At 37.8% G+C, this 72,089-nt stretch overlaps 3 protein-coding genes and 1 non-coding gene across 5 annotated transcripts; 3 read left to right on the top strand and 1 right to left on the bottom strand.

The window, feature by feature from the left end:
• The first annotated feature begins 9,042 nt into the window (after window positions 1–9,042).
• HCC2 (Thioredoxin superfamily protein) lies at window positions 9,043–12,818 on the top strand. The gene is made up of 7 exons (XM_086643616.1): window positions 9,043–9,346; window positions 10,910–11,048; window positions 11,203–11,278; window positions 11,680–11,880; window positions 11,987–12,076; window positions 12,172–12,304; window positions 12,401–12,818. The coding sequence occupies exons 1-7, from the start codon at window positions 9,276–9,278 to the stop codon at window positions 12,546–12,548; spliced, it is 858 nt and encodes a 285-aa protein (XP_086499742.1). The 5' UTR covers window positions 9,043–9,275; the 3' UTR covers window positions 12,549–12,818.
• Window positions 12,819–28,716: 15,898 nt separating this feature from the next.
• On the top strand, window positions 28,717–33,629 carry LOC147537733 (TPR repeat-containing thioredoxin TTL1-like). 2 transcript variants are annotated; one of them, XM_086644402.1, is made up of 6 exons: window positions 28,717–30,276; window positions 30,363–30,558; window positions 30,673–30,845; window positions 31,521–31,854; window positions 32,471–32,588; window positions 33,263–33,629. In XM_086644402.1, exons 1-6 carry the CDS (start codon window positions 29,234–29,236, stop codon window positions 33,271–33,273), a joined length of 1,875 nt encoding a protein of 624 aa, XP_086500528.1. In that variant the 5' UTR covers window positions 28,717–29,233; the 3' UTR covers window positions 33,274–33,629. The 2 variants fall into 2 exon arrangements, with proteins under 2 accessions (XP_086500528.1, XP_086500527.1); XM_086644401.1 differs by having other exon boundaries at window positions 28,866–30,276; window positions 32,471–32,676.
• Window positions 33,630–40,730: 7,101 nt separating this feature from the next.
• Window positions 40,731–40,837, top strand: LOC147537734 (small nucleolar RNA R71). The gene has a single exon (XR_015226816.1). It is a non-coding gene; the product is annotated as a small nucleolar RNA R71 (small nucleolar RNA).
• An 11,125-nt stretch (window positions 40,838–51,962) lies between these two features.
• On the bottom strand, window positions 51,963–57,383 carry LOC147537735 (uncharacterized). The gene is made up of 4 exons (XM_086642833.1): window positions 56,202–57,383; window positions 55,640–56,063; window positions 53,070–54,643; window positions 51,963–52,574 (listed from the first exon to the last, which is right to left on the bottom strand). Exons 1-4 carry the CDS (start codon window positions 57,381–57,383, stop codon window positions 51,963–51,965), a joined length of 3,792 nt encoding a protein of 1,263 aa, XP_086498959.1.
• Between the last annotated feature and the right edge of the window lie 14,706 nt (window positions 57,384–72,089).

The following is a 72,089-nucleotide window of genomic DNA, read 5'->3' on the forward strand; positions in this document are numbered from 1 at the left end:
ACCTACTGACTTGGGCGTCGGAGGGTTGTTGGCTACGCCAACAACCACCCCTCACCATCTACGTGTGATGACAGGAACTGTCTCCAAGACACAACAAAGTAACAAAAACAATAAGAGGCTGGACGTCAGAGTCGAAGTCCAAACCACCAGAAGAGTTTCGCACTTCGACTGGGGGGCATGCGGATACTATAAGAAGACTATGAAGAAACTCAAGAACAATACGGGTTAAGCAACCCTCACCTGTCCAACAGGCAACTAAAATCACCAGGCACCTAAGTTGAATGACGAACACTTCTTCATCTGACAACAACGAGTTCAACGTACTGTTCATCAAAATTAATTTAAAAGGAACAAAGTCCTGCACTTATTCCTCAAGTTCAATGTAATGTTCTTTAAAGGGTTAATTCCGTTTTGGCCCCCGATTTGTGACCAACTGGCCGTTTTAGCCCCCATAAGTGTCCGGCAGTTCGTTTTGGCCCCAAAAAATTCCTAAATGGCCCCAAATTTTTTTAACCTCCCAATTATACCCCCATGGCATTTCTGTAATTTATTTTTTTTCTTTTTCTTTGTCCACCTCATCTAACAATTGACACATCACTCTGTCCACCTCACCCTTCTTCTCCGGCGAAAGGTTGCCGGCCGGAATAAAAAATTCCGGCCGGCCACCTTTACCAAAATAAATTTTTTTTTTTTTTTTTTATTTCTCTCTCTTCTTCATCTCCTTCTTTCTCTCTCTTCTTCATCTCCTTCTTTCTTTCTTCTTCTTTCTTTCTTCTTCTTTCTTTACCTCTCTCTCTCTCTAACCCTTCTATTTCTCTCTCTCTAACCCCTCTCTCTCTCTCCCTATAACTCCGGCGAAGGGGCGGAGCCCCTTCGCCGGAGAACCAGACCTTGAAGGTCTGGTTGGAAACCAAACCTTCAAGGTCTGGTTTGAAACCAGATTCGGTCTGGTTTCAAACCAGACCGAGATCTGGTTTCTACAACCAGATCCCGGTCTGGTTTGAAACCAGATCGGAATCTGGTTTCAACTAAGAAACCAGATTCCGATCTGGTTTCAAACCAGACCGGGATCTGGTTGTAGAAACCAGATCTCGGTCTGGTTTGAAACCAGACCGAATCTGGTTTCAAACCAGACCTTGAAGGTCTGGTTTCCAACCAGACCTTCAAGGTCTGGTTCTCCGGCGAAGGGGCTCCGCCCCTTCGCCGGAGTTATAGGGAGAGAGAGAGAGGGGTTAGAGAGAGAGAGAGGTAAAGAAAGAAGAAGAAAGAAAGAAGAAGAAAGAAAGAAGGAGATGAAGAAGAGAGAGAAAGAAGGAGATGAAGAAGAGAGAGAAATAAAAAAAAAAAAAAAAAATTTATTTTGGTAAAGGTGGCCGGCCGGAATTTTTTATTCCGGCCGGCAACCTTTCGCCGGAGAAGAAGGGTGAGGTGGACAGAGTGATGTGTCAATTGTTAGATGAGGTGGACAAAGAAAAAGAAAAAAAATAAATTACAGAAATGCCATGGGGGTATAATTGGGAGGTTAAAAAAATTTGGGGCCATTTAGGAATTTTTTGGGGCCAAAACGAACTGCCGGACACTTATGGGGGCTAAAACGGCCAGTTGGTCACAAATCGGGGGCCAAAACGGAATTAACCCTTCTTTAAATCTAAGATATCACTTCCAATGTAAACAAAAATCTAGAAATAAAATCTCAAGTATTTATCCAGTACTTACTTGTGTGCAAACTTTATCAATATCGATGTCATCTCATTACTTTTCTGAAGAAGAACAGTAGGTCGCTAGACGATTGGTAACCCATCTAAGATGGGACAACAAGCAGCTGGCCGTCACCTGAACACAATAAGGTGCTGGCCGTATCCCTGATATAAGTTAGGATTTGTAATCCACTCAAGGTGGGACAACAAGCTGCTAGCCGTCACCCGAACACAGTAAGGTGCTGGCCGTATCCCTTATATAAGTAAGATTTGTAATCCATTTAAGTTGAGACGACAGTAAGTTGCTAGCCGTCACCTGAACACAGTAAGGTGCTAGCCATCACCCGAACACAGTAAGGTGCTGGCCGTATCACTTGTATAAGTTAGGATTGGTAATCCATCCAAGATGAGACAGTAAGTTGTTGGTCGACACCTAAACGCAATAAGGCGCTAGTCGTCTTTCCTACATAAGTTGGTACCACAACCACTCAACTAAGGAGAAAAACAACAAGTACATAACCATAGCAATATATCCTTAAAGGAAGAGTCTCAAAGAAATCCAGTGGGTTCACATGAACCATCAAAATACAAGAAGTCAACTCTACAAACAACATATATCCGACGCGTGTTGTCTGAACAAAAGGGCTGAGCGCCTAACGACACACGACGACGACTACATATAGTTCGTCACTAAGGAAAAGAAATCAACAACACACATAATATTCTAAACAAGTCAAGACAAAGGAAAACACTAATGAGGCGAACCACCTCCAAGTGCATCATCGCCCCTCATCACCTCATCCATATCTATCGTCATCTCTCCCGCCCGCTGCTCCGCCAAGAGCTCCTCGTGACGAACCCGCCAGGCCTCTATGTTATCATCCATATCCCATCCGTCGGGCCCATTCTCGCGGTACTCGACGAACAAGTCTGCACGGGTCCGTAACGCCGCGTCAGTCGCAATCTGATCCCTCTCACGGGGAAATTCATCAACTAGTTGTTGGTTGTACGCTGCTTCTCGCTCCAGCACAGTGTACCGCCCCCGAAGATCCTCCAACTCTCTCTCCCGGGCACGCATCCTGTCACCCTGCTCCTGAAAAGAAACCACCTGGCTATCGTAACGAGTCTGCAACCTGGAGAATGATCCCGTCAACTCCGCAACTCGGTCAACGCTCTCGCTCAACTGACGACGGGAGGAGATCGATGCCATGAGAGCCTACCAAGACCCAAAACAAAGATGAGCATGTAAATATAACAAAAAATAGTTGCAACTTGAATAAGAGGCAAATACCTGGTATTGGTGCGAAACACCATAGTCTGCAACCCCGCAGGGACCATAAGCAAGGAACTTCTGATGATCCTCAGAAGAGAGCAACTGGTCCCCTCCAGTAGACAAAAAAGTGGAACCATCAAAGGGAGAAGCAGAAGGATGATGCCTCCACATAGAAACCCCACCAGAAGACTCAGATAGGGGTATCGCCGAGTAAACCGGCTCCGTAGCTGGGACCTCCTCGGTAATAGGAGCAGACGAAGAAGAATGCGGAAGAGAACTCGAACCGATACCTGCCTTGGACCTCTTCCTCTGGCCACCCTTCTGGATGTCCGCATAAGCACCAGGGATGTAGCCGGAACCCACCATTTCTGACGACGAAAAAGACTCTGTACTCGCTGCTGGAGGTGAGAATAAGATCGGCGCACTAAACACCTCTTGGGAATGACGAAGCGCACTCTGTATCTCGACAGCCGCAGCAGGAGGAGGAACTTGACCAATCAAAGTTCTACCAGGGACGAAATCCCACAGAGGAGTACTTGAAATAAGAGAATGAGACAGAAGGAAAGCGCTACTTCTCTCGGGGTCACGACGTTCGAGCAGTTGGGAGATCCTCTCTCTCCAGCCACGAAGCTTCGCAACGTTCTAATTATTGAACGTACAATCTGTCAAGAAGATGATACAACATTAGGCAACAACATACATGGCGTACTCAAAATAAATGGTAACATACTTACGGGCGTCTTGCCAACGGGAAGGAATCTGACCTATCCCTCGGTCACCGAACACTAGGTCACCACGTGCAAGAAAATAATTGGTTTTCCACTTTCGATCGGTATCCGGTAAACCAGTGATCAAAAGAACACCAGGTTTTCGCGGCTTGATGCCATACCGACCCTTGTCCCTAGAGTGACTCGCCAAGTGGTAGAAGCGGAGGACATCGCTAGCTGAGAGATCTACGCTTTGTAGATAGGCCAACACTTCCAAACACAACAAAAGCCTCCACGCGCCAGGCATGAGCTGTGAAGGAGCTATCTCGTAATGATCTAAGACCCCGTGAACCGAGCGGGGGATGGGGAATCTAAATCCCATGGAGAAAGGAGTCGTGTACAGCGCGGTCCAGCCGCCATGATCTTCGTCAATTAGCTCGTCGGGTTGAGGAAGCCTGAGCTCTATAGAGTCGGGAATGTTATACATGAATCTTACTTTCTGAAGTCCATCCTCCGTAATAGTGGAGGCCGGATTTTCAGATAAGCGCTTCAAGGATGCGCGTTTTTGCGCCAACATTCGTCTAAATTCTGAAGGTTCTGGCGCATGAGTCGGATCAGAGGACCTGACGGTGACTCATCTCAGAAGGCAAAGTCTGTATGGAAAATGGACAAGGTTTCAGATCCTACAACGACTAAGTGAGGCTAAGGAAGTGAGCAATAGTTAGCATGGTGTGTGCAGTCAGTTAAACGAACTTAGCAGTAACCCACTCAAGGTATCAAACCTAGCAGTAACTCACTCAACGTATCAAGCCTAGCATTAACTCAGTCAAAGTATCGAACATAGCAACAACTCGGTCAAGGTATCTAATCTAGCAATAACTAACTCAAGGTATGAATCTCAAAAACACATGCCAACAAATAAGGAAAGTAGCTTTGAAGATCAAACGCTATAAACATTCAAGAACGAATCAAGAACAATTGAAGAACACTAAAATTCAATCAAAGAACTCAACAAAATCAAGTAGGAAAGAGAAAAATACCTTATCAAGGTGAAGAATCCCAAGAATCTCTCTCCAAGCTCCAAATGGCAAGTGAAACAATGGCCTTACACCTCTTTTTATAGGGTCCAACCCAAGGGGTACCCCCCAACTCCTTCCCGCAAGTACATTTGAACACTGATACGTGAAGAACATAGGCGTCCCAAGGACCCAAGACATGTCTGAGGCATACGCGGGAACCGAGTGGACGATACCCGGACACCCAGACACCCGGACAAAACGAAGCGGAAAGAGCTGATCGTCCGAACGGCAAACGCGCAAGAAAGAGCCGGCCGTCCGGATGGTCGGCGCGCAAGAAGTAGCTGGCCTTCCAGACGGCCAGCGTACGCGCAGGAGAGCGCTGGCCGATCAACGGCCAGCAAGCGCGCAGGAGCGGGCTGGGCGTTTCCCAAACGCCCAGCGCGCGCCACGTGGCGCGCTCCTGTGCGCCAGCGCAGGAGCGCTCCGGGCGCCCCGCGCGCCCCCATGGCGCGCTCCTGTGCGCCCGTGCGCAGGAGCGCCCTGGTCGCGCTCCGGGCGCCCCGCGCGCCCCCATTGCGCCCGGCGCCCAAAAACGTACTGCCAGAGTCCGAAATATCTGATTTTTTCACGTGGCACCCCCTCTTCGCGACCAATTTTCCGTCAAACGAATCTTCCCGCGATTCTGTCAGACCAAGTATCCGAAACCTACCGGCACCTCAATAATACGAGCAGGACACTCAACCTCGAAACAGCCATCGCTACGATGCAAAGTGACACTCCCACTAGTAAAATATGATCGAGACGCGCACTCCTCCGCTGACACGGTCATACCTCACTACTCTCTAACTCCGCATCCGGACTTAGAGAGTGGGGGGCAAATTGTATGGGCAAATATCCGCCCCACGAGGTGCCCGCAGAATTTATAAACAATTGCTTCGTAAGGATAAAATCCGCGAAGCTTGATAAGGAGGCCCGGTAACGGCCCAAGACGCTAGCATGATCACCAGATCCATACCCGCTTAACACTAAGCGTATCTGACACGTGTCGCGCGATAACCACCTCCTAGTACTAAGCTATCTGACGGCTAGAAGGTTATCGCGCAATCCATAACCGCACTAATGGTGAATATTCCGTATCTTTCACTTGAAGACGGACGTTACCGGCCAGTAGCTTATCGCACGCGCGATAACATCCTGACCGTCCCCCAAGAGATTCGAATACTCATCTGACGGTCGATACGTCAGATCCCCTATCTCTTAACGTACTTCCATGAATAATGTCACAAAATAATTACGTCGGTTAGGAGATGACCGTCATCAAGACGACCCTCCTCTACTACTATAAATACAAGAGGCTATAACCAGACCAGGGCATCCAATATTCGACAACGATACTCGAGTAATCCATCTTCACTACCATTCCCTTCGATAAGCCTCTCAAAGAGCTCTTCACCTTTCTAAAGTCTCTGACTCATCGTCTTAGAAGTTGGGAGATAAGAGCTTAATAGTCCCGAATTGAACAATAATTGGCTAGTCGTATCGACACCATTACCATCACCACCTTATCGCATAAGAAAGCTCTCAGGTCTCATATTCCTCTCATCCAGCAATAACTAGCTGGCCGTAACACCATTTCGCAGTAACTAGCTGGCCGTATCGTCATCCTAATACGGCTACCTCCTCACCGCATCATTCACCTAGCGATAAGACGCTAGGCGTATCGTCATCATCCATCCAACGATTCTCACCATCCGATCCACTTACGACCAGCACCTTATTGCTGATCCCTTTACGACCAGCACCTTATCGCAAATTCACTTACGACTAGCAAGTTAACGACAATATATCATCACCGTCACCCTCCTAATTACTGTAAGTAAATCACTACCGTGGAGATCTGTTCCGACAACTTCACGAGCCGCGACACCTAAGCACTCCGACGACGGTTACCCTTCTGTTGCCCACTTTGACTTTCTTATTTATATTTGACCGAGTATCTGACTTGACCGTCAGAGCCCCCTTAGGCCGGCACCATCCCGGTGTCCCAGAGGCTTCACGATCTCTCCTCTCTTTTTGTGTGCAAGTTCTTTTCAACACGTAGCCGGTCCCCGAAGCATCCGACCCGACCCGACAAGACGTTTGACCGTCGACCCGTTGACTGTCAGACTTTCCGACCCGTAGACATTTTACCGTCTACAGTACCATCAACATACCTCCAAGTATTGAGGTTTCCAACACCTTGGGGAGTACGGGAAATCAAAGGAGACCAAGGAGCTTCCAGGAACCGCTACAAGAACACAATGAAGGCTCCCAAGAAGCCCTTGTAGGAATTACAGAACAAAGTGCCCCTCAACTCAAACTTTAACCAACCGAACATGGAGGAGTTAGACGAAGTTCAAATTAACCCCGACATCCCAGAGCACAAAGTCCAAATTGGAGCACAGCTAGCTCCTACTCTTAGAGAAAAACTCATTGAATTCCTAACTGATAACTCTGATTGTTTTGCTTGGTCTCATGCAGATATGACAGGGATAAACTCCTCTATAATAGTTCATGAATTACAGGTAGACCCTTCCCATACCCCGGTCAGACAGAAAAGAAGGAAATTCGCACCAGAACGCAACAAAGTGATCAACAAGGAGATCCAGAAGCTACTTGACATCGGATCTGTAAGAGAAGTGCACTATCCAGATTGGCTCGCTAATGTGGTGGTTGTAAAAAAGAAGAATGGTAAGTGGAGGGTATGTATTGACTTTACAGACTTGAACGAAGCATGCCCGAAGGATTCCTTCCCACTACCTCACATCGACATTTTAGTAGACGCCACAGCTGGACACGAACTCTTGAGCTTCATGGATGCATTCTCGGGCTACAATCAGATCCTTATGCATCCAAACGACCAGGAGAAAATCACCTGGTTTGTGAAGAATATTCTTCATTGGGAAAGTTGTAACCACTACAATTGGGAAAGTGAGTATGACTAAATCGATGTCTTATGTTACACATCGGTTTAATCTACTCGACAATTTGAGTATAACAACGGTTTCATCTTACGAATGAAAACTTATCATTCTCTTCGATCGAATGTTTCTCTTTGCTTTTTGTCGGTATGACTAAATCGACGATCTCTTATGTTACTCATCGGTTTCATCTTTCCAATAGCTTGAGAAAGAAATCGGTTTTATCTTATCGACAAAAACTGGTCAATGTATTTGACTAACATGTGTGTCTCTAAGAAAAGTGAGTATGTTAGGATAACAATAAGTTTAGGTGTGTGTGTGTGTGAATAACCGTGATTGTATTTGGTAGAATCGGTAGTGTACGTAACATTTAAATTTCCCATTGACACTTAGGTGCATCTATGGCTCCCCTTCTTTTTACTCTTTAAAGCATCTCCAATGCAACACTCAATCTTAGAAATTCTGAGTGCCACCTAGGATTTTTAGAATTTTTTCTCAAAACTCCTCTCCAATGCAACACTCTATTTGGATCTCTAAGATGACGTGTCAAGGCTGGAATAGAGATATCTCAAGAGGACACTCTATTCTATAGTGTCCTCTTGAGATATCTCTAATTTTCCAACTCATCAATATTTGATTTTCAACCAATAGAAATCGAGTCTTCTATATTTTATAAAATAACTAATTATTTATTGACAAAAATAACTACGCCACATAAGTAAATAAGATAAATTTAGAGTTTTGCATTGGAGACAAAAAAAAAATTGAGGATCTCTATTAAAGCCACTTAGAGCATCTCCAATGCAAAACTCAATCTTAAAAATTCGGAGTGCCACATAGGATTTTTTGAGTTTTTCTTAAAAAAATCATCTCCAATGCAAAACTCAACTAAGATCTCAAAGATGATGTGTCGAGAGTGGAATAGAGATATTTCAAGAGGACACTCTATTTTCAGAGTGTCCTCTTGAGATATCTCTAATTGTCCAACTCATCAATATTTAAATTTCAACCAATAGAAATCAAGTCTTCGTATATTTCCAAAATAACTAATTATATTTTTACAAAAATAACCATGACACGTAAGTAAAATAAAAGAGTTTAGAGTGTTGCATTGGAGACATATAAGAATTTAAGATCTCTATTTTCGACACCTAGGAGTGAGAATCTCAATTGGAACTTGACAATAGGACGAATGGAGATTTTTTTGAGTTTTGCATTGGAGATGCTCTTAGAAATGAGAATCTCAATTGGAACTTGACACATAAGATGAATAGAGATTTTTTGAGTTTTGCATTGGAGATGCTCTTAGGTCCCCCTCTCTCTTAGCGCCTTAGAGATTGGTGTAATCCTTGCTGTTTTGGAGGCCCACGGTGAGTGCCGATTGCCGAAGAGAGGGATGCGCTATGAGAGCTGCACTTTTAGAGGCCCCGTTGACACTTTCTTCTCAAAAACTTGATCCCCAAACAAAATACCTTGGGTCTTTTCTTCTCACCCTCGACTCTCAGCACCCATTTTAATCGCTACTGAAAATCCCAACTTCTTCGATGATTCTCTCCGCAACTAACGATTTCATCAAGTTTCAATGAACTCGGTTCCTCGATTTTCCATTTGGAACGAAAATGTCCTTCCCCCGTTTCCTTGTTTTCTCCTTCCAACATCGCTCGAGAGTCTCTCTGGATCTTCTTAACAGGTTAGTTCTATTAAATTTGCAGTTTCTTTTTCTTCATAGTTTTGTTTCCGAATTGAAAAAATTGAACTTTATGATCAGAGAGAGATAAAGTTCTTAGCTTGCGAAAATAATTGAGTCAACATATTAATCTTAAAGGTATTTGGCAGTTAGAAGTGAAGTGGTTCTCCTAAGCATAAGTTAGGTTTAATGGAGAAAAAAATTACTCCATAAAAACTAGGATAAGTTAGTTTGGTAATGGTGGTGGTGGTGGTGGTGGTTTGGTCTAAGCTGGCTGTGGTGGTGCTATTGAGGTGGCAGACTTTGACCATAAGTTAAAACTACTTAAAAATTCAGCCAGACCCGTCTACTTATGTTTTCTCTTATAATGGATTGTTATCAATGTAAAGGGGGTGTCCTATTTTTTCAGTTTTGGGGATAGAGTTAAATGTGGCTGAGTGCTAGGGTTTTGGTGAGCTAAATATACTAAAACCCTTGAGGCATCTGTATAAGCTTGTTCATTATTCATAATGAGATTCATCGCGCCAGTGTTTACCGTGGTGTTTGTGTGACTGTTTACTTCTATTATTGTTTTTGTTGGTTTGATTGCTCTTTGTCGTAACAGTCTACATGAGAATGTGTTGCCAACTACTCTCTTATCATCACACTCTGAGATTTTGTTATTGAATAGAAGTTCAAGTCTGTTAGTATGTATGAATTTCAATGGAGATGGTTAGCTTTGATGTCAAAAGAAGAAGCATTGGGTGGTGAAATACCTTAGCATTCAATTCAATATCCATCTTATGCCATTTTTACCGTTCTACATTTTGAAGATAACTGTGGGAGGATTGCGTTAGAATTCTGAAGTTGTTACTTTTTAGTGGACATACATTATGAATTGATTACGAAATGTGCTCTTAGGCTATATTAGATGTGTGTAACTATATTGACACTTCGATTTCCATGTTTTATTGATAATTTTGAGAGAGAAGATTGACCCACATTAAGAACTTTAGCATCTTTAACAAAGGAATAAGAATGCTATTCAATTGTCATGATACTGTTCTCTAGCGGTGGTGAGTTAGAGATGATTGTGGTGATGTGGTGTGACGATAATAATTATGAGAAGAAGCCTTATTCAAAAGGTATTTTGAGGTTTTATTGCCTTTTACCCTCGTTTCTCCATAAGAATCCTCCATTATCTTATTTCACATTCAAGCCTCCGAATCTAGATTATAGTAGTTCATTTGCGTTTGTGCAAATAAATCTTAATTTTTACCTGAAAGGCATGAACTGTTAATCAGAATATCTATTGAAATTTATACTTGTCTATTTATTTTTTCCAGTGCTTATTACATTTTTCTTTTAATCGTCATTTACGCCTTAGCAACTTGATACTATGTACTGTCCTTTGGTGAAAAACGCCGTCAACTCCTGAGCATTTTTTGTACAAGGTAAAAACTTTGTTTGTTTCTCTATTTGTTAAAACCCGAGTTTCTTTTTTTTTATCTTTCTCTTTGTACTCGAAAGTGGTTCTTCTTTATGTTTTTCTTTGTGTAGCTTTTAACCAATATGTCTCCATTTTAGGTTAGGTTCCGGAAGAAGAGTACAGTGTCATAACTACTCAGGAGCACCAAAACACAATAAGACACGGCTAGATACTCGGCCTGTAGTCACTAAGGAGCGATTGAATTCTCATTCGACCTCCTGGACTACTTATATAGTTGTACGATATCTACATCAATTTGATCCTTATGTTAATCTCTCATATATGATATATGTACCTTTTTCTAAAGTAGACCAACAATTCCCACTTTACGACATCTTTGTTTTATAAGGAATAGGAACCTGATATTCTTAACTTGTTTTATTTTTTCAAGCCTGCTGGTTTACTGGCGATTGCTGGAGGTGGTATATTTATTCACTATAATGACGAGAGACGAGCAATTCTAAAAGGTGCATTCCTTAAGTGCTACAACCACTAATGTTTAGTTATTAGTTAGGTTGGCCAGTATATCAAGGTTAAAATGAGAGTTGGACATAACCGGTTCTCATACTAGGAGGCCAAATTAACAAAACAGAATAGACTCTAGGATGCATCGAAAAGAAAAATAATGATCATTGTTTAATTTGAGATGGGTGTCACCGCGAACAAAACCCTTATCCTATTCGGTTAACTTGGATAAAGATCATTTCTGTTTTGGTCAATGGATATGGGTGTATGTTAAAGTAGACGAAGAGTCGAAGATGGTGACAAATTTGTTTTTATATCATCGCCCTTGGTATAATTCAAAGGTCGGTCCGATTTCCTTAAAAGGATTTGTTGTTAACTCATATTTACTACTTCAATGGATCAGGCCAAGAGATTGAGAATGTGAGAGATACACGCAAAGGACCCACAATTGGAGGTCCTTTTCATCTGATTGATACTGAAGGTTGTCCGGTTACTGAACGCAACCTTGTTGGGAACTGGGTACTGCTTTACTTTGGCTACACTTCTTCCCCCGATATTGGACCGGAGGAAGTTCAGAAAATGGCAAAAGCCATTGACACATTAGGTTTGTCATAATTAGACGTCATGTATTATCATTTTCACTTTTCTCCTTTCTGTTTTCGTTTCTTCTGTCCGGAATGCTACTGATATTTCTCTTGACTTGGAACAAGAATCTGAGCAGAAACTTAAAGTCCTACCCATCTTTGTCACAATCGACCCTCAGAGAGATTCCCCTTCGCAGCTCAAAGCTTACCTCAAAGGTCAGCCTATCCGTTCTCACATGCATGTAACCTTTTTGTTTCGAACTTCTCTCCATTTTATATTCGTTATCTAAATATTTCTTCTCAAATTGCAGAATTTGATTCAAGGATAGTTGGGTTAACTGGTTCTATCTCTGCAATAAAAGAGATGGCTCGGGAATATCGTGTCTTTTTCAGAAAAAATGAGGAAGATGGAGCCGACTATCTCGTTCAGACTTCTCATAACATGTAAGTCTACCATATAAACTTCATTAAAAACTTGATCAAAATACGACTTTGTTCCTTTATTAATCAATTTCATTTTAACATTGATGAAAATAAAAGGTACCTTTTGGACCCGAACATGGAAATAGTGAGATGTTTTGGTTTAGAGTACAACGCTCAACAACTTTCGAAAGAAATATTCAACGAAATGAACAGAACATCCAAGCAATCTACCACACTTCGTCAATTACGTGACAAGCCTCTCTGACGTACTATGGTTCTTCACTTTTCCCGACGATGGTTTTTGCTTCCCTTCTTGCATAAAAGCTTTCACTTTCTTGATATGCATGTAGTGATTTTTCGAATTGTATCATGTGATTCTTTCGTCTTCCTTTTGTTTCTTAATGAGGGTTTAGTCTGTACAAGCAGCTGGAAAATGGATTAAATAACACATAAGATGTAGAATATAGCAGGTTAAGGGGTGTCTGCGAAATACCATTAAACTGGAATACCTAATGCAAACATTTTTTAGGCTTAATGGATCATACAAGTATTGTCTAACTCTTTGGGGATCTTAGGTCTCTCTTACCCAAAAAGCTAACTGAAGAGGTGAGGCTCTGCACCCATTTGTTGAAATACCACCAGCCAATTCCAGGAAGAACTGTGGGATAATCTCAACAAGCTCTCCCTCCCATTTTGTTTTTAACATCAATGACTATTGGGGTGAGATTGTTGCATTTTGGGCTCGTGTTGGTTGGTCTTGGGCCTCACTCACCTCAAAACCCTAGAACAGAGGCTTTCCCGCCTTATGACCTGACAACATGCCCCTTCTATGACTAATATGAGATAATCTCAACAGCTACATTAGTCAACGATTGAACTCAATATCAAGCTACATATCAAGCTACGCTCTAAAAATATGAGAGTTTTTTTTTTTAAACAAGAAGATTACACGAGTACAACAGACAATCACACATCATACAACAATTAATAAAGTATATTCATAATTGCCATGAGATTGTTCTATGGACACTCGATACACCTTCATAGTTATACAAACTCATCTATATGCCATTATTTACTCTTAATAACACAATATCAATTAATTATGGATTTGAACTTCCAAGAAATATTGAACCTTTGACTTCCATGTTTTCACAGCTTAGTGTCTAACCACTGCAAAAAGAGTTGGTGAATAGAATATGAGACTATCATAATGGGTATTATGACTTGTCAAATTCTGGATGTGATCTTTATTCATTAATGTATTGCCACACTTAGAAGGTTGAGAAGCATAAGATGCCTATGAAGCTACCCCCTTCCTCTCCACTCTTTCATCATTTTATTTATGTTTTGTCTTAAGATTACTTGTTATTTGTACAACCCATGATATGATTCTACATCAACTTTGTGTTGCAACAATCTTCCTCGTGTGGATATATAGATGAAATGGTCCATGTACGTAAATTTATGATCTAGTTTGTGACTCGAAATTGATGCGGTAGAATTCATACATTCAATTTATTATTGAGACTTATTTAAGTAATCACTTGATGGAAGTATGTGGTCAGGATAACGTTTCATCATGTTTGAGTCACAAATTGAATCATAAACCCAATACATCAAATAAAAAGAGGGTATGAAGTGACAACCTTTTGTTTGGTAAGATTTTAGTTTGCTTGTGAATCAAATGAAATGAGAGAAAAAGCAAGATGAGCTACTAAAAAGCACCAAAGAGTTATTTGGTATTAATATTTGGCTAGCTTGTGAACCAGAAAAAGTGAGATCTGGGGAAGGGGAGGGAAAGGGCAGTTTCCCTTAGTTTCAAGACTTTAAATCACGTGACTTACTTTAAGACTTTACGTATAAAGCACGTGCTATTCTTTTTTGCCAACTTTACTAGTATGTCTTTCACACTAAGCATGCAAAACACACAAAGTTCACACAATCACACTACACAGAGAAAGAAAGAGAATGTATAGCATCTTCCTCTGTCGGAAAAGGATAAGCAACTAATCAAATTTGGGGCGAAAAGTAATTGCTCTCATTTGTTGCACTATAATTTGAGTATAATTAAGTTTTGGGTCATGGGGTGCATCTCAAGATGCTACGTCTTTTTTGCTCTAACCCATTCCTCTCGTGTCACTCTTCGTGGGTACCGGACTGAGTAGTCTGAGAGACTCTCAAGTTAGGGGTAGTCCAGAGGCATTCGATTTGGACTGTGTTCGTCGTGTTCAAACTCAATACAGATTAGGCCTGTGTTCGTCGTGTTCAAACTCAATACAGATTAGGTCCAATCTAAGTATTCTTGGACTATTCTATCTATGGGGTGTTAAAAGAGAGAACTCTAACATCAAAAAAGAAGGGACTCATATAGAAGCATACCCTAAGTTTGGGGCAAGTAGAAAAAGCTGTCTAAATAACAATAAAAAGGTTATGATGAGAGATTGAATTAATAACTTTTACTAGAGACTAGAGAGGCATTATACATATAATGCTCCAATTAAAAGGATTGTCTTGTGTTTAAAGCAATGATAACATTGTCTCCTCTGTCCATTACCAAGATATGAACTCACATGCTTAATGACATGTCATTGTGGATGATGATGTCATTGACATGTGCAGAAAAAAAAAAATCAGCGTCCTGTTTGTTCATGACTGACTATCTTTTGGTGCGTAGAATGCTATATAGTTAAAAGCTATTATCATTTATTTGGTGCTTTACAATTAGGATAAGCTTCTATTTGAATAAGTAATTTTTTAGTGTCATCAATTATGAGAGTTCTTTAAAAAGTCATTTATGTTATTTTGAATTTCTATAATATCTAAAAAGAGTCAAATTAAGTATCTTGGCGTGGGCGAGTCCGTTCGGTCATTTTGGACCTGACGTAGTTAAGGTTTCATTATGAATTTTGTATATAATACGAACATGATTTAAGTTGTATTTTTTGTAAAAAGCTCGGATTACGTGTAAGAGATCAAATGTTCAACTTTCTCCCTCCTCACTACTGAGAATTCTTTTTTCTTAACATGCATAATATAAAACCTAAAATATTAACTCCGCTTGGAACCTTCTAATTGTTCGAGTCGGCCCTGTACCTAGGGTAATAAACTTTAGAAGTGTTAGAATGCTTGGGGGTATCTTTTATGTAATAAAGAATTGTTAGTATTAGATGTTAAGCTAGAGCTAGAATTTTTATTCAGTCTTAAGCTTTTTGAAGTTATTAAAACATATTTTCAGTTACAATGAGGTGATGTTTTAGGTTTATTTGTGTTATTCAAAGTTATTATCCAATTATTTGGAAGTTTATTGGACTTTTTATTCAATTATTTGGAAGTTGTTAAAACATATTCACTATAATGTCCAAAACGAGGATTAGGGGCAAAAAAAAAACAAAACCTTAATATTTCTATCCAAAGTGAAGGTGTCTCCTTTGTCATACCTTGTTGACCACAGTATTTACGTTCTTGAAACTTTTCTTTATGTCCGAAAGTCACAGTATCTCCTTCACAATTGGGGGTTGTCCTTATCTAATGACTCATTTCCACTTTCCTTGGGGGATGGATGTGTATGTGTAATGTGTCCAGAATGTCCAATCTTGACTCGGTCTTTTTTATAAATATATCAAATTAGTGTAGAATTTGACAGGAATCACGGCTTAATAAATTAATGAGAGGAAACTGATCCATGAAACAACAAAATTGACAAAATTAAGGCAGAATGGCAGTGGTGGATCCAGGATTTGGACCCAAGGGTGCGAAGTTATATACAAATCAAAAAAATTGCAAACACAATAATTAACTAGCGAAAAATTATCAACACAAATAAATTATATAGTATAGAATATTGTGAATGTATATCAAGTCAGGAGCGGAACCACAATTTTAAGTTAGACAGTAGCTGACCATAGATTAAAACTAATAGAAAATAATCGATTCATATGACTAGTTTTGAAAAAGACAATCTCTGGTGTGATTACAGTCGCTTAACTATACGTGCTAATTGTCGAACAAATATTTTTGTTCCTTTTTTAAAGGTAACCTGATAGGTTAGAAAGTGAAAATCCTTAATGATTTAAATTTTATCTTTTTAAGAAAGAAAAACAAAATGTATAAGTGAAAGGGTTTGAACACGAGACTTCTCATGTCTCACTACCTATACATAATTTCGTTTTGTTTTTATTTTCGAACTAATATTGAAGAGATACGGGCAGAGCCAGGTGGAGCGGCCATACCCCTTACACCCCTGCGGAAATGTCAAAGTCAACTCAATTTTTTTTCTTTTTGTTAAAAGGTCGACTCAAACGTGAAAGAAAGTAGACGGTCTACACACCATTCATCTTACTTTTCCCGTGTTGAACGACAAAGATTCTAAACCCATCCATCATCATCGTAAAGTTAAGTGGATTTGCCGGTTGATGAGGGTTAATACTCAATCCTTACATTAGCCTTTTGTGAAAGTTTATGTTAGTTGGTAGATTAGAAGACATAAACTGAAATAAATAACACAATGGTTTACGTGGTTCGGTCGGAGGATCACGACCTACATCCACGGAGAAAGCCATGAATGGCTGGATTATATTATTTCCACAATTGTGGGATTGATTGGTTACAGACTCGAAGACTCAATGCAACTCAATTCAATATAAAATACATAGAGGTCACTACTATTTATAGAGTGACTTGGGTATCTTATTTTCCTAAGACTCTATCTAGGATAACTATCAATAATATCTTCATATATCTTAGACGGTTGATACGGATATCTACGGATCTCGATTCATCTTGATCTTTATACTCTAACACTCCCCCTCAAGTTGGAAGCGGAACTTGTGAAGTTTCCAACTTGAAAATTGAACTTGGAAAAGATGGATGTTGCTCGCATGCGATCGGATTCAAACTTGAACTTGAACTTCCACGTAGACTAATTTTTGTTTAATGTCGAACAATTTTCAATGGTGTTGAATTCTTTGTCTGCAACTTGAACTTGTAATCGCACATAAAGTTGATATAATATTTTTGTCTTTCGTAAGCTTGAATCTCATTCATTTTTTTTTTCTCGAGCTCGAATAAAATTTGGTGAGAGGGAGGAAACGATACCATATATAGTTGATGATAAGAGAGGAACCGGTGGACATAATCGATTCATCTTGAGGATCCATGAAGAGGATGATGAATACATAGAAGTCACAACTAGAAATAGTTGGATAGAAGGGACAGAAGTAATCCGTCGCAAAAGGAAATTTCCAACAGTAAACACTGTGGCAAACGACTGTCACAAAACGGAGAAGTTGTCACAAATAAAATTGTGGAAATTAAGACCTCTAGCAAAATATCTAGGGTTTCTCGAAATAAGGATTTCTGAAACTCGATTTAGGGTTAATATCAAATAATAGAAATCACATGTAATGTATATTAGACTCCTAATCGATGATTTGTATGGACCATATGAATCGGACTCGGCCAAGATCAACCGGCGGTGATCGGTTTGTAGAGAGAGAGTGATGGATGTTATCACAATGGATTCGTCACCAAATTGAAAAGGGAAATCATTGGTGGTTAGGCCAAATCGACGGAAGCAATCGACTAGAACAATAGCCAGAAATTGCAGCAAAACAAACCCTGCCAGTGAAACCTGGCCTACCGTTGTTGATGATGGTGATATTCATCGGGACGATGAAACAATACCCCAAGAAGGAGAAATATAAAGTTCTCAATGAGAATCCATGAAAAAAACTAAACTCTGAAAGTTTAGAGAGAGACAGAGAATTACTACTCCAACGTTGGAACTGTGTGAACTTTCATGAAATTGGGAGAGAATTAAAGTACCAAGCAGGAAGAGGGAAGGGTACTTTGAAGATTAAGCTGGAGTGTTGGATTATAAAAGCTTAAATTGATAGAGTTAATTGTGGTTGCAGTGAAGGAATGACTCGGCTAGCAAATAATTGTTGCCCTGGCTTCTTGTGGTATATTGCAGAACATGAGTTCCCCAAAAAATTGACATCTAAAGTGAATGTCCTTCTCTGACGTGCATATGGTGATAATGAAGAAGGAATTGGCAAGTCTTCATAATCATGAAGCTTTGAACGAATAATTTAATAGGCTTGGAAAGCAATGGGTAATAACGGATCTATCAGACCCAGTTGGATACTAAAACTATGAACATATGGTCAGATGCAAATTTAAGAACAACCTTATGGCGGTGATACCCGAAGTTGTGTTAAAGATTACTTGATCACAAGATGAGAAATAATCACAAGAGAGATTTGGGAAAAGAAAAAATATCGACAAAGTCGATTACTCAATCACAATGACAAAAAAGATCGTCGGAACTTGATAATGACAAGAATAATTTGGGAATCTATAGCAGAGTGATTCATCTTGATCCCTATATCACAACGAAAAAATCGGCGATAATAGGGGAAGCTAAAAAAAATTCAAATATCCTGGTTGATTCTTGATATTTGATAACGAAATCACAACGATTGGAAAACTGCGGAAGCTAAGAGAACACAGGATTAACAAACCTGCTCGGATACCATGTGAAAGTTTATGTTAGTTGGTAGATTAGAAGACATAAACTGAAATAAATAACACAATGGTTTACGTGGTTCGGTCGGAGGATCACGACCTACATCCACGGAGAAAGCCATGAATGGCTGGATTATATTATTTCCACAATTGTGGGATTGATTGGTTACAGACTCGAAGACTCAATGCAACTCAATTCAATATAAAATACATAGAGGTCACTACTATTTATAGAGTGACTTGGGTATCTTATTTTCCTAAGACTCTATCTAGGATAACTATCAATAATATCTTCATATATCTTGGACGGTTGATACGGATATCTACGGATCTCGATTCATCTTGATCTTTATACTCTAACACCTTTCTACTGAGCATGACTTAGGGTTAGGGTCAAATTTCATTTTAGGTAAGGGTTAGGTTTCACATATATAGGAATGGATTGATTTGCTAAACAGTCAATTACAAAACAATGAAGTTAGATGGATTTATAAATTAACTGGTCAAAACTATTCAATCCGAATCTCTAACTTGGACAACCTTCGAAAGAGACAAAAGGAGAGGAATAATTTGAAAGGGTAAAGAAAAGCAGTAACCAGCTGGAGATGATAAACGTGGAGGCAAGGACCTCAAAAAAGACACTCAATTTTTCTTATGTTGTAAAATAGAAATCTTGTAATTTTTATGTATCTCATGTAAATATCTAAAATTATCTTATTTACACTTATGTGACAGATATTTTTCATTAAAGAAATATTTAGTTACTTAAAGAAATATGGAGACTTAATTTCTATTTGTTTAAATTGTAAACATGACAAGTTGGACAATTAGAGATATATTTCAAAATAACACTCTAGAAATAGAGTGCCCTCTTGAGATATCTATATTTAACTACTGCCACATCCAATTTGAGTTTGACATTGATGAGATCTAAAAATCCTATGTGAAACTTAGAGTGTCTAAGATTGAGTGTAGCACATGGAGATGCTCTTACCTGTAAAAATAAGAAATAGGTTGAGGTATGGAACATGAATTTTCTTGACAATTAGAATTTGTAAGATTGAGTGTAACACGTGGAGATGCTCTTACATGTAAAAATAAGATACAATCTGAGGTAACGAATGTGAACGCCCTCACTAATCGAATACGACTGGGATAGGACAATCACCAAAAGATATTGTGATAGTCCCACATCGCTCACGAGAGTATCCAGAGCCTGTGCTACATGTATACGCTCAAGCTTAGTAAGTGACGAGAACTTCTAAAGGGGCTCGTGAAGCCTTTGGCAAGAACAAAATCTCGTACCTATTTGAGGTGTGAAAAGCGAACATAATATCGTTAACTGCTAGGTTTTGGGGCGTCACAAATGGTATCAGAGCCGAGGACGACTCTTCACTGAAGGTGGGGGATTGTGATAGTCCCACATCGTCCACGAGAGTGTCCGGAACCTGAGCTATAGGTGTACTCTCAAGCTTAATAAGTGGTGAGGCCTTTTGGGGAGGCTCATGGAGCCTTTGTCAAGAACAAATATTGTACCTGTGTGAGGTGCGAAAAACAAAGACAATACCGTTAACGGGTAAGGCTTAGGACGACACAAATACTTTTACTTAATCTTGTATATATATATATATATATATATATATATATATATATATATCTGATCATCTATCTGTTCATATATATATATATGATCATCTATCTGTTCTTATATCTTTCTTATGTAAACTCTGATCAATATCTATTATATAAAACAGGATGATGAGTGCTGACTAGGACAAAACCAAAGACAAACTAATAGACAAACATAGAGATAAATCCGACCGTCCGTTTCGATTTAACACGATCTCATCCTTTAGACAAACAAAAAGATAAATCTAACCGTCTGTTTTAGGCTAGAGCTATCAAATTAAATCTTAACCATTAAATTAATAATTAACTATAATCTTTAATGATATGTCTGTTTTAATTTTTGGCATTAAATCATAAATAATTACTCAATTACAAACCGTTTCATTCACCTATCCTTGCTCTTCCATATCATTTTGCCCTCCTTAAAACACGTCCTAGCATTTATAGGTGTTTCATGGGTTAAAATGTTCCATCTTTCAATTCTTTTTTATTTACCAATGTACAACATCATTTAGTTGTATCTTTTGACCTTTAAATCATGGCAAGGTAGAGGATCTTCCTTCACCAACAAAGAAAGATGTAAATCTTTTTTTTTTCTATCCGTTTTTCTTTCTTTATGGTGTTTCTTGCATTCTTTCGATTAAATTAACTTTAGAATTTTTTTCTTTCTATACTATTATCAATTTAGTCTTGTAGATGCTTATGAGCGAGGAGAGACCTTAATATGAATACTTTTATGGAGTTTGATGCTAATAATTTAGAATTTTATTTATTGGTGTTTCATGGGTTACTTTGTTGATTGTTCCATCTTTCAATTCTTTTTCATTTATCAATATACAACATCATTTAATTGTATCTCTTCACCATTAAACCATGGTTATTTCTCCGTAAGAAACTTCAGTCAGAGGACTCAAAGTAGAGGATCTTCCTTCACCAACAAAGAAAGATGGTAATCTTTTTTTTCTATCCATTTTTCTTTCTTTATGGCGTTTCTTGCATTCTTTGGGTTAATACTTTGGATTTTTTTTTCTTCCTGTATTATTATCAATTTAGTCTTTTAGATGCTTATGAGTGAGGAGAGACCTAAATATGAATATTATTACCGAGTTTGATGCTAATGGTTTATAACTTTAAGATATATTGGTTGTTAGTTTTGATTTTGAATTTCTTTTTTGGCTTTGTTATTTTTCGTGAAGAATAGAAGAAATGACATAAATACTAGCAATTACAAATGGTATGTGTGCATTTCTTTGATTTTATCGATAATATGTATGCTTGGATAAATTTATTCTGTATAAAATTGATAGATTGTTCATTTGATTTTTCCTAGGTGCAGTGGTCTAAATGTTTGATCTGGGAATTGACATCCGTAGTCAAAAGAGAAGGCATGCGGTAATCACATCAGATTTGTCTATAGATCAATTTAGATTTGTGATTCAACGTTTGAGTTACATGATACATTACAACTTCTATAAGAATGTTGTATACATTTCATGTTTTTCTGGTAATTACTTTCTCTTTGGCTTGGATTTGGTCATCTTTTTTAATAAATCAGATTTGGTTATGGTTATTGTTATCTTATGCATTGTTGTTACGTTTTTTATCACATCTTTCTTAAAACACTTTACGTACGATGGTCAAAGTTAGTCCGTCAGGCAAACACAAAAAACAACCAAATTTTGTAATCTAGATCGACCGCCTGATATTTCTCTATTATGCACTCAAAACATCGATACTTCCTTACTGATAATGTTGTTCGTGTACTTGACAAAAATTTGAGCATAAAAACGCTGCTTAAATGTTTTCAGCTTTACGGAGAGAGTCAAAGTCATGAAAACTACAATTTTAAATTGTTCTAGATTACAACAATCCATATTGTTTTGCGAAGTATGGATTTTTTCTTTGTCACAGTCTTTTATTTTATGTCACAATCTTTTCTTATTGGCAAAGTATGGAGGATATTAATTAATTTGTTGATCATCCGTGCACACGTGAAGTGTCAGATTTAACATTCCGTGCCGAATGCACGGGTTATACCTAGTCTATATTACAAAACACAATGCTTATGACTATGAGAAAATTAATGGTCCTAGATGTTGTCTGGGCAACCACGTATATGTATGACAAGGATGATTCTTCTCTTTTAATTTTGGCAGTTGAAAGGACCTTAGATTGAATATGATTATCTTCTTTCAACTATTGGTCTTTCAGTCGGATCAACGCCTCATTGATACCCCAAACCCTTTCTTCTCCCACATCTGATACCTCTCCAACTTCCCATTCTTCATACATTAGCCTCTCATTCTTTCCCTCCCACGATTCATTCATTTGTTTTTAATTTATTCGTCATCTTTCATTCTCCCTATATCTGCTAAATTATCAAACCCTATCCTAGGGTTTTTCCATTAATTATGTCTCAGTAAAAGACCCTTCCTTTTCTTCTTCTTGTCTGAGTTTAATCTTTCAAATCCTCATTGGATATAACTCGTGGTAAGTCTTTATAGGTATGTTTTGATCATCCATTTCTGGTTTTTCTTATTTCTTGGATTCTTTTTAACTTGATAACAAAAGGTCCACCACTTTATAATGCGCGTAAAATGTTCAATGGAAGGGTTCGTGTCAGGGGGACAGGTTATGCCTTATTAGTACCTAAGGAGATAATTCTTTCTTATGTAGCCTCTCCCTAAAAACTAATCTACTATGGTATCAAGAGCTCAATGATTTAGATTCAACTAGATTCTGACAACTTCCTTCTCTTGAAGCCTCTCATTCTTTCGCTACTGAAAAGTCAGAGTCTATGACATCACATTGACAAAAGTATTATTTTGCCATAACCTACCATTGTCATAATTAACGGGTCTTTGGCCGTCATTCTCATTGATGAACCTTAGATTCAAACATCTTTTCGGCTATTCATAACTCTCTCTCTCTAAAGAGGCTATGACATAAATTATGTGACGCAGTGGAAATCTCCGAAAAGAATTACATCTTCGTCTAAAACTTTTAAAACTCAGAAAAGCCTTAGATCTTCGTATAAAGACTATAAAACCGAAACTAAGAAGATTAAACTAAAATACTAAATTCTTATTAATCAACTTTATCAACTACTAAATCTCCTTTATATAGCATTAGGGATTTCCTAAACCTAAACAAACTCTAATTAACAACTTCTAATAAATAAAATAGGGTTGTTTCCATAAAGGCCCCGTACTTTGTGACCAGCTTCCCGCATAGCCCTCTACTTTATCAAAAATACCCAGATGGCCCCCTTTTTCCGTTACTGTTAAATGTCCGTTAACTCTCTCACCTCCATCTCATCACCTCTCTCTACCACGTGACCTCTCTCGCCACCTCATCATCTTCTCCGATAAGGTCGTTGGCCGGTCAAAATTTCCGGCGACTGTCATATTTGAAAAAAAATTCCTTTCTCTCTCCACCTCACCTCTCTCTTCTCCGCCAACCTTCAAACATAAAAAAATTCTTTCCTCTCTCTCTAAATACTCCGGCGAAGGGGTTTTCCTTCGCCGAAGGTCTGGTTCGAAGAGACCTTTGAAGGCCTGTTCGATAGACCTAGATCTGGTTCACCAGATCTTCTCAGCCAGCTCTGGTCAACCAGACCACCTGCGAAGGGAAACATCTTCGCCGAAGTGTTTAGAGAGAGAGGAGAGAAATATATATATATATATATATTTTATGTTTAAAGGTCGCCGACAAGAATATTTACCGGTCGGAGAAGAGAGAGGTGAGGTGGAGAGGGAGAAAAAAATTAAGTATGAAGGTCGCCGAAAATTTTGACCGACGGACGATCTTATCGGGGAAGATGATGAGGTGGAGAGAGAGATGACGTGGCCAAGAGAGCTAATGAGATGGAGGAGAGAGTTAACGGACATTTAACGATAACGGAAAAATAGGGTCATCTGGGTATTTTTGATAAGGTAGGGGGCTACGCGGGAAGCTTGTCACAAAGTAGGGGGCCTTTTGGAAAATACCCCAATAAAATAATAGTTTCCTAAACCTAATCAAATTCTAATAACAACTTCTAACTAAATAAATTACTTGAATCTAAAACCTAGAAGGTTTCCTAAAAAATAAAACTGATAAAACTAATAATTCTTTACTAAAAAAATAGAAAACTACTAAAATAACTAAACTTGATAATATGTAATATTCTTTGAAGATCTTCTGAAAATCTCCTTGCAGCAGTCTTCTCCACTTACAAAAAACTCGTTTGGAGTTTAGTGATTGACTTGAATATCCTTCTTTAATATGCCCTTTTCGTGAATTATGCATAGGAATCACCAAACTTTCAGATTGGACTGAAGATTTTATTAGGTCACAGAAAAATTTCTGACTATAATTGTGATGCGATTCAAACTCCCTTTGCACCCAAAAAATAAACTTGTGAAGGTCATGAATACGAAGATTGAAAATTACCAACTTTGATGAAGAGCTTCCGATAAATTCCCAAACTACTCCATGTGAAACAACTTGAGATTCACAAAAGATTGAAAATGGATCTTCAAATGAAGACAAATCAATTGGGCTAAGGTCTGACTTCCAAAGTTTTTCACCTTCGTTTGATTTATCTTCCTCAACAACGTCCTTTGACTTAATTTCCGGGCAACGTCCTTTGTCTTAATTTTCTGAACAACTTCCTTTGACTCAATTTCTAGAAGAAGTTCCTTTAACTCACTTTTCTGAACAACTTCTTCACAAGCAAATCCTTCATTGTGTAAATTGATATTAGGAGACTTATCCGTGAACACAATAACCTCAGATTTTTCTTCATGAATAATGTTAGTTGAATTGACATTTATTACAACTTGCGGTGGTTCAACATTCTCTAGGGGAGCTTCTTTCACATTATTTGTGTTAACGCGAGGTTGTTCTTCCCTCTGAAATCCAAAGTTTTTATAGTCCCGCTCCTAAGCTTCAGAAGGCCAAGTTGTATGCGTCTTGAATAATCTGTAAATTAACTAACATCGCCTTTTCTCTCAAACTATATCTCAAGCTAAATTTTAATCCGTTTAGAAATCGATCGATTAGAACATTATCAGGTTCCATAACGTTTTCCATACTGTTTCTTTGAGCCAATTTTGAGAACTCTTCGTAATATTCACCCACTGAACACAACACTTGTCTACAGTGCTGGTATATCCTGAACAATTGTTGTTGATAATCAAGAGGTAAGAACCACTCCCTCATGTTCTCTTTCATAGACGACCAACTCTGGATTGGAGCCTTTCTTTGTCTCATCCTTAGAAGTTGTAATGATCCTGCCAATCTGCGGCACTCCCTGTAATTTTATAAGCAATGATTTTAATTATCTGCTCACTGGGAATAGTAGCCAACATATTGACTTGTTGTCGACTTTATCTAGCCAACCGAAAAACTCTTCTATAGTTAAATACCCATGGAAAATTGTTATCTCTTCATTGATCTTGTACTCATTATAATCTCCACGTGGGTACACTTGAGTTGAGAAATTTGTACCTTCATCGCCTGACTTGTTAACATAATGTTGAAATTGTTGTGTTCTTCCTTTAATAGGTAAATATCCATCGGAGATTGGTAAATCTCTACGTTGGTGAACTTGCATTGAAAGATTGTTACCAAGATAATATTTCTTCATGTTGTTGATAACAAAATTGGTAATGGAAAAATAATGTGGATTTTTTTTAAACCAACTTTAGTTGCATCTTTGGCAAATCCAGTGATGTGTTCTAAAGTGATATTCACGTAAATGATATTGAACCAGGTGAATCCTCGCTCTTGATGTCTTAGATCTTCGTCTAAAGATTGTAAAACCGAAACTAAGAAGATTAAACTAAAATACTGAATTCTAATTGACCAACTTTATTAACTACTAAACCCCCTTTATATAGAGTTAGGGGTTTTCTAAACCTAAACAAGCTCTAATTAACAACTTCTAATAAATAAAATACTAGTTTCCCAAACCTAATCAAATTCTAATAACAACTTCTGACTAAATAACATACTTGAATCTAAAACCTAGAAGGTTTCTTAAAAATATATAACTGATAAAACTAATAAATCTCTACTAAAAAGATAGAAAACTACTAAAATAACTAAACTTGATAATATGTACTAGTCTTTGAAGATCTTCTGAAAAATCTCCTTGCATCATTATGGTTTAATCCGTGCTTCAGATGCATGAGAACAGCTCAATCATGCGTATGCTTTGCCCATGTATTACTTCATTATTACAGTTAAAAACAGATATTAAGAGCATTCAACAAGGTACCTTATTTATTGTTGAATAGGTTCGTCTTATCGGGTCTTAATTGTTACATTGACTTCTACTGGTTCTTGTATTGATGAAGCTCAAAAGGTTTATTAGTTTCTTAAGGGGATTGGCCCTGAATCCCTCTCCGATTCTATTTCTTCATTTCCTTGATTCCGTACCTTCAGTGATTTAATTCCAATGCTTTAAGGTCAAGGAGGTGCGATAGAATTGTTTCGGATTGTTCCTCCTATAAGTGAGAGTGCGTGTGTTGGAAAAAATCGTCGAAATGAATCTCCCGCCACCACTTTCTCTTTCAGTCGTCCTCTAAACGAAACCGAAGGGGCAACCTATTAGCTTCCTCTTCGATCAATGGTGCAAGAAGCCTGATCATACAACCGCTTGCTGCTAGAATAAGATAATAGCAATCTTGAACATCTAATTTCCATTCATGTACATCATGTCTCTTTCTTTGTAAAAATATAAATACACAAGGAGGTAAATGGTTTTTCTCTCCGAAACCTGCTTCTAATATGGAAAATATATTAATATCTCTTTCTATATTAAATTAGCAGCAAATTATAGCTAGATCATTAAACTGGATCCCTGGTTCTTTCCTCATTTTGAGCACATGGCCCATTTGAATAGTTGTCCTTGGATGATTTAGAGCACATTTATCTTAGACCCAAATAACTATGAACTAAAAGTCTCATCATTATTTGAAAAATTTCTAGTAACTATTGCATGTTGGGTATGAAGTCTCCAAGTGTTCTAAAGGGAATCTCAGACGTCTTATATATCTAACACTAGTTCCTAGGATCTCATGCATAAACTAATAATAAACTGATTTAGGATAGGGTTATATCTGAATCGCTTTCCCACTGACTGAATTGACTGCTTTCATCCCAAAGATCTAGAGCTTCAATTGTAGCTCTTCTACTTGAGACACCCGAGCAATCGACTCGATCTCTCGTCTTTCAAGTTAGCTAGAACTCCACTCAACAATTAGATGGAAAACTACTTCTCTTAGACTAGGTAGATAGTTGGGATCTTCTCTCTTTCCCTCTCTTCTTGATACGGCAGAGATGGAGATGATCTTGATCCTCTCTTGTTTACGTTATAATGATGCCCTATATAAAACTTCTATAGTCTAAATCTCATTCGGAATAGGATTTAATGTGGACCACAAATAGATTTTCATGTCCCACTTCGATTGGGATTTCTAGATGAGATAAAGATATGGGAAACCCTAATGGTGTAGCCGACCAGATCTGCCTTTAATGGGCTAGGCTTGACCGACCCCATTATTATGGTTGGCCATGCCATGGTCGGTCCTCTCATGGCCTGGTGCATTCCCTTTCATTTCGGGCTTATGCTCTCTTTGTCTTGGCTGCTCGCAGCATCTTTTTGGCCATATTTATGGATCTAATCCATACTTCAGATGCTTTATTCGTCTAGTCTTATCTGTCGACGACACTCTTTAGTGTAATCTGTTGTAAGATCAGGTCGTAATTAGCTGCGAATCACTTAAGTGATATGTTGATCGTAGTTTGTTTCTAGCTAAATATTACAATCTCTAAAGCGTTCAGACATAATGATCTTCGTCACCATTTGTCCTATCCGACAAATGGAGCGCATTGTCGTCTTAGTCCAAGGACATCTCCTTCATTGCACTTAACAAAAACAAGTCAGAGTCAATCGAGTCAGATTTAGATAGTCTAATAACAACACCACTTAACTCTCAACCTGACACATGCAATTATGATTTGAACTTTTGGATGAAATGTAATTAAATTTGAGCCATCCATTTATGAATAGTTAAATCTCAACCATCAAAGATAAATTTGTAGGGATAAATCTGAACCGTTGGGGGAGGGGAAAAAATACCTCCTCCCTTAAAATATAGATTGATTATTTTCTAACAACCATTTGTGGGTTCTCAAATTATTTGAACACGATCATACTTAAGTAGTTAACTTAAGAGTGATACTGGGTTGTGAATATTTTGGCTTCCCTTAGTTTGATTCTGCACAAGAAAGCAAAATCCAATTACTTTTCCAAAATTTGACTTTTTCTTTTTTATTTTTCCCTTCATCTTCAATATCATCCTCTCCCAACTTTCATGAATAAAGAAATCAGCAAGAGAGAAAAAGTATTAATTAGTTTCTTGGTAGGCACTCATGGTAGGTGTTAAGATCACAATATTACCACCTATCCAAGGTTAAGCCCCCTTGTACCCACTATACCTCTTCTCCTTCAAGCAATCTCTCATTTCTTTTTTCTTTTATTTTCCATATTTATTTTTTATTACTTTATATTTTCATTTTTTTATAAATCCTTGTAAATGGTAACAGTTTTCATTATTGTTGTCAATATTATTATTATTTTGATTCCCTTTAAATATGATTTCTTGATTACTACTTTATTCTCAATCCCTTATACAAATCCTCAAATGGCTGGTCATTTTTGATCTATTCACCTGCCGGAAACCTCAGGCTTTTCCGGCAGTCTTCAACCTCCCATATATTTAGATAGACAGGGGGAAAGAGATGGGAACCCAAATGGCTGAATCTGCAATTGATCAAAAGAACAAGGTAGGTTGTGGAATTCTAGTCCTATACAATAGTTTTCGTCGTCGTGGTTTTTGGCCTAGAAGAACAGCTTCCACAAGCTCAATTCCTACGGACACTCGTGCCGACGATCTTCTTTCTCTTCCCTCCTCCACTAACTCAAAGAGAAGAAGAGGTGGTTCCGACGAAATCACCTTCTCTGAAGACACCACAGGCTTATCTACTTCTCCTCCTCAACCTCGAATACAAGACCAGAGGCTACCCGTTAATAAACAAGGTACAAGAAATCATAAAAAAGAGGGCAACTTGCCTTCAAATGCTCAACCTCAACGTAAAAAATCAAATGGTACAACAAAGGTTTCACCAACTCAAACCAAAACCCCAGGAAGAAGGGTGTCAAAGGAAGCCATTACAATTTCTAATGACCTGGATAGCATGATAACCGATCACCAACGGTCGAAAGGAAGCAGTGGACTAGTTCGAGCTTCTTCTAGTAATGTAATGTTGTTTGGTCATTTGGGTAATTTAAGACAACAAGGAGAAACAAGTTCTTCAAATTCAAATCAAAGTACTAATCTTCCTATCTCAACAACAAACAATGTTTTTGATTATTTACCCAAGAAAAAACAAGAAACAAGTTCATTATCAACTTCTAATGGGAAGTATGGAAATGATAATAATAGTTTTGTAATGGGTAATATAGTAAGGACTAAGCAACCTAATGATAAAAAGGAACATCCTACTGGATCTTTAAGTAGAGCTATATTGATTACATTCGATCCAGAGACATTAAAGACAATGGGTAATGAAGAATACAAGAAAGGGAATTTCAGGGAGGCCTTGGGTTTGTATGATCGAGCAATTGCCCTTGACCCGGACAAGGCTTCTTATCGGAGCAACAAAAGCGCTGCTTTGACGGGCTTAGGTCGGTTACTTGATGCCGTTTTTGAATGCGGTGAAGCCATTAGGATTGATCCTTGTTATCATAGAGCTCATCATAGATTAGCAACACTATATTTAAGGTCTTCTTTCATAACACTTCATCTATATGTATAGTTAAATACTAGTTTTAAGAATTCTAATCCTTGAAGATGTTTTCTAATGACAGATTGGGAGAAAGTGAAAAAGCCTTGTATCATTTTAAAAATTCGGGAATAGAAGCCAAATCTAATGAGATTTCTCAAGCTCAAACTTTTCAAAATCATGTCAAAAAATGTAATGAAGCTAAGAGGCAAAAAGATTGGCATACAGTTTTACAAGCAACCCGATTGGCGATATCTTCCGGGGCAGATTCTGCTCTACAGGTAGCCCACCATCAAATTAATCCCCTGTTTCCTTTTCCTATTTTTGGTCATACTTCATGTATAATATCTGGTTTACCTAATGATTTTGAACTTTTTTTTCTTTTATGGTTAAAGATGTTTACTCTTCAAGCCGAAGCGCTACTAAAACTACACCGGCATGAAGAAGCAGATGCTACGTTACTGAAAGGACCTTGTTTTGATGTTGATGATTGTACCAAGTTTTTCGGTTCGACTGTCAATGCTCAACTTGTGTTAATACGAGCTCAAGTTGATATGGCTGCAGGCAGGTTCGTATGAGATTTATGGCATGGTCCTAGTAATATTGAGTAATGCTACTTGGCCCGACTATAGGGCCGATCATGGCCTGAGAAGCCCAACTTCAATTTTCACGTCAGCCCTCAAATTGGAGTTGGCCTTTCGGGCCATGGTCGGGCCCTGTGGTCGGGCCAAGTAGCATTTTCCAGTAATGTTTTCACCCCTTTCTTTTAAATGTGATAATCAGCTTAATAAGTAAAATTTATTATTATATTTTGACTATGCAGAGGTATATCCAAATTAATTCTATGAGTCTTATCACGAATTCACGATCAAGTGAATGATCACATTAAATAAGGCGTACCATGTTAGCTATAAATGTTTTCGATATTATTGTGTCCCGATTTTAATTTAGAGGCACAACTTGTCTAGACTCGAACTTCACATTATTTTCTTATTGTCAACTTCTAATTCCCCAAGTCTAACACATATAATTCTTTCTACGAACCATTTTACCCTCAAATTACTTTGAGTTTGAGAAGAGACATTGATTTAAATCATTATTTGTCCTTAGTAGAATATAAAATACAAACAAGTCAATTAGAATGAGTCATGAAAAAGGAAGCCCCCAATAATGTTCCGCTTTATTTATATATTCATTTATTTAACATTTTCGCGGCTAAAAAGTGAAACTTGCATACTATTAGGTTTGAAAATGCGGTGGCAGCTGCCCAACAAGCAGTCCGGCTTAACGTGAACAACAAAGAAGCAAATGTTTTGATGAAGAAAGCTCGAGCCATAGCTTTGGCTCGCTTGAATGGTAATGAGCTATACAAGGCATTAAAGTACACAGAAGCAAGTATTGCCTATAGTGAAGGACTAGAACATGAACCATTCAACTCAGTTTTGTTATGTAACCGAGCTGCTTGCCGATATAAACTAGGTCAATTTGAGAGAGCTGTTGAGGACTGTACTAATGCTCTTAATCTTCGTCCTTCCTACAACAAGGCCAGATTAAGGAGAGCTGATTGCAATTCCAAGGTAAACAAAACAAAGTTAGAAACTTATAACCTTAGTGGCGTAAACAGGAGACGACCTGGGCCTGGCCTAGATCCACGGGCCTAGGGCTGCCCAGGGGCTTGCATCAAGCACAAGTTAGACCATAATGACCATTCTGTCCAAACTTGTTCACTCGGTTTAGTATAGCTCATGGCTGGGTAATGGCTCGGTTACACGGTCGGTCCGTAGGGCAGAACATTATATTTTGGATTATTTGACTTTACCTCTTCAATTCTAATTCATAATGAGTGTTGAGGGAGTAAGTCAAAAAACCCTTATATTTTTAATCACCCAAGCATTTTCTAGTCAAACATTTTAACAAGTGAGTTACAACTTGATAACAAACGTATCTACTTCTAGAGAGCTCTTGAGTTTCTAAATAGATATTTTTACATGTTGTCCGTAATGAAAGTCGATGCTTTGGAAAAACAAAAAAAAAAATTTCGGGTACAAACTTTGTACCTCGAATTTTTTTTCTCAAACCTTCCACCCAAATGAAATACATGACCACATATACAAGCATAAAGTTTAATTCATTATCATATATAGTGATATGATATAAAAAACATTATATTATGTGATTTTTCTTTTTATATAGATGCAACGTTGGGAAGCATCAATACAAGATTACGAGAAATTGATAAGAGAAACACCTGGAGATGAAATAGTGGGTCGGGCTTTACTTGAGGCCCAGGTCCAGCTAAAGAAACAACAAGGTGAAGATGTCAATAACTTAAAGTTTGGTGCCTCCGCTAACGTTATTTCTAACACCTGAGTGTTTTCGGCATATTGTTACATCTCGTGGTAAATATATACAGAAGTACAGGATTTTTGTATTTCAATAAATTGATTAGAAAGTCAACATTCATTTTCATATCCTTTTTAACTTTTTTTGTACTTTTTCTTTTTTATTCTAGCATTCTCTCACCTCTTCATCTTCTTCCAATTTACATTAAATTGTATTAGTAAAATACCATTAGAGAGGCAGTGACTGGTTTACATTAAGAAACAAACGGAAAGGACAAGGGGTTGGTAGTTGGTACTATGTAGTGTCTGTTTCCAATCCAACAATTTTTTTTTTTGATGAAGAGAAATACTATTAAATAAGAGCGTCAATACAAGATTACGAGAAATTGATGAGAGAAACACCTGGAGATGAAATAGTTGGTACTACCCCTTAGATTGATTACAAAATTGTTGGGCATTTTATTATTTTCCTTCTAATAAAATCAAATTTAGGTGATGGTCTTAAGAAATTAAACGTGAGAAGAATATATATAAGTGATTGATTAAGACAATTTGTTTGGGTTGACCTTAATGAATAAGAAAATTATCTAATTAGTTAATTAAATTAGTATTTTCCTGATTTATTATTTTAATTTAATTGCAGGTGGAGGTTGAAGAGCACCCTTATTTATCAAAGTCAGAAGGGGTGATTTCATTACCAACTTTCAAGATATTCAAGAATGGGTCAAAGGAGCAATTACACCCCTCCAACAACCCTGATCTATTAGAAAGGTCTATTAGATTCTACATATCTTCAAAATTCAAATAAGAGTGCTTGAAGTGGTGAAAGCTAATTTATATGAAATTTTCTTACCTTGAACAATTAGAATTTTTAAGGAGGAGCATCCCAGGTCCAAAGCAACAAAAACGACCGTTTTACACATTATAAGGTTTCATATTTTGAATTTTGTATGTTATTTTCGAAGTAATTATTACGTTCTAAACCAATCTATAACATGATTTAAGTTATAGAGATTTGGATTATGTATAAGGAATTAAGGATTCAATTCTATACCTAAGCAAATTATAAATTTTATTTGTTTTTTGTAAGATGCATGAATAGGGCCTCAGAGCATCTCCAATACAAAACTTAAAAAAAACTCTATTTGTCTTATGTGTTGAGTCCCAATTGAGATTCTCTTTCTTATGTGGCTAACTTGAGTGTCTCTAATTCAAGTCCTTCTCCAATGCAACACTCTAAAAAACTCTAATAGATACACATGTCACACATACATTTAATAGGAAAAAATAGTTGAGAAAGAAAGGTTTTCTATTGGTCCAAAAATTAAATTTGATGACTAGGACACTTAAGACTCTCAAAAGAGATCTCAAAAATAGAGTTTCTAGTTGAGGCATCTTAAAACTTAATGCTTCCACATCATTTTAAGATCTCAATTGAGTTTTGCATTGGAGAGGTTTTATCTCAAAAAAAACTCTAAAGTCCTAGTTGGCACTTAAGATTTTAAGATTAAGTCTTGCATTGGAGATGCTCTCAAATATTGACTCTACTTTGAGATTCAAAGTGTATGGGGTGGTCTGTCCACATCTGATCCGAGACATAATCTTGCGGAAGACGAAAGTTAAAGATTATAAAAAGAAATTTAGAAAAATAAAGGAAAGAGAAATAAAATGATGCAATTGTAAATCTCGACATCTAATAGTTTATACACATTTTTATTATTTTACCAGTCCAGCCTAACCATGTTTAGTTTTAAGCGATTTCATCCAAGTTTCTTTAAAAACTTGAACAAAAATCAAATAATTATTCTCCGAACCACTTTTTTGTTGTTAATTTTCTATGAAACATATCTTTATTTCTTTTTTCAAGAGAACTAGCTAAAGGTACAAAAGAACTTTAGTTACTGAATAAAACATAATTATCTTTTGAAAAATGAATACTTAGTGGATAATCATATTAATCCGTTTGTCCCATTAATGATGGCCTTTTAGGGTGCTTAACAGCTAAATGATAAATGGATCAATGTCCTAATTAATTTTTAAGCCAAAGCTGGTTAATGAAAAGTGCTTATTTGTTTTGCAAAAGTTTGTCTCAGTAGTTGAAAAATATAGCTCTATATGTGTATTTGTATATGTATAAAATTAACTTTTGAAATGGGCTTTAAATTATAAAGTAAGAACGTTGTTGCCTTTATTCTAAGGCCAATTTAGCTATACCTCCTCACGACTAATGTCTAATTTGCGATACCTCCATTTTTAATTGGGTATTAGTGAAACTCCTTTTCTTGCATTTAAAAGTACGAAATACTCTTATTGTTTTATCAATTTTTTTCTGCGATCTCTTATACCTCGTCGATGTTATGCTTTACCGACGTTGTTAGGAAAAATAACATAATTTACTTGTTCAGGAATATGAAGATAAACGATGCGAATGTATCAGAGACACCAAGATTATTTAACGTGGCAAAAAACCCCTCCCAAATAGAGGGTAAAATAACCACGGGACCTAATCAGAAATCTTCCACTATGATTAAATAATGGGTTACACAATTCATCCCTAAAGCGATAGGGGATTAACCAATTCTTCAAGATGTTTAGAAACACTCTTGGATAACAACTCTTTACCAAAAGTATGGTAGATAAACTAAACAAAGAAATAGAAATCTCTTACTCCTTAGGATTTGAACAAATCCTAGATTACCAAACGCTGAAGAAGATAACCACAAACTAATTTGCTTCACAAGATTAATAATCTTCTTTTCTTCAAACCAATATTCTTCTCTTTCAATCTCTCTTGAAAGAACCACTTCAGAAATCTCTCTTTCTCTGACTTCTTTTTGTTCTGAAACTTGTAAATAATCTCTTCCTTTTCATTCTCTTTTATAATGATAAATAGGGAGGTGTACCAATAGAAATAGGAATTCATATTTAGGCTTAAAAAATAGAAGTTTCTATTTTGTTCCCCAAATAAAGAATAAGGGAAATCCTATTTCAATTAGGAGTCCTTTTATTATAAGGAGGGACCCTAACAAACTCTCCTTCTCGACATATGAAGAAGGCCCTACCACTCCCAAACCTGCAACACTGCTACATAGCTCATGCTTGCCTTTGGGCAATGGTTTTGCCATCATATCTGAACCATTGTCGTCAGTATGGAATTTTTCGATCTTCAACACCTTTTCTTCAAGAACATCTTGGATCTACTAGTATCAAAACATTAAATCGTGTCAAACATAGTCATAAAATTCATCACATTTCATCTCATAATCGATACACTAAGGTTAGCTAAACATGGTGAGTAAGTAATAAATGAAAATAAGTTGATGAGAAATCCCCCTTTTTCGATTTGGTGCGAGGCTAAGATCGTCGGAAAAAGTGAGTCTTCAAGATGCAGCCGTTTTCCCCTTAGCGAAATTCTGGGTTCCCCTTAGACTTACAAAAATGGGTCTCCCCGTGTAAAAATCAGGAGTCCCCATAGCAAGTAGCCTCATCTTCTCCATTTAGAACACAACCACCATTAAAGCTTAACCCTAGCTTTATCTTTCTAGGAACTTTAATCAAAAACCAAATAAAAAACCATGGGTAGCTAGCCAAGAGGATGGGAAACAAAAACCCAATGGTTTCCGGCCAAGAAAGTGGTCGGAAACCCTAGAAAACCATGGAATCCGACCAAGATGAAGGTTCGGCCAGCTCCAAGCAGCCGTCCCATGCACGTCCTTTGGCGTCCCGTGCGATTCGAGCTGGTTTCCTAGCAATCTGAGCTTCTTGAGCTGCTATCCGAGCATAGAAGATGAGGAACACAGCAACCCGAGCTGCTGCCTTTAGTGTTCCCGTGCAGGTCCGGCCGGTGCAGCTGTTGTTCCGAGCTTTAATGGCTGCTAGTTCCGAGTTGTTGCTGTCGCGATTTGGTGCTCCGAGCTGCTGCTCTGTCGGCTTAAGCTAGGCCGGTCTAGCTTAGGCCGGCTCCCCCTTCTTCCTCTTATTCTCTCTCTCTAACCAAGCTTTCAAACACCAAAACTCTTCAAGAACTTGGTGAAGACACAAACCTAAGCCTCTCCCCTCTTGTTGTAAAAGAAGATCATGAAAAAACGTTTTGTGACCCCTTTTCCAAATTAGACTTAGTCTCCTCAAGAGTCAGAACCCTAGGTCCCTCTTGACTTGACTTAGTCTTCAAACTTGATTTGGTCTTATTAAAGGGGGTGCTTGCAGAATCTTTAGTTCCCATTCTTCCTTGGGCTGTCTTTGGGTTTGGGCTTCGCTTAGAAATTAGAGGTGCCTTCATCTTGTTTCTACATTTAGAACCAAGGGGAGTGCCTTCAGGAAAAGACCTTGGCTTCTTTCTTTCATATCTTCCCCGTCCAAACTCTAAATTAACTTTCGTTTTCACCATCGGACTCGTCATTGCCTCCAGTTGTAATTTGATTTGCTTAAATCTGTTTCCCTCGTTTTGGGCACATGATATGATAGTGACAATTCATTCCCTTTATTCCGATTTACATGCTTATCTCCAAATATGATACCTAACAAAAAAAGTACATAAATTATTATTTATAATACTCGAAAAGAACTAACTCATCTAAGTTAAGTGACCTAAATGTGACATTTTCACGCCATATCAAACATCCTCAAACTTAGAATTTGCTAGTCCTCGAGCAAACAAACCAAACAAAACAATAAAGTAAACCTAACTCACTTTCGGAGGAATCCCGGTTGCAATTAGCATATGCAACAAGCCTTTAAACCCTTAGCTTACCTCTAAAGGACGAGTGTTGTCTCGTGAGGGTTTCCAGTAAATACACCCACAAAGTTTAAGATTTCAAAGGGATATAAGAGTTCAACTATCGATGCAAATAAGGTGATGATCAACAAGTGAGAGACTTAAGTATGTCAAACATATGAATCAAACCAATAAACACAAAAGCATGCTAAGAGTCTCCTCACTAATAGTTTTATACTCAAATGCAAGTATCCAATCATCATGAGTATCATCCAAGGCTAAAGTAACAAAACCTTGTTTCCTATCATAGCACATTTCGCCTCCACTTTAGCCTCACGGTCATACGCTCTTAAACATGAAATCACTCAAAATCGAATCGCAATGGTTCACTCTCATGTGTGAGCATGGAATAAAGTAAACTCAACACATACAAAATTAAATGAGGATAACAAGTTATAAAACGAAATGATCTCTTAGGAATGGAAATAACCACTAACGGAATGGGGAAGCTCACTTACCTTTCTCACCCATTCTACCCTCTAATAATGTATCCTAAAGGTAAACGGATACAAGTGATGGAATGGAAGATGATAAAATCTCGAGAATGTCGACGCCTTCAATGATAAAAGAACACTCAAACAACTTCCAACTTAGTCTTTTGCCTTGAATACTTATTTTCCACATCACTTACACAAACACTGAAACGTTCACATGAACTTACACATCAACACAAATAACACATATATAAACAATTTTTTTTGACTTTGTTGTCCTTTTCATTTTCTTTTTTCTTTTTTACTTTTTTTTTACACACATGACCAAACACAAAAAACAAAGATACAAACTAGTATTCTCAACAAATCACCTTTACTTTCACATTTTGCTTTCAGATTCTTTCTTCTTTACTTTTCATGCCTTCATTCTCGGGAGTAGTATGATGAATGGACGGTGGAGTATCCGTTTCCCTAAATTTGACACCATTATCGGGTTTCATGGACTACAAGAGTGAGGTTTATTCGCTATCCTGATGTCACTCCTAGTGGCTAAGGAAGTTGAGCTCATGAGATCGTCTGAGCTCTTTTGAAAGTTGCGAAGTTGAGTAGCTATTCATTCTACTCGGAGTTAGCGCGGAAGAATACACTCAAAGGCAATAAAAAGGCTCAGACATCTCACATGGGTTTAAGTCTCCACTAATGACTATTCTAGGTCACTTAGAAGTGTTCCTTCTTCTGTAAGATGGTACTCACATGATAAGACACACACACTAAAGGATTTAACATTCATGAAAAGACTAAGAACATGCATAAGATTTATAGGGAAAGAGTCATATGCATCAACATACTTAAGAAAACCACTAGAATCATACCAAATCTACCCAAAAAATTTCAAATTTGGTCAATTTGTTGAACCCTCTTGTCTTTTGAAATCTAAGGTCATGATGTCATGCGACTTCGTATCCCCATCCCCAAACTTAAAACTAACATTTTCCTCAATGTACTAAGCATATACTCGCCAAAACATAAGAGGTACAACGGGTTAAAGAGAATAGTGGAAGGATATTACCATAGCCGAATGAGATAAAAAGTGATACTACCAAGACTTATGTATTCGAGTTCCAAGTGGATGATAAGCTCATCACCATCCCCAAACTTGGAACGAACCACGTCCAAAAAGTATACAAAGTGAGAAACACTCCTAACACATCAATATATAACATAAGAATAAAGCATAAGCATGACCATATAAAAATGACCACTTACGCGGGATCACTCGATTGCATCAAGCTATGCAACTAGCCGTTGATTCTCTCGCTTTCACAAGAGCACGAGTTATGTCACGTGGAGGGTTTCCAGAGAAGCTACCCACAAACATCAAGGTCCCACCTCTCAATAGACCAACCAATCATACAACAAAAGACGAAATATTTGGGGGTCTATCCATAAGAAAGTTTTAACCGGTAAGAACCGTCTCACAACAATGTAATGGCATGGGTACATAAGTGAGATGGAAAAAAATAAGAGGTAATCCCCAAACTTAGATGATGACAAGGCAACAAAGTTTGATATAATAACAGAGGGGGCATGCATTTCACCAAAATGATCTACAAAGGTCCCAGGAATCAAACAAGTCATGTTGTTATGGTACACCTGAGAATTAATATTATTGTCCATTTGAACTACTGGTGCAGGCATATATATATATCACAGGTAGAAGAATAATTGTTGACAGAATGAGCGTTTAGGTCTATCAACTGGTGTAGACTCAGATTTTGACTTTAAGACCTCGTTATGCCCATCAACATTATAAAAAATCGCACGATCTTCGGGTATGTCTACCGTCATGAGATTATCCACGCTAATCATTTCATCACTTTCGAGAATGGAGTTGGACTTAACATTAGCACTAGGTGTATTACCCTCACCTGTACCCTTAGGATTTGTTGAAGTTTGGGGTTGTGAAACCCCTTTCTCGATGACTTTCAATTTTGCTTCCCTCTCTTTAAGGGCGTGCAAGGTATTTTGGCTAATCTGAGTTTCTACCTCATAAAATGATTTCGAAACATCTTCAAGAGTCCTCTCTTGATGAGATGCATAAGTGAAACCAACTAAGGGCTCTTGAAGATTCTCATAATCATTTGTAAAGGCATCACCACTTGAACCTACGGGATTCATATGCATGTCTACGACATTTGTGCATCCTAATGAGACATCTCGACAAAGAGAAATAGTAGGGCATTCACCTGCTAGGTGTTCTCGACTTGCACAAATGCTACAAACACTATCAATCACTAAATCACCATCATGCATATCTATAAATTCTTTCCGAGACACGTTGAAAAATTTATCATGTGCTTTCCCGTTTTCCTTTGAAAAGCATATGCCTCTTTTTGAGTTATCATTTTCTTCGGCTATATCTCGGTCACTGTTAATGGGTGTGTCCCAATGTTAGGTGTTCTCGACTTGCACAAATGCTACAAACACTATCAATCACTAAATTACCATCATGCATATCTATAAATTCTTTCCGAGACACGTTAAAAATTTTATCTAGGTGTTCTCGACTTGCACAAGTGCTACAAACACTATCAATCACTAAATCACCATCATGCATATGTATAAATTCTTTCCGAGACACGTTGAAAATTTTATCATGTGCTTCCCCGTTTTCCTTCAAAAAGCATATGCCTCTTTTTGAGTTATCATTTCCTTCGGCTATATCTCGGTCACTGTTAATGGGTGTGTCCCAATCTTGGGCATTTTCCGCTAATAGGCCGAGATACTCCCAAACCTCATTAGAACTTTTACTCATAAACTCTCGGTTGCACATCACTTCCACGAATTATTTCATTTTGGAGGTCAAGCCATCGTAAAAGAACCCGATGCCCCTCCATGTTTCGTAGTTATGATGTGGACATGAGATAAGGAGGTCTTTAAATCTCTCCCAACACCTAAAGAAGGTCTCCTCTTTGTCTTGCTCAAAGTTCATAATTTCTCTTCTTAAGGTGGTGGTTCGATGAGCGGGAAAAACTTTTTCAAAAACACCCTAGTTATCTCATCCCAACTTCTTATAGTCCTAGGCCTTAAAGAATGAAACCATATCATCGACTTTTCTTTTAATGACAACGGAAATAATTTGAGCTTAGCGATTTCCTCAAGTTCTCCATTGATTGGGAGTATCGAGCAAATCTCATCGAATTCTCTCAAATGAAAATATGGATCTTCATTCTTTAGGCCTCGAAATATAGGATGTAATGGAATAATCTCAGGGTCTATGTCTAAATTACACTTATTACTCGGAAATATGGTACATGAAGGTATGCTAGCCATATTAGGTTCAAGGTAGTCTCTAAGACTTCTAAACGGTCGATGAACCTCATACCCATCATTCCAACTATCATTCCCATAAATATCTATTGAAGCACAATTAAAGGAAAATGCAAGCAATCACAAGTGTTCAAATCGACTACTACTATCAATAATAGACAAGATGCAAATACACTTGAGCCGCTCAATTAAGTAAAGGTTAGGGAACGATACTAGAGGTGGTGTTCGTTAGCACAATTTGATCCTCTTTCCTTTTCTTGTGTCTCCCTTTATATCCCCAAACTTGTTAACTTTCGTCCTTTAGAGCTCCTTGGATGAGTACCTCAAAGAGAACAAGAAAATAAAAAAAAGTTACAAAAAACAAAGAAATAAAACGACTAAGAAGCAAATAATACTAAACTAATGAACAAAATAACAAATGTTATCCAAACTACTAAACCTATCCCTGGTAGCGGCGCCAAACACTTGATGCACCCGAAAAGGTTGCAACCCAAGTAGAGGTATCAAGTAGTAACCCGTCAAAGGCAAGGTCGATCCAAGGATAGGAAGGTAGTTTTGATATCAAAGGATTTTATCCGCCGATTTAGGTATTAAAGGCTTACTTAGACAAAAATATGAAAAGAACAAATGTAAATTGGGGGCGGGGGGGGGGGGGGTAACGGCCGATAGATATTCGAGAGAAGAGTCCGAGGAACAAAAGTCGGGAAGTAAGAAATAGGTGAGAAGGTGTCGAAGTCCGGGAATCCATAATGATAAAGCTACGACTACATATGATCCAATCTAATGTGTCGAAGTATAATCGATGTTCGACTCCTAAGGTGATGTCTATAAGCACCACGTATATCCGGGGACCATACTTAGTCGAACAAACTTCATAATCGATTAAAACTGAGTCATCGATGATGTTGCCTAATCGCCTAACTATGTGAAGTGCATGACAAGACACATGAAATTTGACTTAGACTACGATCGATATCGAATACTTCGTTTCGTCTATTAGCTATGCGAAGTGCTTGACAAGACACATGAAAATACGATCGAACGATAATCGAACCAAATGAACATCAATTCATAATCAAAACATTAAATCGTGTCAAACATAGTCATAAAATTCATCACATTTCATCTCATAATCGATACACTAAGGTTAGCTAAACATGGTGAGTAAGTAATAAATAAAAAGAAGTTGATGAGAAATCCCCCTTTTTCGATTTGGTGCGAGGCTAAGATCGTTGGAAAAAGTGAGTCTTCAAGATGCAGCCACTTTCCCCTTAGCGAAATTCTGGGTTCCTCTTAGACTTGCAAAAATGGGTCTCCCCGTGTAAAAATCAAGAGTCCCCATAGCAAGTAGCCTCATCTACTCCATTTAGAACAGAACCACCATTAAAGCTTAACCCTAGCTTTATCTTTCTAGGAACTTTAATCAAAAACCAAATAAAAAACCATGGATAGCTAGCCAAGAGGATGGGGAACAAAAGCCCTATGGTTTCCGGCCAAAAAAGTGGTCGGAAACCTTAGAAAACCATGAAATCCGACCAAGATGAAGGTTCGGCCAGCTCCAAGCAGCCGTCCCATGCACGTCCTTAGGCGTCCCGTGCGATTTGAGCTGGTTTCCTAGCAATACGAGCTTCTTGAGCTGCTATCCGAGCATAGAAGATGAGGAACACAGCAACCCGAGCTGCTGCCTTTAGTGTTCCCGTGCAGGTCCGGCCGGTGCAGCTGTTGTTCCGAGCTTTAATGGCTGCTAGTTCCGAGTTGTTGCTGCCGCGATTTGGTGCTCCGAGCTGCTGCTCTGTCGGCCTAAGCTAGGCCGGTCTAGCTTAAGCCGGCTCCCCCTTCTTCCTCTTATTCTCTCTCTCTAACCAAGCTTTCAAACACCAAAACTCTTCAAGAACTTGGTGAAGACACAAACCTTAGCCTCTCCCTCTCTCCTCTTGTTGTAGAAGAAGATCATGAAAAAATGTTTTGTGACCCCTTTTCCAAATCAGACTTAGTCTCTCCTCTAGAGTCAGAACCTTAAGTCTCTCTTGACTTTAAGTTTGGGCTCTGCTTAGAAATTAGAGGTGCCTTCATCTTGTCTCTACATTTAGAACCAAGGGGAGTGCCTTCAGGAAAAGACCTTGGCTTCTTCCTTTCATATCTTCCCCGTCCGAACTCCAAATTGACTTCCGTCTTCATTGTCGGACTCGTTATTACCTCCACTTGTAATTTGATTTGTTTGAAATCATTTTCTCTCGTTTTGGACACATGAAATGATAGTGACAATTCGTTCCTTTTATTGCGAGTTACATGTTTATCTCCAAATATGATACCTAACAAGAAAAGTACATAAAATATTATTTATAATACTTGAAAGGAACTAACTCATCGAAGTTAAGTGACCTAAATATAGCATTTTCACGCCACATCAAAAGTCTGATAAACATGACGTATCAGATGAGATATGAAAAGACATGAGAATCGAGCATTGCACTTATTCTAAGTACAAGTGGGAGACGGAAGGATATATTCATTCGATTTGAAGGAAGATGTCCTTCTGAAGGAGGGTCGTTCGACGAAGATGGAAATGCGTGCAATTTTGTGAATAGGATGACGATGACCTTATCCGGAAGATCATCTAGTCCGGTCTAATTAGGGATCGTAATGCTTAGCTAGAAGCCGCTTACCATCGTCGGATCACTTCGGTAATCCGTGGCTAACATAGATCGAATCCTACAACGAGTTACACATAAGAGTGGTAGCTTGAACAGAGAGAACAGACTAGTGGGAGCTTGCTTATAGATAGATCCAGTCTGATAGTGTCAAATATAAAGAAAAGATCTGGCATCGAAAAGGATGCCCAAAAAGGCTTAAAAGGAAGTTTTGGGCCGGGTAGATCATGCCCACTTAAGAGTTGATCTAACCGTCTATAACGAGTGAGTGATCTGGCCAGGCAAAACCCATTAGTGGGCTACTCTTGGCGGCCACATTAGAAGGAAATCCTAGATGAGAATCTCTCCCATCTAGGATTCCTTAAGTTTGATTATCTTTTCTGTGGGTCATATTAAAACCTAATAGGTATGGGATACTAATTAGGGTTTCTTCATATATCGACCAGTTAGAGAACAGAAAAGGTGTTGAATTTTCTCAGGGAAAATCATCTCTCTTAGACATCTTAGAGAGAGAGGATTTTAGAGAAAAAACTCTCAACTCATTCTAACTAGTCAAGAAGAAGGATTTCTTCATCTCAACCTTCATCAAGGTCCTAGCTGAGTTAAAGGGAGGGAGTTCAAGTCAACCTACTCGATGTCTCAAGTAGAGGAACTACTCTTTTGAAGCTCTTAATCTTCCGAAAAGGGGTCAAATCGAATTCGTGGGAAAGCGAATAAGGTATTCTTCGTTCTATTTTTAATTCATAATTTGTTCATGCATGTGATCCTTGAATCCTAGTGTTAGACATACTAGATGTCTGAGAATACGCTAACAGCATTAGGTGGTAGTGTTGAAACCCAACAGGAATCAAGTCTGTTCTAACCTTTCTTTTCACGATCTTGTCATCAACAAAGCATTCCACTATCTTTCCGAGGTGATCTTCAAAGATTTTGTTGGCCAACCGTTGATACGTCGCCCCGAAATATTTTAAGCCGAAGGGCATTTATTGATAATAGTAAAAACCTCGATCCGTTAAGAAGGCGGTGTGCTCCTGATCTTTCCAATGCATGGCTATTTGGTGGTACCCCGCAAACGCATCCATGAAGCTGAGTAACTCGTGACCTGACGTAGAGTCTACTAGCTGGTTGATGGTGGTAAAGGGAAATTTTCTTTAGGACATGCCTTATTCAAGGTGGTGTAATTTACGCACATCCTCCATGTGTGGTTCTTCTTGGGCACGAATACCATGTTTCCGAGCCACTTGGGATACTGCACTTCTCGTATTACTCCGAAGGCCAACAACTTGTCCACTCGTTTGGCAATGCCAGCTTGCTTCTCTGGCGCAAAATTCATGTTCTTCTGTTTTACCGGTCTGCAACCCTCCCTGATATTCAGTTTGTGGGTGATGACTGGCAATTCAATTACTGGAACCTCGTCGGATTTGCGAGAAGGCTAGAGAAGTCCACGTCCGCAAGGCCGATACCTTAAGCACGAAAAATGGGAAGGTAGAAGCGTGCCTTGCACTTGCCGACTTAATCATGAATCTTATCAAATGTCTCAGTCGGTGAAGATATCGATATTTATTGGGCTTCAAGACTCTCAAAGGAGGAAGCATCTTCTAGAGGATCTATCAACTCAGAAAGATATCTACCGAGGATGTTAAGACATAGGAACTCCTAAATATGAAAGATACAAGATAACTCCGAAAGAAAACCCTAAATGTCTTAGCTATGAAATAATAGTTTCAGTCCAACACGATGGACCTCAACCGCCTCATCATCTCCGAATATCAGCAGTAGGCCAAAGCCACTATAAAAGGGCATCAACTCGTCTTGAACAAGGTACGAACTCTAATGTTCATTCAATACCCAATCTTTTATCTACATGGACAATCTGACTGTCTTGAGCGTCAGAGAGGTTTCCGAGGTTCTTGCAGGTTTTCTCCCAGGTTTCCAAGAGTAGGAGCGGGAGTAGGAGCGGGAGTAGGATTGATCGTAACAGGAATCAAATGAGCAGATTCATCAATCACGGTAGGATCGTTGCAGATTCATTATTATGACTAATACAAGAATTAAATTTTTGACATCTGTAGTTTTATTTTCTCCCTAATGGTTTAACAAATGTTCAACTCCCCAAACATTACGATAATTCAAATACTGAATTACAATATCATTTGATGCTTCACTGTGGTCTTCATTATTTGCAGAACTAATTTTACATTATAAAAACAACTAGCTATTGTATTAAAAAGAGGCTGCTTTAATTTTCTTTTCGGAAACCATATTCTTGAACAACTCAAATTATTAATAAAATATTAATTCATTAATAAGTTAATACCTCGATAAGATTATAGTTTTCCCTTGTTCCAACCCTATTAATTAAATTATAGAGGTTTTACATAGGTTTTGCATAATCATAAAGCGGTTGTTTATCACATCAATCATTTTATATATAAACAATAAGGGGATTTACTCCTCATCCGGGAACTCCCTTTTAAGGGTGCGCTAGAAGTCCCATTGATAATAGGACTCTAGCCGGGCCAATCCCCTAGGCTTGACCAATGCGGTTGGCTTCAGGCTTGGGCAGGGTCACGCGCACAATCATTCCTTTGGCTCTGGTGCTTGACCTTACCATCTTAGTACCTTAGTCTAACACTAGGCTGACCCAGAAGACATCCTTCGACATGGATCTAATCCGCGTCTTATGTCTGTTCCCATTAATCATATCTTCTGATTGAGATGACACTCTATATGTGTAACCCATAGTAGGATCTGGTCGTCGTTAGTCTCGAGCCATCCGAATGGTCGTAGATCGTAGTTGGTTACTAGCTAAATTTTATGATCCCCCGGAACGACGAGACTTGATGATCTTCATAATTTGTACTATTCTTCAAATTTATCTCATTTTTATCTTGATCGAAGGACATCTCCTTCATTTTTTTGATCCTCTTCTTCTACTGCGCCATCAACATCATCGGTTTCAATAAACAACTTTTACGTTATTATTGAAAAAAATCAACTAAAGCCACACTGCAACAAACGAATCCAAACAAAAAATAGTCAAATAGGAAAATTCATGTTCTTATTTCTACTATAGAGAGTAGTTTCTATTTATGCAATGGTTACGAATCCAAAGCCCAAGTTTAAGTCCTCCTCATACCAATGATCCTTGTCGAAATTGGCTCATCAAGCAACTTCTTTTTCAAATTCTCCATGGAAATTTCAAGAGAAATTCTTCTCTCCACTTCAATGTTGTTGATGACGAATTTTGCGATCAAGTATCAATCAAAACAAAGATGACTTGGAGCTGGATTACGTCTAAATGGATGATTCTGCTCCGTTGATTCCTTACATGATCAATCCTGCTCCCGCTCCCGAAAACCTCAAGTTTATCCAGGAGATTTTTTTTTTCATTTGCATTCACGGAGAAAACCTGCAAGGACCCCGGAAACCTCTTCGACGCTCAAGGCAGTCAGATTGCCCTTGCACATAAAAGATTAGGTATTGATTGAACCTTTTGTGAGTGTACTGATAGGCCTAAAATTAGGTCTTTCCCCAAGTGTAGGGGTCAAGTTATAGTATTTAAAATAAGATCGAGTATCGTTCCAAAGGAGAAGCTATTTTACCTAAATCTCGAATTAAAAACCCCCTTTCAAAAATTTGATTTGATTTGGAAACTACTTAAAGAAAGAAAACAATACTAATAGACTAATAAGAATGAAATCAAGGTGAGAAAAAGAATCTAGGGATTTCGATTTCACCACATAAATGGACTACTTAAGACAAGCATTCAATCAACAAATCACTTTTCGATTTCACCACATCAAGGTGAGAAAATGTAGAGAAGAGATGAAGGTGGTAGAGAAAGTAGAAGAAAAGAATGGGGGGCTAGGGTTTTTAGTTTAGAAGAGGTAGAGAGAAAAGGAGGCTAAAAGAGGAAAAAATGGTTTAGGGTTTTACTACTACAAGAAGGAGGAAAGAGAGGCTAAGAGGGGAGAGCTTGGTTGGTTCTCTAAAAGTCTTTATATAGAGTTAGGGTTTGGTTGGGGTTAAAGTGGTAAAAAGTGGGAAGTTTGAGGGCTAAAAAGGTAATAGGAGGGTTTAAAAGGGTAAAACCCTAGTTGGACTGGCGGCTAGGGTTTAATCTTGGGAATTCGGGTGATTTGGTGTACCCGGTTATAAGATAATAAGGTGAGACGATTCAGCAGCCGTCGAATTTTCACGCGCACGGATCTGGGTGGACGGGAGAGAGCCACGTGGCCAGGACTACTCTAATATGCTGCTTCGGGCGACACGGGATAATTAATAAGGACGGGACGGTCAGCAGCCGTAGATCTTGAAAATGCGGAACCCAACGGTCAAGATTAAAACGTTTGAACGGCCACCAAGTTAAGTTACTGCGCGCTCCACCGGATCAGGCCTATAGGGTCCACTTCGCTGCTTAACGAAAACACGGGATTTAGATGAACCAGCCTCTAACAAGCGACACGTGTCTGTAAGCATACCGCGGGCCAGAAACTTGCCCGACATTGTACCGAATGCTGACCAAATGTTGACCTGACTTTGACTTCACATAATTCCCACATCCGGACTCCGATTTGATTTCCTTTTTCTCCTACGGACTCGTCTCGACCTCTACTTTTCACCCCTAAATCTCGAATTAAAAACCCCCTTTCAAAAATTTGATTTGATTTAGAAACTCCTTAATGAAAGAAAACAATACTAATAGACTAATAAGAATGAAATCAAGGTGAGAAAAAGAATCTAGGGATTTCGATTTCACCACATAAATGGACTACTTAAGACAAGCATTCAATCAACAAATCACTTTTTTTTTATAACTCAAAACCTAGCTTAACGAACTAATTAGGTTTCGGATAATATTCTTTAATAACACAATTCAAAATCAAGAATATTTGATTGACTATCATATAAAACTAAATTCCTACACTATCATTCATTATCTAAAAGGCATATCTCATCTAATAATTCAATAAAAGCATGAAATATCTAATTATAATGCATGAATGATAATAAGTTTATAGAATCAACATGAAATGACAATCAATAGGCATTGAAGCTCAATATAAGGATTCATTGATTTATAACATATCTCAAAATAAGCCCAAATATGGGTTTCCTCTACACCCTAGATACAAATTTAGCTACTCATGGAATCTAAAGTAATATTCATTGAATTTATAAAGTAAATGGAATTACAAAAGATTAATGGAAAGAAATCACCAAGAATGTTCAAAATCCATATTCCCATGTATCTCCATTTTGATGTCCAATTTTAGCTCCAAGTGTCTCAAGAATATTACTCAAACTCCAAATAATAGCTTATTAGAAGATAAAAGAAGAGAAATTTAGAAGAGAGATAGAAGACGAAGAGATTTTAGATAAGAAGGTATGGAGAAATTAGAAGGTTAGAAGATGAAATTAGAAAGAAAATGTAGAGAAGAGATGAAGGTGGTAGAGAAAGTAGAAGAAAAGAATGGGGGGCTAGGGTTTTTAGTTTAGAAGAGGTAGAGAGAAAAGGAGGCTAAAAGAGGAGAAAATGGTTTAGGGTTTTACTACTACAAGAAGGAGGAAAGAGAGGCTAAGAGGGGAGAGCTTGGTTGGTTCTCTAAAAGTCTTTATATAGAGTTAGGGTTTGGTTGGGGTTAAAGTGGTAAAAAGTGGGAAGTTTGAGGGCTAAAAAGGTAATAGGAGGGTTTAAAAGGGTAAAACCCTAGTTGGACTGGCGGCTAGGGTTTAATCTTGGGAATTCGGGTGATTTGGTGTACCCGGTTATAAGATAATAAGGTGAGACGATTCAGCAGCCGTCGAATTTTCACGCGCACGGATCTGGGTGGACGGGAGAGAGCCACGTGGCCAGGACTACTCTAATATGCTGCTTCGGGCGACACGGGATAATTAATAAGGACGGGACGGTCAGCAGCCGTAGATCTTGAAAATGCGGAACCCAACGGTCAAGATTAAAACGTTTGAACGGCCACCAAGTTAAGTTACTGCGCGCTCCACCGGATCAGGCCTATAGGGTCCACTTCGCTGCTTAACGAAAACACGGGATTTAGATGAACCAGCCTCTAACAAGCGACACGTGTCTGTAAGCATACCGCGGGCCATAAACTTGCCCGACATTGTACCGAATGCTGACCAAATGTTGACCTGACTTTGACTTCACATAATTCCCACATCCGGACTCCGATTTGATTTCCTTTTTCTCCTACGGACTCGTCTCGACCTCTACTTTTCACCCATGTACTCGCATTGGCCAAAATACCAGAATGTCCTTGACTCCAAATGACAAAAATACCCTTTATGCATCTTTTCCTCGTTTTTAACCGTTTTTCACACCTAACTCTGCAAAAGACACCTAATCAAGAAAACCCAACCATTTTATTATAATAAAGACTCGAAACGAACTAACTCGACTAATTTAAATGACTCCGATGGGACATTTTCATGACCCATCAAATATCCTCAAACTTAGATTTTGCTAGTCCTCGAGCAAAACAAAATAAAAGAAAAACCTAACTCACTTTCGGAGGAATCCCGGTTGCATTTAGCATATGCAACAAGCCGTTAAACCCCTAGGTTGCCCTAGTGGACGAATTTTGTCTCGTGAGGGTTTCCAGAGAATGTACCCACAAAATTCAAAAACATTTCTAAAATACAATAGGGTCCAAAAGCACTCAAAGTCAACTAAGACAGACCAAAAATGTTTATCTCCTAGAAAATTTTAGCAAGCTAATAGGAATCAGTCAAAGTTAACAACACTATACAGGCGTTAAAGGTCTCTTCACTAGTAATCTAGACTCGAAGTATACGTGACTAGCCACAATGAGAATCACTTCAGTTCCGAACAAACAGAGCCTTGATTCCTATCTTAATACATTTTGCCTCGACTTTGGCCTCACAGACATACGCTCTAAAAGATGAATCACTCAGAAATGGTTCGCTCGTATGTGTGAGTGTGATCATGACTATAGACTCAACACATAAAAAGGGGTGAGGACAATATTTTAGAGCGAATGATCTACGAAAAGGAATATAACCACTAAATGGAATGGGGAAGCTCACTTACCCTTCTCACCCACTCTACCCTCTAATAATGATTCCTAAAGGTCAACGGATACAAGTGATGAGATGGATGGTGATGAGATCCCGAGAATGTCGACGCCTTCAATAATAGAGAACTTCAAGCAACTTCCATACTTAGCTTTTTGCTTCGAACACTTATCTTACATAACAAACTAAAGTTCACATGAACTTTTACACACACTTTCAGTTTTTCAGAGATTTTTCTCTCTCTCTTTTTTTTTTTTTTTTTTTTTTTTTTTTTTTTTAAAAAAAAACTCAACTATAAACAATACAAACAATGCCATACCAACACTAGTATTCTCAACAATCAACTTTTCCATTTTTCGCACTTTGCTTTCACATTCTTCTTTCCTTACTTTTCATGCCTTCATTCTCGGGATTCATATGATGAATGGATGGTGGAGTATCCGTCTTCCTAAAGTTGACACTATTATCGGGCTTCATGGACTACAAGAGTAAGGTTTATTCGCTATCCTGATGTCACTCCTAGTGGCTATGGAAGTTGAGCACACGAGATCAAATGAGCTCTTTTTACAAAGTTGCGAGGTTGAGTAGCTCTTCACTCTACTCAGAGTCAGCGCAGAAGAGTACACTCAAAGGTAATAGAAAGGCTCAGAAATCTCACAAGGGTTAAGTCTCCACTAATGAGTAATCTAGTTCACTCAGAACCGTCTACCCTTCACTTCCATAATACTCACATGGCTAGCACACAGACGACCTCAAGACTCGACATTCATGAAAAAAACTTTAACAACCGGATAGTACGATCAACTCGACTCTATAACTATTAACAAGCCAAAAACAACCATTAGACTCACATTTTCGGTCAAAATTGAAAAATTTTGAACCCTCTCGAATTTTCGAAATGAAGGACTTAGCAAAAAGTTCTTCCCTATCCCCAAACTTAAACCGAACATTGTCCCCAATGTTCTGAAGACTATGCCAAAATAAAAGATGAGAGGAAAGATATTACCAGAATCCACTGTCCTATATCAGAAGCATGGGTTGCCTCCCAAGAAGCGCTAAGTTTAAAGTCTTCAGCCAGACTAAGCTGAACATCGGGAATCACTTCTGATAGACAGGATTTTCGATAAAAACATCCACGGTTTCGGATGATATTTCTAAAAATGGTTTTAAACGTTGACCATTGACTTTAAAACAAACACCATTTCTATCCTCAATATCAACCGCACCATGAGGATACACAAATTTGACAACAAAAGGCCCCGACCATCTAGAACGAAGTTTTCCAGGAAATAAATGCAAACGAGTGTTGTATAAAAGAACTTTTTGACCTGGTGAAAATGATTTTCTCAAAATGTTTTTATCATGAAACACCTTCATTTTATGCTTATACACTCTAGAACTCTCATATGCATCATTCCTCAGTTCTTCTAACTCACTAAGTTGGAGTTTTCTCTCTCTACCTGCGTTGTCAAGCGAAAAGTTCATTTGCTTGATAGCCCAATATGCTCTATGCTCTAACTCTACAGGGAGGTGGCATGCCTTGCCATACACCAATCTATATGGAGACATTCCAATGGGAGTCTTAAACGCTGTACGATAAGCCCATAATGCATCGGTTAGTCGTAATGACCAATCCTTTCTATTTGGATTAACTGTTTTCTCAAGAATGCGTTTAATTTCCCTATTGGAAACCTCAACTTGACCGCTTGTCTGTGGATGATACAGGGTGGCCACTCGATGAGTAATACCATACTTTTTCATTAAAACCTCAAACTGCCTATTACAAAAGTGTGTTCCCCCATCACTAATAATCGCTCGCGGTGTACCAAAACGAGAAAGGATGTTTTCTTTTAGAAACTTAATCACAACCTTGTGATCATTCGTTTTGCAAGCAACCGCCTCTATCCACTTAGACACATAATCGACCGCGACTAGAATATATAGATTGTCGAAGGAGTTCGGAAACGGACCCATGAAATCGATGCCCCATACATCGAAGACCTCAATGACAAGAATAGGATTTAGGGGCATCATATTTCTACGTGAAATACTCCCCAATTTCTGGCATCGCTCACAAGCTACACAATATGCATGGGTATCTTTGAATAAGGACGGCCAATAGAAACCACATTGTAAAATTTTGGCGGCCGTCTTTTTGCTACTAAAGTGACCCCTACATGCATGGTCATGACAAAAGGAGATGACGTTGGTTTGTTCACTATCAGGGACACATCTCCTAATAATCTGATCGGGACAATACTTAAACAAGTATGGATCATCCCAGAAGAACCGCTTTACCTCGGACAAGAATTTATCACGATCTTGCTTAGTCCAATGTTTGGGCATTTGTCCCATAACAAGATAGTTCACTATGTCTGCGAACCAAGGTAATTGGGAGACTACAAGAAGTTGTTCATTAGGAAAACTCTCTCTAATAGGTAACTCATCATTGACGGACTCCACAACAAGCCTAGACAAGTGGTCTGCTACAACATTTTCGGAACCTTTCTTATCCCGTATCTCTATATCAAACTCTTGTAGCAAAAGTATCCATCTAATCAACCTAGGTTTGGCCTCTTTTTTAGAGAGGAGGTACTTTAATGCGGCATGGTCAGAAAACACTATGACCTTAGAACCTACTAGGTATGACCGAAACTTCTCTAAGGCATAAATAACAGCTAACAACTCTTTTTCAGTGGTAGAGTAGTTGAGTTGTGCATCATTCAACGTCTTACTAGCATAATAGATTACGTGAAGTAATTTGTTTCCACGTTGACCTAAAACGACTCCTATTGCATAATCAGATGCATCGCACATGATCTCAAAAGGAGCTTTCCAGTTAGGCGGTTGAACAATAGGAGCAGTAGTAAGCAAAAATTTGAGTTTATCAAAGGCCTCTAGACAAGCATTATCAAAGACAAACTTGTTCTCTTTTGCCAAAAGATTACAAAGAGGTCTTGATATCTTACTAAAGTCTTTGATAAATCGACGATAAAAGCCTGCATGCCATAAGAATGATCGGATGTCTTTAACTGTTTTTGGTACAGGAAGACTTTTTATCAACTCTACTTTGGCTTTATCTACTTCTATTCCCTTAGCTGAAATGACATGCCCTAGGACAATTCCTGAACGAACCATGAAATGACACTTCTCCCAATTAAGCACTAAATTCTTCTCTTTACATCTAACCAACACGAGTGCGAGGTGATGTAGACATTCATCAAATGATGACCCGAAGACTGAAAAATCATCCATGAAAACTTCAAGAAACCTTTCTACCATATCGGAAAATATGCTCATCATACAACGTTGAAAAGTAGCGGGTGCATTACACAACCCAAACGGCATACGACGATAAGCATTAGTTCCAAATGGGCAAGTGAAGGTTGTTTTCTCTTGATCTTCAGGAGCAATGGCAATTTGATTATACCCGGAATAGCCATCTAAGAAACAATAGTAACTATGTCCTACCAGTCTCTCGAGCATCTGATCAATGAATGGAAGAGGAAAATGATCTTTCCTAGTGACCATGTTCAACTTCCTGTAGTCTACACAAACACGCCACGCAGTGGTCATCCTGGTGGGTATTAACTCATTGCACTCATTTCTAACTACAGTAATGCTTAACTTCTTGGGAACAGTTTGAACAGGACTGACCCAAGTGCTATCTGAAATAGGGTAGATAAAACCCGCATCTAATAATTTCAGGACTTCAGATCTCACAACTTCTCTCATATTAGGGTTAAGTCGACGTTGCATCTCTCTCGATGGTTTAGCATCTTCTTCTAAGTAGATGTGGTGCATGCAAACTAACGGACTTATACCTTTTAGATCGGCTATAGACCATCCTAGTGCCTCTTTGTGTTCTCTTAGGACATCTAACAATCGACCCTCTTGTTCTTTCTCTAGCTCGGATGCAATAATAACAGGTAGGGTTTCTGAAGGTCCTAAAAACGAATACTTCATGTTCGCAGGTAAAGGTTTCAACTCTAAGGATGGTGGTTTCTCAATAGGGTGAGATGACTCTGAGACAGAGGGTGATTTGGACTCATCACTTGCCGATGGTTGAGTTGTCTCTAAAGTTAATGCCATACTTGGTTCAGAGATTGTGAGGGATTCAGTTTTCGCTTTCCATTTCTCAGTATCCAATAATGGGGTCGAATCTAATAAAGCATTCACCTCATTGATACTACTTTCCTCATCAAAATCTAAGCCAAAGTAGGCCAACAATGTTTCCAACGGGTCATCTGATAAAGTTGTTGGTAAGGAATCCTGAACCAACATATCTATCAAATTTAACTCGTTAAAATCATCAACATCATCGGGGTGAAGTCCAGCATGGAAGATGTTCATCTCTACAGTCATATTTCCAAAAGACAATTTCAAAAGGCCGCTACGACAATAGATGATAGCATTGGATGTAGCTAAGAATGGTCGCCCTAATATGACAGGTATTTGACTTTTGGAATTATGGACTGGCTCAGTATCTAAAATGATGAAATCAACAGGAAATAAGAATTCACCAACTTTGATCAAAACATCTTCGACTATGCCACGTGGGTGCCTAACAGACCGATCCGCTAACTGAAGGACCACAGAGGTTGGTTTGATTTCTCCTAATCCCAACTGTAAGTACACAGAATAAGGAAGAAGGTTAACACTAGCGCCAAGATCCAATAGAGCACGCTCTATTTTATAATCTCCTATGGTACATGATAGTGTAGGACTTCCTGGATCTTTGTACTTAGGTGGAATATTTTGTTGGATGATCGAACTAACATTCTGAGTAAGGAAAACTTTCTTATGCACATTCATCTTACGCTTACTAGTACATAAATCCTTAAGAAACTTGGCGTAAGCTGGGATCTGTTTGATCGCATCTAAAAGTGGAATGTTGATACTAACTTGTTTGAACAACTCCATTATCTCCTGAAACTGAGATTTCTTCTTTGACTCGACCAAACGTTGAGGGTATGGAGCTCTAGGGACATAAGGCTCGGATACTAAGGGTGGACTTTCTGACTCAGGAGCCTTTTCAGGCTCATCCCTAGAGACTCTGGTTGGCAATGAAGATGCCTCGTTCTCAAACTCTTCTTCTTCAGGAACTCTTACCTTGTTGTCCACAATTTTACCACTTCTAAGGGTTGTTATAGCATTAGCTTCATCTGGTGGTGGTTTACTTAGTAGACCTTTTGGGTTCTGCTCAACTTGACTCGGAAACTTACCTTTTTCTCTCTAACTAAAGGCTTCGTGAAGTAAACCTATTTGGGTTTCTAGCTTAGTCAACGATTGACGGGTAGATTCCTGAAATTCCTCATGGTTCTTAGTTAACCTGACCTGGTTCTGAGCTAGCATTTGCATGGTGTCCTCTAATGATGTCTTCTTTTCAGGTGGATGTTGGACACTGGGCTGAGCATAAGGGTTGCTAGGTGCATTAAACCCATGAGGGTTCATAGAACTACTAGGCTGACTCTGGTATTGACCTTTAGACCAAGAGAGATTGGGATGATTTCTCCAGCCTTGATTATACGCGTTAGAGAAAGGATCATACTTCTGACGATTATCTTGCCTAGAGTTTTGATAGAGAGCATGAGCTTGTTCTCTGTTAGCAGACTCAAAGAATAAGGCACATTTGTTCCCCGTATGAGTAGGGTCTCCACAGACAGAACACGGGTAAGAAACAGGTTCATTTCCAACACTCATGACATGATTGGGATCCTCCGTGAAGGTTTTAGGTTGATTCATCACTAAGGCTTCCAACCTTCTGGTAATGGCGTCAAGTTTGGACTCAGAATCATCGATCCTATAAATCCCGCCCTTAGTTGGATTAGACTTTGCCCTAGTGATAGGTTCTCTAGAAGTTTCCCATTGTTGGGATTGTGCGGCTAGTTCCTCAAGAAAATCCATGGCCTCATCGGTGGATTTGTTGGAGAACCCGCCATTACAGAATGACTCGATCATGGAGGTGGTAGGATAATCTTGTCCTTCATACAACAGTTGGACTAGTTTCATTTTTTCGAACCCATGATGTGGACACTCTAGAAGAATATCTTTGAATCTCTCAATATAGGAGTAGAGAGATTCTCCTTGGAGTTGCTCGAAATTAAGCAAATTCTGCCTTAAAGCTCTAGTTTTATGCTTGGGAAAGAATTTTTCTAGAAATACACCACTAAGTTCTGCCCAAGTAGAAATAGACTCAGGTTGTAAGGCATACAACCACGACTTTGCTTTATCCTTTAGAGAAAAAGGGAACAACCTTAATCTAACGGCATCAATCGAGTTAGGGACGTTCATGGTCTTACAAACGTCCTCAAATTCCCTAACATGATAATACGCATTCTCGTTCTCTAAACCACGAAACACCGGAAGCATATTGATGATTCCCGACTTTAACTCGAAATAAGTGTTAATCGGGGGTAGCCTAATGCATGATGGTTGGCTAACTCTAGCCGGGTGCATGTAGTTTTTGAGAGTCATAGGTTGATCCTCGACCCTAGCTTGATCAACGTGATCCTCCATAGACTCGTTTAAAGAAAGGTTTTCAAGTAAAATACTCAAATCAGACTCTTTAACAAAACGACCTCTCTTATCACGTAACCTAGGGGGCATAAACCAAAAGACAAGACAAGGGACTCTTTTGAAAACTTGTTTTTGAAAATAAAAGGAGTAAGGGAACTACGAAGATCCTAAGGAAAACAACGAAGCAAGCAAGATGACTCCACCAAGCAACCTAGACACAATCTAGACGACCGGGTAGCCTTTTTCACCTAAAAATTGATCTAGACAACTTCTACTTCTTACCAAAACTTGAACTATGATTCTTATGAGGAGTTGCTCCGTAACAGTACAACGATCAAGAATTGTGTTCTTGGATCGTTCCCTCTTCCTGGGAAAACTCCAAATACTAATCAAGTTCGAGATTTTGTCAAGAATGTCCTATAAGCTCGTTACCCTTTGGCCAATGTCTAAATCAAATTTTAATTTTAAGTGAGGCTTGGGATCGGCAATGTTGTTACCTAAATGGGCAAGAGACCGGTGATGAAATCCGACTCCTATCTTGTAATGGGTTAATGCCCTTACTAATATGATAATTAAACTAACAGTTCGACAATCAATTAGGCAAGCAAAAACATCACAAGTACCCACTTACAGGAGATTCGTGGGTGATCTAGAAGTTACCTCCCGTTCAAGACGGGCGACGACCTTTGTAGACGACCCGGGCCACTCTTCCCGCAAGTGTGCGAACCCGAGGCTTCTTAATTTCGGTTACAAAATTAGATGCCCTCCAATTTAGGGTCAAAACAATAAAGGCCTTATTACAAAACAACAAGAATAAAGAAATACAAAAAAAAAAAATTTATAACACTCTCTCACCAAAATAAAAATAAAGTACTAAAATAACTAAAAAAGTCTTCTTTAATGTCCTCCTTCTTGATGTTCCCTCCCTTTAGCTCCTTGTGAATCTACACAAGGAAAGGAAAAGCAAGTCAAAGTAATCAAAACAGACAAAAATAAAAATAAAAACCAATTCAAGATTGAAAATAAAATTAAACTTGTCCCCGGCAGCGGCGCCAAAAACTTGATAGGCCTAAAATTAGGTCTTTCCCCAAGTGTAGGGGTCAAGTTATAGTATTTAAAATAAGATCGAGTATCGTTCCAAAGGACAAGCTATTTTACCTAAATCTCGAATTAAAAACCCCCTTTCAAAAATTTGATTTGATTTGGAAACTACTTAATGAAAGAAAACAATACTAATAGACTAATAAGAATGAAATCAAGGTGAGAAAAAGAATCTAGGGATTTCGATTTCACCACATAAATGGACTACTTAAGACAAGCATTCAATCAACAAATCACTTTTTTTTTATAACTCAAAACCTAGCTTAACGAACTAATTAGGTTTCGGATAATATTCTTTAATAACACAATTCAAAATCAAGAATATTTGATTGACTATCATATAAAACTAAATTCCTACACTATCATTCATTATCTAAAAGGCATATCTCATCTAATAATTCAATAAAAGCATGAAATATCTAATTATAATGCATGAATGATAATAAGGTTATAGAATCAACATGAAATGACAATCAATAGGCATTGAAGCTCAATATAAGGATTCATTGATTTATAACATATCTCAAAATAAGCCCAAATATGGGTTTCCTTTACACCCTAGATACAAATTTAGCTACTCATGGAATCTAAAGTAATATTCATTGAATTTATAAAGTAAATGGAATTACAAAAGATTAATGGAAAGAAATCACCAAGAATGTTCAAAATCCATATTCCCATGTATCTCCATTTTGATGTCCAATTTTAGCTCCAAGTGTCTCAAGAATATTACCCAAACTCCAAATAATAGCTTATTAGAAGATAAAAGAAGAGAAATTTAGAAGAGAGATAGAATAAGAAGAGATTTTAGATAAGAAGGTATGGAGAAATTAGAAGGTTAGAAGAAGAAATTAGAAAGAAAATGTAGAGAAGAGATGAAGGTGGTAGAGAAAGTAGAAGAAAAGAATGGGGGGCTAGGGTTTTTAGTTTAGAAGAGGTAGAGAGAAAAGGAGGCTAAAAGAGGAGAAAATGGTTTAGGGTTTTACTACTACAAGAAGGAGGAAAGAGAGGCTAAGAGGGGAGAGCTTGGTTGGTTCTCTAAAAGTCTTTATATAGAGTTAGGGTTTGGTTGGGGTTCAGGCGCACGGATTTGGGTGGACGGGAGAGAGCCACGTGGCCAGGACTACTCTAATATGCTGCTTCGGGCGACACGGGATAATTAATAAGGACGGGACGGTCAGCAGGCGTAGATCTTGAAAACGCGGAACCCAACGGTCAAGATTAAAACGTTTGAACGGGCCACCAAGTTAAGTTACTGCGCGCTCCACCGGATCAGGGCTATAGGGTCCACTTCGCTGCTTAGCGAAAACAAGGGATTTAGATGAGCCAGCCTCTAACAAGCGATACGTGTCTGTAAGCATACCGCGGGCCAGAAACTTGCCCGACATTGTACCGAATGCTGACCAAATGTTGACCTGACTTTGACTTCACATAATTCCCACATCCGGACTCCGATTTGATTTCCGTTTTCTCCTACGGACTCGTCTCGACCTCTACTTTTCACCCATGTACTCGCATTGGCCAAAATACCAGAATGTCCTTGACTCCAAATGACCAAAATACCCTTCATGCATCTTTTCCTCGTTTTTAACCGTTTTTCACACCTAACTCTGCAAAAGACACCTAATCAAGAAAACCAACCATTTTATTATAATAAAGACTCGAAACGAACTAATTCGACTAATTTAAACGATTCCGATGGGACATTTTCATGACCAATCATGTACCTTCTTCGAGATCTGTTTTCTAGGACTAGATCTGGATTAATAATTTTTGGACCTTATAAGTCTTTTATTGGGTTAGTAATGGACCCAATCTACCATTTAGGTTTGGATTTTGGATCCAAAACCAAAAAATTGTTGTTTTTATTGAGTCACTAGTAGCAAGTTCTTATTTTGGAGTTTAAGTGTTTGGTGAATTTCTTGGAAACATATTTGAAGTAAATCTTCCACGTATTTATTTTCTCTTATTTTACATATAAAAAAACATTGCTCATTCCTCCATTATCTGTTTAAAATCTTGAAGAAAGCTAAAAAGCGTTGTGTGATGAGCCTGCGTAGTATTAGGTGGTCGGTGAAGTAAAGGCTGAAAAAGCCAGTGATGCTTAACTGGACTTTTCGGATGATAAACTACCAGGGATCATAGACGCGGCCCCTATTTTGGCATCCACTACGGCACCACCAGTTGAGTGTTGAAATCTTGTTTTTTTTTCTTTTCAACGAGTTTGATTATTTCAAGAATATTCTTTTCATATAGTCTAATTAATCGGATGCATCTACATAAAATGAGAAGAACACGACCCATCTTTCCTCAACTCTTCAAACTAATATTTCAAGGATATCGCCGTTCAGTTTTGTATCTCCGCATGTTCTCTTTTTTGCAAGAGTAAGCAAGCTAAAGGATCTGACCCTCTAGCTCCACAAGTTGCGAAAATACTCCATGGTTTTAGGTCTTTAAGGGCTAGTAGTTTGGGTTCGAGCATATAGGTGTTAAATATTTGGGTTAATTTCGTTTTGGCCTTTAATTTGTGTCCAACTCACTATTTTAGCCCCATAAGTGTCCGACAGTTCGATTTAGCCCTCGGACTTCCTATTTGGCTCCCAAACTTTTTATTACCTCCCAACTCTATCTTCATGGCATTGTAATTTAATTCATTTTTTCTCTTTGTCCACCTCACTTCAACAGTTTCCACCTGGCCTTCTTCCACATAAAACAAAAAAATCGTCGGAGAAGGTCACAAATTGGGGACCTCTTCATATGCATCGGACAATATCATGTTAGGAGTTAATTCCCTGTTCTTCCTATTTTCATGAAACAACTTAAAGGTTATTTCTTGTTTTGCAACCAGTCTATTCTCACGCCACAGGCCCCACGATTAACCTAGCGAAAAGGTGGCCGAGACTAAACCCTTTCAAAAGTTTCATTATTCCAATTGTTGTTCGAGATAAGTTGAGTTACTTTGGATAGATCGAATTGATTGGTATTCTGAATAGTTCCATTGATTTTGGGGATCCAATTGTCAGTCCAGATGTTAACACGCAGAACCTCATCCGAACTATCCCGGTGAACAGCGAAGGTAAAGACCAGCTCAAATGGAAACTTACCAAATCGGGTAAATTCACTGTTGTTTCCATGTACCAGCACCTCAGCAATAATAACAGCAACCAAAACACTAACAACCAAAACTGGAATTTTATCTGGTCTCTACCGACCGTTCCACGCATCAAAATGTTCATCTGGAAAATCTGTACCAAAGCTCTCCCGGTTAGGGAGAGAATCGGAAAATACATCGACAATAATACCAATTGTCCCAATTGCACTAATATAGAAACTATTGAACATGCTCTATTACACTGCGCTTTGGCTAAAAACATTTGGTTTAACTTCAATATAATATCTGTGAACATTACGTCTATCACTGACTGGATCTTCTCTTGGGAAGATAATACTAATCTTTGCTACACCAAAGAAAATATTCACTTTTCGACCATTTTATGGATAATATGGAAAGTGAGGCGTGACCACTTTTTTCAATATGAAATCAATGACCTAAATAAAATCATCAGAATGATCGAAAACTTCCCTAAAATCAATAAAAACCAGGAGAAAATCAAACCAACTTCCTGTGAGAAATGGCAACCCCCGCCCCAGAATTTTATGAAGGTGAATGTCGATGCATCTTTTACTAATACTAGGTTCCCACCGCGCCCTACGGGCGCGGTAGATCCCTTTTGGCTAACGCCGTCGAGATAGAATGTGGTGAGACAATTTATTTATCGCGGTCGACTACATCTAAGTGGTGCACGTATATCGGGTCAATGCATATACCAAGATGTCCATACATCACAAAATTTATTTCCACGCCATATACCATCATAAAGAGACCTTTAATTCGCATATTCTATGCAAATTACAGGTCTCTTTGTGATCCTAGATGTCCTAAAAATGAATTTTATGATGTATGGACATCTTGGTATATGCATTGACCTGATATACGTGCACCACTTAGATGTAGTCGACCGCGATAAATAAATTGTCTCACCACATTCTATCTCGACGGCGTTAGCCAAAAGGGATCTACCGCGCCCTACGGGCGCGGTGGGAACCTAGTTAATTATACATTGGTGTCGTCAATTTGATTTGGTTTGTGTTAATCTGACCAATACGATGGGGTTTCACTTTTTACATTCTAAATGCATGGGAAATTTTTTTAGGTTTGTCTAAAATTTGAAAGATTGATGAGAAACTGGAAAAAAAACACCTAAAGAGAGAAAGAAAAAAAATTATAAACCATGATTTTTTTTTTTTTTTTTTGAAATAACCATGGAACTTAATATGATTAAACTCTTCAACAAATAACACACACAAAACATTATTGCAAAATAAATACATTAAACTCATCAACATTTATGCAGAAAAGAATTAGTAACTACTAAACAGAAAGAAAAAGTACAATAAACCATCGGACCTCATATGATTAAACTCTTCAACGTATAACACAAACAAATACATTAAACTCATCAACATGTATACCGAAAAGAATTAGTAACTACTAAAGAGAGAAAGAAAAAACTATAAACATTTATGCAGAAAAGACTAAAGAGAGAATGAAAAAAAAAAACTATAAACCATCGGACTTCATATGATTAAAGTCTTCAGCATATAACACAAACAATTTTTTTTTTTTTGCCATAAAAAAACAAATACATTAAACTCATCAACATTTATGCACAAAAGAATTTGTAACTACTCTTCTCAATATTTTCTCCAAACACATTTAGTAACGTATTTTATCGCAAAAATACATTAAAAAAATAATGAAGTTGAAAAGAAAAACAAAAATCATTTTATATATTAGTAAACCTAAACGTGCTTTTACAACCTCAAGCTTTACAACCACAAATTTTCTTTTACAATCAAAGACGTCTATCTTTTCTGCCCCGTTCCTTCTTATCTTTCTCACTACTAATTTCAGTGTTTCTCCTGTCCAGTTTTTCAAAAAAAAAAATCAAATTAATATTCTTCAATCTAGAATTTGTTTAAAGGAATCAATTTAAATTTCAGGTAGACACTAATCAAACCTACAAAGATAAGTAAGATAAGAAAATTAAAAAGTAACAGGGATAATACAAATCAACATGGACACATCTACCATAAGTAAAATAAAAATGTACTTACATCCATATGGTTGATGAAAACCTGCAAACAAATAATAGAAAAAAAAATTATAGTTAATTCTTCAAAGATAATCAAACTTTGAAGAGAAAAACTTAAACTTCTCATGTCAGATGAGACTTTTGGGATAAAAAAAGTAAAAAACCTAAACTTACCAATAGAAAAACCTCTAGAAGAAGAGAAACATATATATTTCATTTCCTAATCAAATTAACTTACCAATAGAAAAAACTTTAGAAGAAGAGAGAAAGAAAGAAGAAACAAATTAACTTACCAATAAAATTTCTGAATCAAATTAACTTAATGGGAGATGTGTCCATGTTTAAGTTGACTGAATAAATGAAGTGGCTTACACTTCCGAATCTCTGAAGTGTAACATTTATATTTTGTTTCGAATGACCGAATCAAATTGACTTACCAAAAGAAATAAAACTCATACAGAAACAAAATATTACTTTTTTATGTTTATGATGTAGATGTTCAAGGTAGGTAATCTAATTTTACAAAATGAGTAGTAAATTTACATAGACTTACAATGAGTAGTAAATTTAAAAAACAATACAATAATAATGAAGAATTACATGCATCTTCTCAAATAATTGTCAAATTCTCCTTCCTTCTTCATAACAAAGCATTCATCGCCAAATTCATCTAATTCATTAAATCCTCCACAAAAAATAATTATCATTCAACTCTCTGTTGAAGCTAAAGATCACAGGGATAAACTACAAAATATAAAATTAGTTGGACGAAACATTACTATGGAGCAATGGAAGCAATTCGATTCTTATATCACCCGAAAAATATAAATTAAAAATCAATTGACCAACCTAAGAAGAAGATAAGAACTTTAAAACTCAAACAACCAAGAAGAAAAAGAAAATCTTTGCAAGAATATGAAGAATAAATGAACGAAAAAAGAGAAAGACAAATAAAGAATATATAGTAACAGTCAAAAATTTAGGAAAAGATTTTTGAGTAGTTATTTTGAGAAGTTACTTAATAAGGTCAATTTGTCTCTCCTATTTTCTCTCTCTCACACGATTGAATTTCAACGAGAAGAAAAATCGAGAGACATTTAAGAAAGTTGTGAAAATAACCGAAATTTCAATGTGAATGAAAACGTGGAGAATATCAAGGAAGTTATGATTTAGTGGTTTTCAAATTTATTTATGTATTGACTCTAATATCCTTTTGTTTTGATTTAAATTACAGAAAAAGGATTTGATATCATCCGTCGGATGTGAACGACCAACAAAAATAAACAGCCAGACTTATCTCTTGGATAACTAACTGAGCTGTTTTAATATAATAGATAACTTCCAATGTGGGAATTAGCTTGATTGTTCACAATGCAGAATCGAAATACATTAAAGCGAAGGTAAAATCTACTAGATCCAGAAACAGTGAAGAAGGAGAGGCGATGGCGATTTTATTCGGCCTTGAATGGGCGCAAGCTAATCAACTCAAGAACATTATCGTAGAAAGCGACAGCATCAACCTCATCAAACATCTTCACAATAAACATCACATGTTACACTGGCAATCTTTAATCCACGTTCGGAAAATTCGAGAAAGCATAAAAGAATTGGAAGTGGTGAAATTCAAGTACTCAAAAAGAGAACTCAATTCCAGCGCAGACAAACTAGCTAAACGGGCAAGGGAGAAGAACGCGAGTAAAGAGTGGAGGAATGTTCCTTGTTTTTTAATTAATAAATATTGTAATAACGTTGTTATTTAATCTATACTAGTGCCGTTTTCCGGTGAAAAAAGAGAAAGAGAGAGGGAAGAGAAAAAGAGAGGAGAAGAGATAGAAGGAGAAGAAAAAAGAGAGAAAAATAATAGTGGTTTAAGGTGGTGGAATGAGAAGAACAAAGATTATAAAAAATATTGAAGGTCATTGATAATGGTCGTTTGTCGGCGACCATTGTCGGAACGAATAAAAAATGGTGGTAGAGTTATGGAGGATAGAAAAGAAAGCAAATATACTTCACTCAAAATGGATTCCCTTTAACAATTGAAAAAAATGAGACAATTAAAGTTGACGAAATTTTGAGAAAGTCTTTGCACCCTAGATACTTTTCTTGTTTCCTCAAACACCCATAAAAAAACACTTCGGGTATTCCTATGTGGTAGCATGTCATGCTTCTTATGATGATGATAATAAAAATTTGGTTGCGAGTCGTGATATAGTTGTTTGGTTTTTTTTAGTCTGTAAACACTGTATTATTTATAGATCAAAGTTTACAGAGTGAGAAGAAGAGCTACAACATCAGAGTTAAAAACAAGTAAATTAAACTCAAAGCACAAACTCCACCATGTAACTATCGCAACTGTAATAAAAGCTGCAACGTCAATCTTCCCTGAACTGACGGTCTCCCAGCCAACCTGAGACCAGTCCCACGAACGCTCGAAACATATAGACTTGACAATTGGTGAGCAGACGCCATAACACAACCTTATCCAAGACCACCACTTTGAGACTTGCACTTTATCAACCCACACCGGAGGCAGATGGAAAAGAGAAATACAAAGCTTCATGGAAGTCATGTAATTCTCTAAAGAGGGAATCTGAAAATTCCAGAGTACCCGACCAGAATTCTCTTAAAAGGGAAATTATGCTCCACTACTGTCTAAAAATATCGTAATGAGACACCTGGAAATATGGGATACTGACGAAGCCCAAGCGAGAAAGCTCGACTAAGCTAGTTAGAAAGTGCAGATGAACTGCGAGGGTTGAGGGGCGAGAAAGAGAACCAGAACAGGTAGAAAGTATAATCATGGTTGAGGCTGAAATAGTAGTGCTAGCCAAAATTGAAGCCCATGACATTTCCGAAGGGATCGATTGGGTTATAGCAAGATAAAAAGGTTGGCTGACAAGAAATGGAATCGAGCGTCCCCTGATTTCTCTTAGGTTAAAAGGGGTGCCCCTCAGGAAAGAGGTTTGGACCCAACAATATAAAATGCAATTGATTCCTGAAACAAAAGGTTGGGCCCACAGAAATATAAACCCAGAATAAAGGCCCAAAAAGCAAGCCAACTCATGAAGAGAGAGGGTGAAACTTAGATCAACACTTGTTAAGGAAATGAAGGCATGAAGGGCAAGTGTCTCACTTTTTATATTTGAACTGGCCATACACTTGTCAAGAAGAAGATGGCCGGCGAGATTTGGGGCTATTCCGACAGAGAATTCTAGTCGAAAGCCATTCTAGAGGTGGTGTCCCGTGAGATTTATGTAGGATGAACAAAATCCTTCAGGGTCAAACGGCTAAGTAATAGGTTGAAGAGACCAAAACAAGAGCTATGGAGATCAAAGTTATCTGGTTAAGTACGCTTATGTATGCTCTATGACAAATTAGATGGTATGCATTTCATTTATTCGTATAATTTGGCATGAGGTAATTTCTAGAAAGGTCAAAATAATATTGAAAATGAGTAGAAAAACACAAAGCATTTGAAAATTATTATTCAGGTCAAAAAGTGTGCAAATACTAAAGTACCCTTTTTTGTCATTTTGTGTAACTAAATTCTTTTATTTTTCTTTAAACTTTAAATCGATATAATTTTGTTTGAGATGTCGGATTTTTATAAAAATTATATATTTAGAAATGATTTTTCATTAGCTTTCTAACAAGATCCACTTTCAATATTTTTTTTTCAAAAAAAAAAACCCAGAAAAAAACGCCGTTTTTTTCCTTTACGTTTTTCTACAAACGTGTTTGCAATAATCTGTTATGCAAACGTGTTTGCATCAATCTGTTATGCAAACGTGTTTGCAACAATCTGTTATGCAACCGTGTTTGCAACTATCTGTTATGCAAACGTGTTTGCGTATGCAAACGTGTTTGCAACAATCTGATCTGCAAACATGTGTTTGCATAATGTAAAATGCAAACTGTGTTTGCAAAATATAGATATAAATTGCAAACGAGAATTTTATGTACGGTATGCTTTTTTATTTGATTTTAAATTAACGAGTTACGGTTGTAGGAAATTTATAGTGCCTTTAAAAATCGATCTACTTATTGGAGTTTTAGCACTTTTAGAAAATCCAGTTCTCTTCTCCAAATCAATAAGGATAGAGAAAAATTAAACACATAGGATAGCCGATAGCTCAAGGGATATTTTAATGTGATGTGTAGCCAAAACTCTTCACCCAAACCTCATCTTAGACAAAGCAAGTTTTACCAAATGCCTTTACTTGAGTACTCCCCACAATCAAAAAGCTAGCATTTGGCATATAGTTCTACAACAGCTAACCCAATACTCAGTAATTGGATCAGTTTAGTCACATGACTACATTCAACTCACTAGTGGCAATTACATCTTTGCTGAAACATCGACTAAAAATTATTAACTTACACATCTCTTATGTACATTCACACGTTTAATTATACAATTTTATAAGTTAACGCAATAAAATAACTATTATGGTTTAACACATGACATAGTTATAGTGTACATTTAGGATATAATCCCAACAGTCTTCTTTATTAAAATCAAAGAATGCCACAAAACCAATTGATGACTGAGTAGGTGGGCTTTATATAATACTATCCACAACCTCAATATTCATGATATCATTTTGAAAGAAAGTACAAAATCAGGTTCAAGAAACAAAAAAAAAATAGATAGACGGAAGAAATTGTGTGGTCGACTTTAAGATCAAACCTTCAAAATCTAGTCTTAGCTCCTGCTTACTTGTGTCTCCCAAGCGAGTCGTTTTCACTCTTGATTGATCAAATAACAAGCTAGATGCATCTCTTGCTTACTAAAATAAATAATCTCCCACAAAACATTAACCTAATTGTCAATCCAAATTAAAAGGTTCACAAACACTGAAAAAGCCATGTAATCACATATCATGTTGTAAGTCGAGTCAACTACTGAACCTACCCAACTTCTAAATATGATATTTCAAACTTTACCTATCACTAATGTTCATCTGACTTTGTCGGAGATCGTGATTACCAAAAGATAACACAAAATTGTGTTTCTAATTAGTAGAAGAGCAACACACGAATGGTATCCATGACTTACTTTTCTTTCATTCTTTACTCATCACCACCAGAAATTTTGGAGGAGAATTCCATTCTTTATCTTCACTAGTTTTGGTAGTTATCTCCAAACCCACAGAAGATGTTGGATTCACAGGCTTGGTTGAGAGATCATCATCGTTTTTAGTTTTCGAGCTTTGTTTGCTTTCAAGATTATCCTCGGCTAAAACTTCTTAACGGTGTACGTAATTTCCCGGAGATTCATTCCCAACTTCAGTAATAGATGGAAACTGCCGGGTCTCTGAAGATAGCATTATGAACATTTCCTAACTTAACATAAGCATCTAATAATGCAGTTCCAACTGAAGGCGACTTCTCGTAATTTGTTTTAAGGGCCTGGACATGGATCTGACTCGACGAAATAACTGATCAAGCTTAAGAATTGTAGAATATGTGAAATCATTTGGTCTGACACTTCTGTACTCATCTACCGAAAAAGATTAGCTGCCTTCTCAGTTCCATCATTCTGTAAGTACCCGGAAATCATGGTTGTCCATGAAACCACATTCCGTGATCCAGACATATTCGAAAATAGGCTAAAAGAATCATCTATTTCTCTGCACAAGATCTGTTCTAATATTAGTATCAAATTCGAATCTGTTATGCAAACGTAAGATCTGTTCTAATATTAGTATCAAATTCGAATTCGTTCTTTAAAACCCGACAGTGTAGTTGTTTGGCGAAACTCAATTCCTTAAGATAAGCACATAGTTTAATGACGGTAGCAAAAATTAACTGGGTAAGTTTCATATACGCTATTCTCATATGATAAAATAGTTAATGCTTTCTTATCAAATTCATTTAATACCAAACCTGCAATGGTACTAGTCCATGAAATTGCATCTTTCTCCTCCGTGGCCTGAAAAATCAGTTTAGCATTTCTAACTAGACCCTACTTTGAATACATATTAATCATAGAATTGACTACAAATGTAGTCGATCCGAACCCAAGTTTAATAACTTGACTATCAACTTGAATTCCTTTCACAATGGTACCACTTGCTGCGGATGCGGCAAAAACACCAGTAAGTGAACTGTTGGGTTTAATTCCTTCCTTCTGCATTTCAAGAAAGAGTTCTAAAGAGAGATCAACCATCCCATTCCGAGTATACCAAGCTAGCAAAATAGTCCAAGTAACTACATTTCTCTCAGACATTTCATCGAACACTTTCCTTCCATCTTCAACATTGCTAGTTTTCATGTACATATCAGAAAGAGTTCTAAAGAGATATCAACCAACCCATTCCAAGTATACCCAACTAGCAAAGTAGTCCAAGTAACTACATTTCTCTCAGGCATTTCATCGAACACTTTCCTTCCATCTTCAACATTGCTAGTTTTCATGTACATATCAACAACAGAAGTCCCAACAGTTATATCTACTTCAACAGATGCTTCTTTCGCCATTATAGACTGACCTTAGATGATTAATAAGCTATGATTAGAGGAAGATAGATTGTCTGAGAATGAGTATGGCGATGGTGAGAAGAGTACGAAGATGAATATTCAGGTGTTAGGAAGTTCAATCGAAGGGAAGAAGAAGAGAAGGAAACCCCCAAAAATTTTGGGTTTTGTGGGAGAGAAAGTGAGTTTTAGTGGACAAGGATATTTTTGGAAGAAAAAATAAAAAATGACCTAATTTTTAATTACCAATATTATTTCAAACCTTATGTATCATTACCAATAATATTGTGACAACTTTTAGTTAATTGAAAAAAATTATGGTTTTTTTGGTTATTTTGATAATTTTTTGAACTCAAATAGTCATTTTTCCATTTGCTATTTCATATGATTAAAAGATTGTGTGTATTAAGAAGTGTTCTTAAATCACCACAATTTTTGAGCAAAAATATGTTACAGAAGTTTAAAATTGATTTCAGTATTTTTATTTTGAATGTCTGAAGCGATTTGTTTAATTTTTTTTTTTGGTTAAATTAAGGCGCATTGGTAATTTAGGATGCATTGTTGAAGTGTCTAGCCCAAAACAATTCTTGAAGGTATAGGCACTCATAGACAAAATTTTATTATATTGGAAAAGTCTAAAGACAATATCCTTTACGGAGAAAAGGTAATATATTTTGCAAGATTAACTTGGTCAATTTATTATGACAAAGTTTGGTTAAAGACAATGTCACTTTTGAAAATTAAGTTCACCCATCCGATAAAAAGTCGCTGGTCGGAAAACTTGGACGGGTGACTCTAATTAAAAAGACATTTCCTTCATCATCTTCTTCTTCCCTCTCATATCTTTTTATTGCCGGCGAAGGGAGGACCAACCACATCTTTTTCACTAGATGTTAAATTAAAATCACCATGCTATATTCTTAGCTATGTTATCGAGTCAGAGAGCATTAAACAAATACAGTAAGTGACTAACCCCATTACGTGCTCCCATAAAATTTATGCTCAACCTCGGTATTTGCTCGCTGATTGTAAATGTTTGGATTATTTCCCTAATGGCCCCCAACTTTGTGACCAGCTTCCCGCCTGGCCCCCTACTTTACGAGAAATATCCATATGGCCCCCTTCCGTTATAAAACCATTACTCTCTCTCTTCCATTTCTTTTCTCTCTCTTCTAACATGTTTTCTCTCTCTGCCACCTCGTTAAAACCAGCCACATCATCGTCTTTACCGGCAGGGTCGCCGGCCGACCAAATTTCCGGTGAAGGAAAACCTTCTCTCTCTCTCTCTGAAATTTAAAAAAAAAAAAAAAAAAAAATTCTCTCTCATCTCTCTCCCTAAACTCCGGTGAAGGAAAACCTTCGCAGGGTTTAGGTCTGTTCATCATGAAAGACCCTGATCTGGTCTGTTCGTGATGAACAGGCCTAGCTCCGGCGAAGGTTTCCCTTCGCCGGAGTTTAGAGAGAGAGAGGAGAGAGAATTTAATTTTTTTTTTAGAGAGAGAGAGAGAGAGAAAAGAGAGAAAAAAAAAAGTTTGAAGGTCGCCGGCTGGAAATTTGGCCGACCAGCGACCCTGCCGGCGAAGACGATGATGTGGCTGGTTTTAACGAGGTGGTAGAGAGAGAAAACATGCTGGAGGAGAGAGAAAAGAAATGGAAGAGATAGAGTAACGGTGTTATAACGGAAGGGGGCCATATGGGTATTTCTCGTAAAGTAGGGGGCCAGGCGGGAAGCTGGTCATAGAGTTGGGGGCCATTAGGGAAATAAACCTAAATGTTTATGCGCATAAGGAGTGGGGTGTATGTTTGGAATCAACACCATCCATCAACGGCGGTTTAACATGTCATCATGTTTGTTGGATGCAACTATTAGCATGCAATATTTTGCATAAAATTTTTGTTTGATGCAATAATGAGTCATCAATCTTTCTTCTTTGTTTTTCTTTCTACCCTACTTCATCTATGTAAAGCC

This window comes from Eschscholzia californica, unplaced genomic scaffold, assembly GCF_041429995.1.
Source record: "Eschscholzia californica isolate CP2 unplaced genomic scaffold, dmEscCali1.0.p SCAF_5, whole genome shotgun sequence".
Classification (NCBI taxonomy): Eukaryota; Viridiplantae; Streptophyta; class Magnoliopsida; order Ranunculales; family Papaveraceae; genus Eschscholzia; species Eschscholzia californica.

What these genes read in the sequence shown, in the direction of transcription:
- HCC2 (XM_086643616.1), top strand. Translation starts at nt 9,276, where the DNA reads ATGTCCTTCCCCCGTTTCCTTGTTTTCTCCTTCCAACATCGCTCGAGA. An exon ending in AAAAGCCATTGACACATTAG is followed by an intron (nt 11,881 to 11,986) that starts GTTTGTCATAAT and finishes ACTTGGAACAAG; the next exon opens with AATCTGAGCAGAAACTTAAA. An exon ending in GCTCAAAGCTTACCTCAAAG is followed by an intron (nt 12,077 to 12,171) that starts GTCAGCCTATCC and finishes CTCAAATTGCAG; the next exon opens with AATTTGATTCAAGGATAGTT.
- LOC147537733 (XM_086644401.1), top strand. Translation starts at nt 29,234, where the DNA reads ATGGGAACCCAAATGGCTGAATCTGCAATTGATCAAAAGAACAAGGTA. An exon ending in GGGCAGATTCTGCTCTACAG is followed by an intron (nt 30,559 to 30,672) that starts GTAGCCCACCAT and finishes TTATGGTTAAAG; the next exon opens with ATGTTTACTCTTCAAGCCGA. An exon ending in GAGCTGATTGCAATTCCAAG is followed by an intron (nt 31,855 to 32,470) that starts GTAAACAAAACA and finishes CTTTTTATATAG; the next exon opens with ATGCAACGTTGGGAAGCATC.
- LOC147537735 (XM_086642833.1), bottom strand. Translation starts at nt 57,383, where the DNA reads ATGGAGGATCACGTTGATCAAGCTAGGGTCGAGGATCAACCTATGACT. An exon ending in AAATGCTAGCTCAGAACCAG is followed by an intron (nt 56,064 to 56,201) that starts GTCAGGTTAACT and finishes CAAGTTGAGCAG; the next exon opens with AACCCAAAAGGTCTACTAAG. An exon ending in CTGATAGTGAACAAACCAAC is followed by an intron (nt 52,575 to 53,069) that starts GTCATCTCCTTT and finishes TATCATCCACAG; the next exon opens with ACAAGCGGTCAAGTTGAGGT.